General features: G+C 45.8%; 2 protein-coding genes across 2 annotated transcripts in view; both read left to right on the forward strand.

The window, feature by feature from the left end:
* Positions 1–8,013, forward strand: part of LOC142088194 (ovostatin-like) — a 27,584-nt gene extending 19,571 nt beyond the window's left edge. Inside the window, exons 24-35 of the mRNA XM_075163279.1 lie at positions 220–396; positions 907–988; positions 1,468–1,624; positions 2,043–2,117; positions 3,488–3,653; positions 3,925–4,145; positions 4,742–4,957; positions 5,367–5,491; positions 5,839–5,929; positions 6,512–6,580; positions 7,504–7,609; positions 7,952–8,013. Of these exons, the coding sequence (XP_075019380.1) occupies positions 220–396; positions 907–988; positions 1,468–1,624; positions 2,043–2,117; positions 3,488–3,653; positions 3,925–4,145; positions 4,742–4,957; positions 5,367–5,491; positions 5,839–5,929; positions 6,512–6,580; positions 7,504–7,609; positions 7,952–8,013 (1,547 nt within the window). The remainder of the gene's footprint in view (positions 1–219; positions 397–906; positions 989–1,467; positions 1,625–2,042; positions 2,118–3,487; positions 3,654–3,924; positions 4,146–4,741; positions 4,958–5,366; positions 5,492–5,838; positions 5,930–6,511; positions 6,581–7,503; positions 7,610–7,951) is intronic.
* An 11,733-nt stretch (positions 8,014–19,746) lies between these two features.
* LOC142088200 (alpha-2-macroglobulin-like) lies at positions 19,747–59,699 on the forward strand. Its single transcript, XM_075163292.1, has 36 exons — positions 19,747–19,954; positions 25,087–25,270; positions 26,085–26,241; positions 26,802–26,854; positions 27,534–27,554; positions 30,466–30,634; positions 32,569–32,653; positions 33,375–33,498; positions 34,215–34,329; positions 34,453–34,562; positions 35,444–35,605; positions 35,883–36,110; positions 37,810–37,873; positions 39,113–39,255; positions 39,618–39,767; positions 39,989–40,159; positions 40,889–40,988; positions 42,425–42,551; positions 42,842–43,070; positions 44,174–44,300; positions 44,907–45,028; positions 47,633–47,684; positions 48,326–48,409; positions 48,538–48,714; positions 49,579–49,663; positions 50,186–50,342; positions 50,631–50,705; positions 53,055–53,220; positions 54,213–54,436; positions 55,000–55,218; positions 55,528–55,655; positions 56,023–56,113; positions 57,307–57,381; positions 57,811–57,913; positions 58,719–58,760; positions 59,527–59,699. Exons 1-36 carry the CDS (start codon positions 19,866–19,868, stop codon positions 59,550–59,552), a joined length of 4,434 nt encoding a protein of 1,477 aa, XP_075019393.1. The 5' UTR covers positions 19,747–19,865; the 3' UTR covers positions 59,553–59,699.
* Positions 59,700–63,745: the final 4,046 nt, after the last annotated feature.

Raw genomic sequence — 63,745 nt, forward strand, 5'->3', positions numbered from 1 at the left:
GAGAGGCAGGGAAGGGATTTCTTTGTTGACTGCAAAGCAGAACAGAACAAATCACTGAGTCAGCACTGAGAGCTCCATGCTTGTTGGAAATCTCTGAGGTAGCAGACAGGCTTGCAGCCCCAGCTAGGCTTTCCCTGACTCTGCCTACTGAACAGAAATTACTGTTTATTTCAGTGGCCATGAGTTGCGCTAATCCCACCAGCATCTCCTCTTCCCCAGGCGACATCATGGGCACTGCCATGCAGAATGTGCACCAGCTTCTCCAGATGCCGTTCGGCTGTGGGGAGCAGAACATGGTCCTGTTTGCACCCAACATCTACGTCCTGGACTATCTGAACAAGACAGGGCAGCTGAGTGAGGAGGTCAAAGCCAAGGCCATCGGATACTTAGTGAGCGGTGAGAGTTTTTTGCTTCCCTTACGACGTACGCTGAAATTCTTCTGCTAGTGAGCAGAAGCAGCAGCATGGCTATCCTAGCAGTACGGCACTGCTGCTGTAGCGCAGCTCAGTGACCCAAGGGACTGCCCCAATTAAGACATTTGCTATCTTTGCTTTATCTTTTTCTTTCCTTATCCTATTTTGCTGAGACTCAACTGTCGTGTTTCCTTTGAGGTTCTCTCTTTCAGTCCCTTTCTCCTCTTCCACCCAGGCACAGCGTGTGTCCTAATCCTGTTAGCTTAGTTGGAGCACAGAGCTGATACAGCTCTGCCTATTCTGTGACCCAGTGTTTCTGCAGGACAAGATGTTCCATGCTTCCATCTAAGCACCCTCAGGGCTCCCCCTCTGCTTGGCAGGTATATATTGCCTTTCCATGCTTTCCCACTGTAGTTTCAGATAGATATGATAGCAAACAGAATAGGGTTTGTTTTTTAAATTAGGGAACACTTCCTCTTCCATGTTTGTGCAGGCTACCAGAAGCAGCTGTCATACAAACATCCTGATGGGTCATACAGCATCTTTGGCACCAGAGATAAAGAAGGCAACACCTGGTGAGTGACTGGGAGCAGAAATGGCTCAGAGATTAATTTGCATTGAATTCACATGATGCATGTAACCGGCATCCTTACTAGCCAAATCAGATGTACAGAGCTGGCTAGGACTGGGACTCTGTAAGTACTAAGAAAAATGGTTCTCCACTCCCTGCCAGGTGGAGCGCACAGGGACAAGGTGATCCCTAAAGGCCCAGCCAACTTTTTGATTCGCACTCCTGATGTCTCCCATGAAACCCAATGCACTGCAAGTGCTCTGTAGCCAGGATCAGCCCCAGAGTGTGCTGGACTCCCTTCTTGTGTCCCATCTAGCTACTATTCCTTTAACTACCCTCTCCTGGAGGAGTACAAGAAGACAAAGCAAGCCACCAACATGTTGGTTGTAACTCTTCATCCTTATGCCTAGCATGAATGGAAGGGCTGACTTTTTCTGTTCCTTTTTCCAATGCTCATCTCACAGCTTCATCTTTCCCTTGCAGGCTCACTGCATTTGTGTACAAAACATTTGCACAAGCTAGTCACTTCATCTATATTGATGATAATGTCCAGGCTCAAACCCTGATGTGGCTGGCAAGCAGACAGAAGCCAGATGGCTGCTTCCGAAGTGTTGGGACACTCTTCAACAATGCCTTGAAGGTTGAGTAGAGAATTATTTCTTGATCAAATTTACACTCTTATCATTAAGAACATGCTATCCCATTACTGTCAAAAACTATACTTTACTCCAAATGCCTGTCCTCTGCCAAGGGCTAACTCTCCACGCCTTACAATAACTATTTTCATCTCAGTCAGCTTCCCCACACTGTATTTTACACCTTATAAGCACCTGAGATGGGGTTACAGGACTGTAAGCTTGAGGGAGTGATGCTTTTTGAGGTGATAGCAGCAGGCTTCTCTTGATTTAAGAGCCGTCCCTGCTATGTGTATGCTCTTCTTCCTTGTGGACTGTCTCTAGAGCTGGCTACAGTCTCCCAGCTGGGATATGGCAATTCATATTGAAAAGCTTCTCACTCATGCCGTTCACTGAAAATTCCTCTCTCCGTATCCTTTTCAGGGAGGAGTAGATGACGAGCTGTCACTTTCTGCCTACATCACCATTGCCATGCTAGAAGCTGGGCACTCCAGCTCGGTAAGGAGACATTCCACTGCTAGTGTTCAGACGGAATTGGTCCCCAGTTGTTGACTTGGCTCCAGCATCTGCTACAAATTGTCTAGGTAGTAAGGAGAGAGAAAGAAAGGGAGAGAGAGCGCCCAGGGAACATGACCCTGCTCTGTATCTGCACTAGTTGCTGTGACAGAGAAGTTCCCCATAGAATCATAGAATAGTTTGGGTTGGAAGGGACCTTTAAAGGTCATCTAGTCCAACCCCTCTGCAGTGAGCAGGGACATCTTCAGCTAGATCAGGTTGCTCAGAGCCCCGTCCAATGTTTCCAGGGATGGGGCATTTACCACCTCCCTGGGCAACCTGTGCCAGTGTTTCACCACCCTCATTGTAAAAAATTTCTTCCTTATATCTAGTCTAACTCTTTTAGTTTAAAACCATTACCCCTTGTCTTATCACAACAGGCCCTGTTAAAAAGCTTGTCCGCAATTTTCTTAGAGGCCCCCTGAAGGGCTGCAATAAGGTCTCCCCAGAGCCTTCTCTTCTCTCTATTTCTTAAACCACCAGTGTTCAAGTAGAAATTGTACAGACCTCAGTGGGATTAGATCTTCTATTTGAGAGACCCAAGACGTTTAGTGACATCTTTTAGTTTCCAATAAAAAAACTTGACAGGTAGTAACCCACACTATGGCTTAGCCTCAATGTGGTTCACTCAAGGAAGTAAGTTATTGCAGGTAAATTCATAAAGTCTACAAATGGAACTAAAAGCTATGTTGGAAAAACATAGCCCATGAGAGTAAAAAGCCATCTGTCCTTTTTAGAAAGTGGCTAGTAGAAAGGAGACTACACCGGAGATGTTAGACTTCAATATATGAGTTTCTCTGCCTCCAATTTGTCATATCCTTTCTGAGGACCTTCCTGATTAGTGCATTAGCGAGGACAACGTGTCAAAATGTGAACATTTTTTACCTGGTGTAAACCTAGTACAACTCCACTGAATTAAATTAAAATCACACCAGAGTCACTGAGGATAGAGACTACTAGGTTGGATTTGTTCAAGACAACAGACTCTTGACTATAGAAGTGCAGAGTGAATTATTATCATGGAGGTAAGCAGAAGGAATTAGCTGTGAAAGAAACAGAACAGTCTTCTGTTTATACAGCGACATCTTCAAGAACACACCGAAAAGCTACTTGATTTGTCTGATGTTTCCTCTGAAATCCCTCCTTAAAGAATTCTGTATTCTCTCTCCTAAAGTCACTATACAAACCGAAGTCCCATTCTCATTGCTGTGATATGACAGGATGAAGAACAGGTTTAAAGAAAATAAATGTTTGGCCAAGTGAAGACTACTGTCCTGAGTTAGACCCATGTTTTGTTTTTATTTTTTTTAAAGTACTCTGTAGTCCGAAACGCCTTTTTTTGTCTGGAGGCTGCATCTGAGAAGAATATCAGTGATGTTTACACTCAGGCACTCATGGCCTATGCTTTCTGCTTAGCTGGCAAGGCAGAAAAATGTGAATCATTCCTTAGAGTGTTACAGAAATCAGCAAAGGAAGTTGGTGAGTTTCAGCCATTTTGGGAATTTGGGAAGTGGGAAGAGGGAACAGATCTTACTGATGGTACATGGCCTAACCTTGACAATATTGAGAATATAGGCACACGAACCAACCTCCACAAATAATGTGTGGCGTTAATTCACAGCACATCTGTTGCTCTGCACAGAGTGCTTGTGAGAAAGAGGCCAGGACACAGGATGTCTCTGAGGCAGCATAGAGCAGCGACACCCATAATCCATTCTGGTTGCTCCTCGCCCTCTCTTTGTTTATTCAGATGGCTCACAGCACTGGGAGCATAAGGAGAGGTCTCCATCAGAAGAATCTCCCTCCTTCCTTGACCATGCCCCATCAGCTGAAGTTGAGATCACCAGTTATGTGCTGATGGCATTGCTCTACAAACCCAACCGAAATCAAGAGGATCTCACAAAGGCCTCAAGGATCGTGCAGTGGATCATCACACAGCAGAATTCCTATGGAGGTTTCTCTTCCACCCAGGTGCCAAAACTCCCTTCCACCCCCCAGCCAGTCCTAGGAATTGGGGGACTGGTTCAGGGTCCCAGTGGGGCTTTGACTACCTAGTCTTATTTCTCTCTTGCATTTGCTGCCTCAAACACACAGAGACTAAGCCTTTCTCTTAGAGAGACCAAAATACTTTTTTTTTCCCCTCTTCTTCTTAACTATGGAAAGGTTAAAGCCATACAAAAGTAATTTGACTAGCAACAAATACAGGTATTTGTGTCAGGTATGAGCCTAGAAAACACCAAGTCCCAGCTGTTATATGACCAAGAAGTTCTCTGTAGTTCCCTAGAAAACACATGCTTCACCACTATGAAAAACTCTAGAAGTGTGCTCTAGTGCTCAGATTTTTTGTTCTGAGACCTTCATATGAGTAGAGAGATTTCTACCACCCTAAAACATACATGCCGGAATGAAATGGCTCTTTATATGGGAACCCTGGAATTATACACAAATTCAGGGTTTCTTTAGCCAGGATGAAGCGACTGTGCTTCGTATTAGAACCGTGACTTTGATGTCCTCTGCACGGTCATGCTGTGTAGCTAATTGTTATTTATTATTTTCTTTTCCTTCAGGACACTGTCATTGCTCTTCAAGCCCTCGCTGCTTATGGTGAGGCCACCTACAATTCTGTTACACAAAATGTAGTCAAGATCACTTCCAAAAAGCCTTTTGAGAAGGTATTTATTGTCAACAATGAGAACAGGCTCCTGCTTCAACAGACTCCCCTTCCTGAGGTCCCTGGGAAATACAGTCTAACAGTGAATGGCAGTGGATGTGTACTTATGCAAGTAAGTGTCTGCTCTCCTCTTCATTGTGTCTCACATTCTGCATACCGTACAGTCATGTTTTTAGTGATTCTCCATCTGACTTCTCTTTATTTTTCCTCATTTGATTTCCCTAAATTATTTCAACACTTTTCCCCGTTCCACATTCTGACTCCTGTGGAGTCATAGCATGGAAAAAAAGAGTCCTTTCTGATCAGCAACTGGTTTCTCTCCGGGAGGTGACTCTGGGTACAAGCACCTTCACTGTCAAAGAGCAGAAGTCTGATATGTCCATCATTGATGTAAGCTAGGATCTTCCACTAAAACCAAGAGAAACATTGCCAGGAAACGTCACTAAGTCTGACACTTGTTTTTTGGAATGCAAAGAAAAAACCTTGGCGTGCTTGAACAAACGGGTTTTCTCCTCTTCCAGACAGCACTGAGATACAATATTCGACTTCCAGAGGGGGCCTTTGGATTTTCGCTCTCAGTACAGACATCAAATGTTTCCTGCCCACTGGATCGACCAGCAAAATTTGACATTGTCCTCATAAGCAGGTACTGTGCCATCAACAAACCAGCTGCACAGATGACAAGACACGCAGAGAAGAGTGCTGTGTGTATTCAGTTCTGCTTACAAAGTCAAGAACCATGAGCTAATCAATGTGTTGATGATATTGGCCCGTAAGACACAATATCCCAAAAGACCTTGTGATACACCCAGAAACTGATGGTGTTAGCACATACTTCAGACTAGGGGCCTCCCCAGTGTCTCCTGTCTGAGCCAGTCAGCAAGCGCATGTGATTCACGCCAGCCGCCCTGCGCTGTATGACGCCAGGAGCAGAGAGTTGAGGTTTGCTTCCCCAGGCACAGTCCAGACTGATGGGGGCCTCTGTTGTTTCAGTTACACAGGGAAGCGCAGCACCTCCAACATGGTCATTATTGATGTGAAGATGCTCTCTGGTTTTGTTCCTGTTAAGTCTTCCCTGGATAAGGTAAACTATAGGAGCGAGATTAAATGAGTCACCCCAGGGACAGAGGAGAAGACTAGTCATGATGAAAACAGAGGCCTGGTTAAGAATCGTTCACCCACAAACCCTGCGAGGTGTTTGCATGGCTACCGTCTTCATTACTGGGTGGAGGGAATGCCCTATAGGGAGCTACGAGCTCACAGACCTTCCCACATTAAAAACTAGGAAGCGTTCTAGCCAGAGCCTGACCAGTTGGCAGCTGCAACTGGGAGCTGGCATTGCCCAGGTAGGGAAAGCGTGGCAAATCTGCCAGACTAGTTCGGAAACATATACAACACCGGAGGCAGGCAGTATTCCCCAAATGAACTGCAGTGTCACTCATGCACTCGGGAAAGGCTCATACCCCCCACTAAATCAAGTGGCAGTTTTTGCTCACTCCCCTCCATCTATTCAGCAACATTTGGGCTCTAAAAATCAGCTGCTGGCCCTTAATACCTGGCTAGGAACAGAATGAATCCCACAGCCACGTGTCGTAGGGTCTGAGGTAGCACTTGCTTTTTAATGGTTTAAAATATATCAGCTTATCTCCGTTTCCTTGTTTTAAAGCTCATTGATGGCCATACAGTGATGCAAGCAGAAAACAAGAAAAACCATGTTCTCCTTTATCTGGAAAATGTAAGTTCTGATCACGCTCTATTTGATTTGCAAAAAGGGTGAAAACAGCATGTAATAGATGCACCTACACCATGGATACACTCTATAGAGTGCATTTATCATGTTCCCTTCCCCATCAGTTTACGCCTGTAATCACTAAGGTGCTTACTCCTCAAACTGCACGTAACATTCCAACCTCCCAAACAGCTTCAAGCTGACACCTGCCCCACTAGCAGCTAGAAATAAGTTAATCAAAAAAAGCACATAGAAATTAACCAAAATTCTATTTCCTTTCTGTCAGTAGCAGATAAACACCAGAAAAGAGGTTCCCCTGTGTGTATGTCCCCTTGATAGGCTTCTCATAAACCTCAGTCCTTCCAACAGGACATGAAACACTGCTCTGATCTCCTCTGGAAAGATATCCATTCCTTCTCTTACACTAGTTCATTCCCAAATCTAACCTGTAATCTAATCCCTGGATCAGAATTTACATAGTAAAAGTACATTTGCTTGGGGCCCTGCAGAACTAACAACAGAAGCCAATATCCCAGTGATGGACATTGATTCCCAGTTTCTTGGCAGCACATAATGTTCATGTCTGAAATGGGAGGGGTTGGAATGCCAGACTTTATCGTTCTGGCCATCAGGAGATCCTGGAGAATTAAGCTCAGATCTTTGGTACGTTTTTTCCCTCTCTGGCAATAAGATGCATAATAACTACAGAATCAGGTAATACAAGTAGGATAGGAAACCTTCACTTCAGTTTCATTTTGGACTCTCCAAACATATTTCTGATCCCAGTTTGGCAGAAAGATAATGGATGCCCCACATCTGTATGTGTGGCATCAGTGGGATTTGGAATATACCAGCTTGCCCCCTGGTCTGCTCCAGATGGTGTTATACAAATAAAAAGACTCATCTGATCCCTGTCCCTTCATTCCCAGATCTCACAGAAGAAAAGGAAAGAAATCACTTTCTCGGTTGAGCAGGACTTTGTAGTGACCTATCCCAAGCCAGCTCCTGTGCAGATCTATGATTACTATGAAACAGGTAGGTCTTTGATTTTAACCAGTATGAAGTCTGGGGGAGGGACAGGAACAGCAGAAACACTGCACGCATTAAGGGAGACCCAGAACCAGCCCTCCTGGAACCAACACTCCTCTGAACTCTATCAGGATCTGGATCTGGAGACTCAGTTCACTTTAGTGAGCTTGGTCTCATGCCCAAGGTGACAAGTGGCCATGACTGAAAAGTTAGGAAAATGCATGTGCCAGAACAAAGGAGATTTCAAGAGTCTCCAGCTTAAGCATGCATAGGGTATATCCAACTCCAGGGAAAAGCACAGGAAGTGGTCTCCAGGCTAACGGGAACATTTCTCTCCTTCTTTTCCAGAGGAGTACGCTGTTGCTCAGTATACGTCACCTTGCAAAGAGGCTGTTGCAGAAATGGACTAATGATTACAAAAGGTAAGTGAAAACCAGAAAAAAAACTAAGCAAGTGAGAAGGTGAAGTATAAAGCAGCATGAGCAGAGGGATTGGCAGGGTGAGTAGAGCAATAGCTATTCTCACAGAAATGAAGTATAAAGCAGCATGAGCAGAGGGATTGGCAGGGTGAGTAGAGCAATAGCTATTCTCACAGAAATGGAGTCTTCAGTCTCCACCAGGCTTCTCAGGGAGCAGGCAGAGACAGTGGCCAGATTCTGTCCCATGACACATGCTCAGTGGACTCTTAAAAGGAGACCACTTTGCTGCTCATGGGAAGAGCTCAGCCTCTAGGATGAAAGCCAAAGTGCAAAATAATGCAGAGACTGGGAAATACCTTCAGAGTTTCCTCAAAAACATCGACACTTAGCCAGGAATAAGCTACCTACAGCTGTCCTTGAAAGCCTCCCCTCTGAAGCCTGCGCTTCATGGGCACAGGCAGGGTGCTTCACATGGACTTACAGAAACCCTTTCCTGGCCAGCTAACACATTATCTGAGGAGGACACTTGAGGTGACACTAATCATGGAGGTGGTGTGTTGGCTAGTCAGAGGTATGATGCTGTCTTGCTGTAGGGAGGTCCAGGCCTGTGTCCCGCTCAGCATAGCAGTTATGCTGGCTGTTACCTGCTGAGCAGTTCCCGAGGGGTATGGGCACAGCTTGCTGCCAGCCCTTGGTCCAGCTCTTGTCTGTTTTGCACAGACTATCCAGTATCCTGAAACCGTATTTTATATCCTGCAGCTATTGGTTTGTTCTCATTGAGGCTATTTTCTTTTGGATTTTCCCCTCCAGGACCATCATAAATGTTGAACAAGTGTTCAATCACCCTATTTTCTTCTGTCATTAAGTCCTGGAAAAGGCCATTTCACCTTACTAATCACAGTGGGAGTCTGTGACGTCGTTTGAGCTAGTGTCTGATTCTCTGTTTCCTTTCACAGAACGTCTCTCCAGATCTGTATCATAATCATATATACCTTTCCATCAATAAACCTCCCTTTTACATTGGGCATTGGTTTTTTTCAGTGTCACACAACAGACATTTTAATGGCAGTCCACACGTTATGGCTGCTTGCTGGGGGGAGGATAAAGACAGACACGTATCTGTCCTGCCTGCTGCGCTCAGCCTCCTCTCCCAGCTACAGCTGATAACTGCTGGCAACTGCTGTAATAGGCAGCATGTTCAGTCACTCCCAGCCTCCCACCTCCGGAGCGTAGGACCCATTGCCCATGCCTGCTGAACAGCCCCTCACCTTTCCCCAGCCCCGCCAGGGCGCTGCCGCTGCCCCTGGGCTATAAAAGTAGGGGGTTTATGTATGGACATCACGCAGTGACTGCATCACGCTTAGTAGCGGAGAGGGTAAAGAAAGGGGCAGGTTTCAGTCCAGGGCTGGTGATTGCCGGGTCCCACGTTCTGGATCTCCTCCCCCTGCCAGGCCCTCCGCTCCACCAGACTGACTAGAGTTTATTCAAAAAGATGGCGAGCCTGGATCACGTTGACCTGCCCCAGCCACGAGCAGCAAGCCTCCCCGTTTTCCTGCACCTCTCGTCGTCCCCCACTTCGTTACACTTGGAGTCATGGCGGCTTCTGCAAACACAAACGCTCTTGGGCTGCAGCGTGCCAGGGTCAGTGGATGGGTGGGAAGAGCGTGATCCAGGTACCACTGGAGCCCTGGCAGAGGGGACAAAGGGACAGGAAGGCATGGATGGAGATGAGGGAGCAGAGCAACCCCGGCACGGCTCCGGGAAGAAATACGGGTGTGGCTCCTCTTACCCAGGAGCAAGAACCGGGCCGGCAGCCCTCGCCCACCCCCACCAGGCTCCCATGGCCGCAGCCGGGCGGGGCAGCAGGAGCGGGAGCGGGGCCGGGGCCGGGGCCAGGCCAGGGCGGCCGCAGCTGGCGGCTGGTGGGATCCAGCCTCACGCCGGCTCATTTCCAGTGTGTCTCAGGGCAGGGGTCGCTGGGCTGTACCGGGGGCTGACCATCCGCCATGCAGGAGCAGGGAGAGGAGGATGGATCTGTCATGAAGGACCAGGGGGAAAAAAAGGACCTGCCGTGCAAGGGCTTGAGTAAGAATTTAAGCGAAGATGCAAACAGTTCAAGTGCTGAGGACTAGTATATGCTTTGAAAGGATCCATTTCACCAGGCAATTTGCTAAAGTTGTGTGTGGACTTGCATTTTTTTTCAGATGATTAATCATCATATCAACACAGAATATCCCTCTTCCCAAATCAACTTTTTTTTGCAAAAGGTACTAAATAATTTCAGTCAGCGGGATTTGTGCTTCTGAGTTACTCAGGCCCGGATCCTCAACAAACCAGATGTCTGAGTCTCTGCAGGCAGCAGGGTACCCAAATACTCACAGGATCCATCAGCCATGTGTGACTTTTAGAATTGCACAGGCCTGGCCATCCAGGGTATGCATGATACTGATGTTGTAAAAAGCCATTTCATTAAGTTTCATAGACGAGGAATTTGTGGGGCATGAAATGGGTAGAGTGCAGATTTCCATCGTAAGTTCCAAAATTAAAACTTCACTGGCAGTAGGAGGGAAGCAAGAAAGGCTGTGAATTTTGCTTTCCTGACACACCCCCAACTGTAGCAACTGACTTGATTTACCTGAGCATCAGACTGGACTAAAGCAAGAGCAATCAATAGTTAACAGCAACAAGGTTGAAAAGGAGAGCAGGCTGAGTGGATGTGGATACAAGATGTGCATCTTTCTGGGGGATTTGAGGCCAGTTAAGCCAAGGCTTCAGCATTCCACATGGAACTCATAAAAATCCCCCTCAGATCTGGCCAAATGTTATTCTGTTCAGCCAAACATCAGTTTCTGGGAAGAAACAAGGTCCTGGGGAAAAAAGAGCTGCATTTTTATCATTCTTTTGGAGCCTTCTTTTCCTCTTAGGCCAAACCTGAACTATTAAAACATCAAGAGCATATTTCCCACTGCAGACTCTTCCTCTGCATGCTGAAAATGTAATGTTTATTACCTGATTTTATCCTGTGACTCAAACAGCTGATTGCCGGTTGAAGATCTAATAAATATCCCATGCTCATACCCTTCCTCCAGATTTTTACATGTAGACTGTGTTCTCCCTGGCTCCCGCTCCCACAGGGAACAGCAATATTCCTTAAAACGCATTCCAACACCACCCAGATTTCTGGAACCTGGGTGTCTTGATTCAGCTATATGTTTTGTGGCACGCACCTGAAACTGAAGCAAGTTTATTAATTGTTGACTAAGCAAGACAGGGACACCAGGGACACCCACTAGATTGAATGTCATTTTTTCCTCTGTAATCCGATAATCCTGAGGCGTTATATCATTCAATCCCAGAGACTCAGGGAGTGTTCTAGGTCTCAGAAGGTCAGTACTACTTTAATTTTGGCAAGACGTACAGACTAAGCAAACTCTGTTTCCCCGAGCATGAGAAAATCAGGCTCACTGGCCCAAGAGGTTCTCTGAGTTACGATACTGCTGCCTCCTCGAGGGCACAGACGCTGGTTTACTGTGCTCGGTATTCCACATCTCAGTTTAAAAAAGCTACCAGAGAATGGAGACAGATATAAGTATCCACTGAAACGGTTGTGCAGGTCCTTGGACTGAGTCAGTAACACTATGAGAAGTAGGAAATTCAGAACTTCACTACGGTGGTCTGCCAGTGCCCTCAATGCCTTCTCTGCAGCTTCTGGATCTCCTATGGTTCTGTGCATGGCTCTGTTAGAAGTGCATTAAAAGCTATTCTGAAATGCAGGTTCTTATAAGTAAAAAAGGGATAACAAAGAGTATAATCACATGAGAATGTCTTTAAAATGCTCTGTCAAGCGTACTTCTCTTTGTGTTAAAGCCTTCTTTGTAGAGTCTATTTGTGTCATGGGAATGGCTTTGCTGCTCACACTGAAGGATCTGCTAAAGGCTGATGTCATGGCCTAGTTAAGAAGAAGAGGACTTATAACAACACACTTGTTCTGGAAACTGAACATAAGCTTTTTTACTGTAGATAATGTGTCTCATGCACAATGTGGACAGCAGGTTGCACAATCTAGAGAAAAAACAAATGGATCTGCTCGGAAAAATGAGCTCCAGCGTAGCAGCATTCTCTTGCTTAGGCCCCTCAATTGCTTACCCAGTACTCTCAGACAAAGGAGTCCTTGGTCCAGGGAATTTGGTTGCTCCATCTTTTGGCTCAAATCCTCTGTGATTCCTGCAGTGTCACAGGTAATAGTGGCAAGCTATTAAACAATGGCACAGCAAGACCTCAGCTGTATGACTTCTTTTATTTTCCCGATCTTGTTACCTAGTCGTTGATGTTCAGGTCTTCTCCTCATCACCCTCCGTCAGTTATGAAGTGTGAGTGATGACCAACCAATTCACTGATAAGAGAAGACCAGAAATGTGCCAGAGCAACCCTCAATCAAGAAATTATGATGTGTCAAAATGCTCTGAGGAAACAACTCAACCTTGCTCTCTGATCATTTCTTTGTTGAGTTCATTTGACACCTACCTGTTGGGCAGTTAGGGAGGTAGGGCCATGTCTGCAGTCAAATGACCGTCACCACCTGCTTCATCAGACGGGTGACATAGAAACATGGTCAGATCTCTGGCACCACTGGCTGTGAAATGCGTAGCATCAGGGAAGGGCTTCCTGAGGTACATCAGTCATGTACATTTTAGTTTTTTATTCAGAGTTACAGTGAAAAGTTTTCTAAAAAATTTTTCAAATGGAGAAGCAACATTGTGTCAGCTAGTCCTGTAGCTCAACAGCAAGAGGCAGCTTCTTTCTGCTTGACCTCTTAAAGGGTCACCTTTTGAGGGTCAAGAAAATCCTAAAAGCAAGGCATTACCTTGAATACAGGACTTACAAGTTTCCTTCAAGGAAACTTCTCACTCTTCCGCTTTCTGATCCTCTTGCAAGCTCAACACACTGATCTCCTGATGCCTTTTGATCCTGCCCTGGAGTCTTCCACTCCCCCTTCCTGCCACACCAGTGTTCCTGCTGCACAAACCAGGACCTCCCTTAAGAACGTGACTTCATCAGGGCTCCTGGACCCCGTGTTGTCACACTGTGTATATAACCTGACAGCTAGGAGATCTAAAAAATCTTGTTTGAGAATGAAGGGAGGGTAAATATAATGAGACAGGCTGAGGTGGAGGGAATAAAAATCACCATGCTGTGTATGGACAGGGCTCTGCGTGCGTGCTACTGAAGTGCTAACCTTGCACATTTTTTTCAGCCTCCCACTCTTTGGCTCACCACCCACGGGGAGGTGAAGGCTGGATTATTACCAGAGGCAATTGCACAACCATGCCACGTGTTTTCTACTTCACTCTACTGGAAGTGACTAGGTCTAGGCCCCACTGTCCCTCCCCTTGCTGTCCCTCCTGTCAAGGCAAGGTGTGTCCATGCTTACTCAGTGACCCGAGGTCTGTGCCGTGGTCAAGCTCATCTGGGAAGTCCTGTGTGCTGAGTGTGGAATGCATAGCTGGCTCTCTCCTCCCAGCCCCTGGCTGCTTAGGCGAGATCTTGTCCTGTTTCCCCTCCAACCACTTGTGTCCAGTGCAGGGTATCCCGAAACAGGAGGGAAGTGCAACAGTGTAATGCAGCCAGGGCAGGCTCTGTAGCAGGACACTGTGTTCAAAAGGGTCCTGATAAATGGCATGTTCTCCAGCTGTGTTACAGCATCACGGCTCATACCCCTTCCCGTCCCAAAGGACCAAACATGACCGCTCTGCCCTGCCTAACAAGGCGCAACAGAACAAAGCAGAGGTGCAGGGGAAAGGGTTAAACATGAGAATATCTCATTTCCTTGCCTCATACTCCATTAGGACTTCTTGTCTTGCTTTCCTGTAGCATCCTCCATCTCAAAAATCTGGACAAACACTTATCAGCTGAATCCCAGCTCCTCTCTGCACTGGGGAAAGACCCGTGTCTCGAGCACCAAATGACATCTGGCTTAGCTGTGGCACAGCGAGGCCTGGACTTGCCCGGTGTTACCCAGCAAGTCAGTAACTGAGCTAAGCATAAAACCCTTCCCTCCAGCTTCAGCTCATCCAGCAGGCTCTGGGCCCGAGGCCCCGCGGTGCAAGGCCAGCTCCCCCCCAGCACGGCTGGAGGAGCGAGCCCCCTTGCACAGCCACCGCAGCAAACGGGTATTGCACCAGGCAAGTACGGCGTGGTCCATCCGGCAGGTGGCATTGGCACAACCCTCTGCTGCCTTCTTCTAGCAAAGCCATTCAGAGAAGGACAGTGATTTTTTGGTTTTACTTTTTTGTAGCTAAATGAACATCAAATCTAAATGGGAAAAATCTTTGAAATGCCTACGCCATGTAAGTACAGTCTTTTTCTCTACTGGCGCTCTTTCTCATGGCCTTATGCCATGAAGTTTGGATGGTCTCTGCGGATGGCTATCCCATGGCATCTCTGGGCATCTGTTCTGTTGTTGCATCACCCTCGGAGGAAGCATTTTTTCCTTCCGTCTGCTCAGCATTTCTCTGTATGCAGCTTAGCCCATTGCCTCTGCTCCTGCCACTGTGCACCTCTGAGCAGAACCTGGCTCCAACTTCATTCCATCTGCCTTGAACATCAATCTTGGGGCCAGCAGAAGGACCGTCATGAGATGTCTTTACCTCATCTGAGCAGAGAGGGAGCCCAGGCAATAGCATCACAGCTATAGCTAAAGCTAAACACAAAGTCTATATGCATTTTGTATGTCTTTTTATACGGTAAAGTTTTATCTGAAAAGAGAAGTCATATGACTCGAAAAGAGTATGGTTAATTGTCCCAGGTGCTGTTTTCAGATACGTTTGTAAATGCTTTGGCTTTTTCTCTCCCCGTCTTTGGCAATAGTCTGAGTAATACAAATATATAAATTAAAATAGCTTTTCATTCTTTACTACATCAGGGATTATCTTAATTTCTCTGTAATGTATAAAAAATATCTGTGAAGATGCAAACTGCTAGTTTCTTGTTTATATATTTTAAAATTATTAGCTATCATTCACTAATTACCTTTAATGGATTTAATAGTGGGATTTCAACAACTGATCTTACTCTGTGTGTACTGTGCACTATAAGTACCAGACAGACACACTGCAGATTTCTCATGCCAGAGGGTTAACAACCTCGGTTGCAGCCTTTTTGGCAACATACAGTATAGGTTTCTTTTAAGGCAAGACCAAGTTTATACATAGAGGTGATGTTTGTTATAATATAGCTGGGAAAGGTGGAAAAAACTCTACTTTGTATAGGGCTTACCCTACAAATAAGCTAGCCTTACATCAAACAAAACATAGTCACAGGACTATTTATAAAACCCAGCTACCAATTTGGTTTGCAATTTAATCTACAAAGTGCATTAAAATGAAAGTAATTCATTGATGCCTTTGCCATGCCTGAATTTACTCATTTGTTCATATGGCACTACAGAAATATGAGTTATATTTGGCAGCCCAGCTGTCCGTGCCTGGGAAAGGCAGTTAATCTGCCACCAGGCCCTTCTCTCAGGTTAAGATATTCAATAGGCCACTAAAGTGGATAATCTTTATTCGCTCTGATATTTTCAGTTTAATTTGAAGTTTAGCTGATGAAGCCTTTTTATGGTGTTTCATTTCATTGCATATCTTCCTTTATCTGCATGTTGCAACTTGTATAATGTTCATATTGTCCGAGGTTTTCTGATATGGGACCTTTTCACTATGGCCTGTGAAATATCTTGTCTCCCACACAATAATAAACCCTTTTTTATCTCTCTGGGTATTGCTGTTACTCCTATTAATTTATACAAGTACTTTTTCTTGTAATGCTTTTTTGTCATTTGAAATAAATTGCTTTGGGTTTCTTTCCTTTAGATACATAGGCGGGGGAAACTAATATCATTATTTGGATTTCCTTTAAAATAAAATACTGAATTCTTTTTTCTTTTTTCTCCTGAAGTATTTAGCTGAACAGCTAACACAATTTTGTTAACCGGAGCTGTTAATGTAAGTCTCAGATTTTACAGTGACTGTTTTCTCACCTGTCCCCATGCAAAACTGAAGAGAGACATTTCTTTGCTAGAGCTGCTGGTTTCCACCAGGGGTTCTTAGGTGAAAGTGCGCGGATGACTTTAGGCACGATACCAGTGTTACCAAGAACTGTTTCCTCAGATTTTTCTTTTAACACGTCTCTTCTTGAAAGCCAAAGATTGAAGTTCAGTTTATTGCTTTGGTTTGGCTTTAAGGGCTGAGCATTGCGCTACAGTCCTCGAGGAGGCAGAACAGGAACATAGTAAAGAAGCAGGTGTCTTTCTTGGGATTATTTACCTTTGGTGACAGTGGTTCCAAAGTTGCTTAAAACTGCTGGGGTAGACAAGGATTCCTGCACATAATAGTGTTATGATAGTACTAAGGCTATTTACACCCACTCACAGATACCTTTTCTTCCTGCAATTGCAGTGACCAGTGAGACACTCTGTTACTGAACAACTGGTAGTCGTCTACAAAGCTGAACAATAGAAACTGAAAAGAAGTCAGAGGAAAATATACCAGAATTGGGTTAAGGTGATTAAAATTGCACAGCTCAATATCTCACTTTATTTTCATGGGGAAATATATTTTCTATAGTGGTCATAAACTTGGAGGTGTAGGACACTTCACATTTTTCTGTCATCTTTGCTAGGCAGTGCAGTGAAGACTGTACGGCTTATAGCAAACTTTGCAGAATAAGGTTTGCTGTGACTGGAATTCATCAATATTTATGATGGCCTGTATTAACTTATTAATTGCATCTTTCGTGTCAGTCAGTCCAATTCAGAATAATATATTTTAAAGTGCTGGTGGAAAAGAACCTGCAAAGGAAATATCGTGGAGAATGAAATGCTCCAGAAAAATAAAAAAAAATAGTCATAATGATACATTCAGGCAAAGTAGAAGTGCTCCCGTGCCATCCGTTTCTTACTGACTTGGTGTCTTGCTCCATTTCAATACGATAATACCTGGAAAGGAAATCCAATGCGTCAGCACATGTAACTTACCAGTATATCACTGTAACCTCTCTGGGAATTATCTAGAATTAAGCTAATTTCCCCAAGTGTTCTTTGGAACACAATAAAATTTTAGAATAATGTTATAATTTTAGTTTAGCATTGGAAATAAGTAAGTTTCAAAAACCTTCTATGGAACTGCCAAGTGCTACCTTTAAAAGTGAGAGTAAACATATGTAATCATTCATTTTCAAGCAGGATGAACCAAAGTTAATTGCTATTATTTAGTATAGAAAACCACTCTGCTTGGAGGATTATAAGAAATTAGATTTAGGCATTTTGGCTACATCAACCATTTACTGTGATGTGGCCTAATTTAAATTCTTTGTGATCGACAGTTAGGTACAATGATTCACTTGGCTTTTTGTACCAGCTTAATGTGGGGACTAGTCACTGAAGATACTAGATACGTACAGGTTGTCTCTTGATCTGCCAGGTGCGCAGTGACCTCAGACACATAGGAAGTATTATCATAAGAGGAAATACCTTTCCTGTGGTTAAAATCATGACTGCCAGTTCACTGAAGCCACCACCAAGTATGGCAAAGATGTTGCATGCCTTTTTCAGCAGTGATATCTTTTATTAGACCAGCTAGCCTTGTTGGAAGAAGTAGCCAGTCTTTCAGACACACAATCTCTACTTCAGGTCTGAAAAAGCACCCAAAAGCTTTCAAGCTAAGTACAAGTTTGGACCACTTGTTCTGAGCTTTGTGAGAGAGGAACCCGCTGAAGCACCAACTGCCTGAGCTGAAGGGCAGTTAGTGCTTGTGGAGCAAAGTGGGCATTAGGGTGTCAGAGAGCTGGTAAGTGGTTCCTGGAGGACTGAGAATCAGGTATTTTATACCTTGTGGATGGTAAATTGGTTAGTAGAAGGAAGAAGATGATAGTGAATAGGATCTCCATTGAATCACTGGTTTTGATGGCCCTGTAGATCTATGAATTTTAGTTTTACATGCTCATTCTTAAGGCGTACTTTGCATGTGTCCATTCGGATTTCTTCTTGGTTTCAATTTACAGCATCCTGAACGACAAGAGGCAACTTGGCATGAATCATGTTTTCCAGCAAATGCCCAGGACACTATTGCTTTGAAAACTGGTATTTTCATGAGTTATTTACTGCAGAAGTCGAAGATGGGAGTGAGAGGACAGACAATAGGGGGCATTTCTGGAGAAAGATCTGTATGGTTTCTATTACTTGGTAGTTACACAACCACTTTTTTATCAGTATTTCCATCTCTAACTGATAATCTGCTAAATCTTTTGGTTTGTGTATGTGTTCATTCCTTCTCCATATGACATTTATACACCACTTCCCACCAGCAGACACTGGCTGCCTCCTGACTGTTTTCCTAACTTTTGTAATTTATAAAAGGTGTTAAATTTTATTCCACAAGAGACTGTGCCTGATTTTTTAACACCATTCTTAAACTTCCTTTCAGCCCCAGACATTTCTGCACTGCTCTTCCCTGCAGTTTTCTGGCTACTACATCAGAGTCAAGACACACTGTATAGCTAACGTTCAGTCTTAACATTCACTCTTTTTCAAAGCTTAATCTTCAGGCAAAGAGCATCGCCTGTGCTGTTGTGACCTAATAAGCTCCCTTGCACAGAACGAGAACCTCTGCCACTAATGTGGCTTCACATAGACACATTCAAGGTGGTTTGTGCTGAAGCATTTTCTCTGCTGTGTTATTTGTGCACAATAGATATCTTCACAGGGATCATGAATCTCTATAAAAAGTGTTACTGTATCCTTTCACTCACAGGCACTGGAGAGCATGCTGACAGCCCTGTAGCTGGAATTTTGCAGTTTTCTGTGGACTGGTGCAAACACCCCACCTAGTTAGGCTTCTCAGGGAGCGCTCGTAGTTTGAACTGAATATTTCTGTTCTATGACCTGCTGGAATTTAGCAAACTTTTTTCTTACTAGATTCAACTTCTGGATAAGCTGCTACAACCAGAGGTTTGCAGAAGACCAAGTCAAGTGAGCAGCACTATTTCTGAGTGACTTTTGTTACAGATCTGAATCTGGCAAAGGGAAGGAGGAGCCACCTGGAACACCTGGAACATCTGCGCTCCAGGTGAGACTGAATGATGGAAGATGATGACCATGCTGGGGAGGCAAGGATGTCTCCCAACAGCATTGTGTAATATTTGTGCATATTCACAGTGGAAACAGAACTTATTTCCATATTTAGACCAGTACCCTACCTCACTTTGTGTTATATTCCTGACAGATCAATTGTCTAACCCATAGCAGCTCTGTTAGCAACTGTGTCAGCAAACTACTGCAGTATTCTGTTAACGTAATATAGGCAATGTTTCTGTCTGTGGGTTTCCTTTTGTTCTTAAAATACCTATAAATCTGGCTTTTGGCTTCAAAAGATCACAGTACCTCACATCGGAGTGCTGTGATTGGATGCTGCCTGCAGGGAATACTACCCTGTGTTGAACATAGTTCATTTCCCCAACACTGTGGATTTCTGGTGGGTTAAAAAAAGCGGGGTTCGAATCATTCAAAGATTTCTAATATAAGCACTATCCAATAAATACCTTTCCCCTACTTGGAAAGTCTCTGGCCAAATCCTGTCCCGCAGTTCCAGCTCCTCCTTACCGCCTCTCCCCATTTCCGGATGGGTCCTGGCCCCCAGCCCTTATCTCCTCCAGCCCCTGGGCTGTTTACAGAAAGCAGTTATAAAGAGGCTGAGCCAGCAGAGAGTGGAGGGGAATTACAAGGTGCAGGAAAACAGCAGCACCGGACCAGGCTGGGTGTCTTCTTGACTCACCACGACCTGCTCTGCACCATGGGGAAGAACGGGCTGCTCATCAAACCAAACATCTTCCTCCTTCTCCTCTTCTTCCTTCCCGGAAATACTTCTCCCACCACAGAACCGTAAGCTATGCATGTGGAGGGGGGGAGGGAGGTCTTAATTCTCCTTTTTTCCTTCAGTTTTCTTCCTTTCTGTCAAACCGCTGTGCCAGTTTCTTCACTCCTGCCCCGCATCCCGCTATTAGCCAAGCCCTGAGCTTCCTGCACAGCTCTGCCAGTGCTCCCCACTCCCACCCTGCAAGCCCCTGGTTGTCCAGCCCGGGGACCCCCCGCAGCTCCGCCAGTGCCCATAATCCTGCCCTGCAGCTGCCTGCTAGTACAGCCCTGGATCCTCACAACATCTTCGCCTAAGTATATTCCTGCCTAGAAACCTTCAGGTGCCTGGGGTTTTGTGCTTACCTTTCATGTAGTATCCTTGTTTCAATCACCGAGTTATTTCTCCCCGTTCTCCTGTTGCTTTCAAGCCGGTTTGCTGCCCTTTCTCCTGTTTCTTTCAAGCCAGTTTGTTTCCCTTGGCAGCATCAGATGTACTTGTTCCCAAAGAGGATCTGTGACCTAGATTCTCTTCCTCTGGCACGGAGCCCGGCGCTGGCACCCTCCCCTGGGGCATCCACCCCCGGGCTCTGCAGGCCTGCAGCATGGCTGCAGGGCCCGCTCTGCTGAGGGCCCCAAGGAGGGGGGCAGCCTGGGATGGCACGGGCAGACTGGAGGCTGGCATCCCCACGCCAGCCTCGCCTACCAGAGAGGACTTGCTCTGGAGCCTCTAGTCTGGGCGGGAGCAGCCTCCCTCTTCAGAGCCTGGCTGCTGTCACTCGCCGTGCCGGCAGAAGCGCAGTTCTCACGGCTGCGGGTCTCGTAATGCTTGCCACAGAGGCTTCACGCCCACAAGCACCGCAGCGGTGCTAGCAGCTGTAGCAGAAGGTGCAGTGCTACTGCTGCCGCTTGCTGTGTGGTCAGAGGTGAACTGGTGACCGGCCCAGACTGAAAGACCTTTGACTCACTGTACCATCAACCTCCCATTCATCTGCCCTGTTTGGGTGCTTCTGGGACAGATCAGCCAGCCATGTCTGCTCCGGGGTTAGGCTGAGCTCTCTGGTCTTCCTACAGTAATCTGATGTAATTAAGTAATTAAGATTAAGTAATCTTAATTCATTCCTGCCCAAGATCATGGGGAAAGGGAACGAATCCGTACTGCTCAGTCCTCTCCTCCTGTGAGCAACCTGCTACTCCTTATACCTGACCTGAGCACCATTTGGGGAGGGAAGAAGGGGGAAGGGCTGAGAGAGGTGGGGGAGAGGGGAGTGTAGTTGGAATCCACCGAATGAAGATAGGAGCCCAGTAAACAGTTGGGGAGCAGGGATTCAGTGGAGTCTGAGCAGTCAATTGCTAGGTAGGTGTGAGGGTAGTGGTTCTGTTTTAAGTGCTGCAGGGTAGACCAGATGCTGTGTATAACACGGAAAGGAAGCCACCCTTGAGTTGAAGACAAAGTGAAGCTTCCAACCAAAGCTTGCTTCCTGTGCCCAGCACAACTAGGGAGATAGCTTCTTTGAGCAGCAGCAGCAGCTGTTATTTCTGTTTCAGATATGGCCGGCAGCACAGGAGACACAGTTAAGGTTCAGACTATATATTAGGAAAAAAACTTATTCACCAAGTTAGCACAGCATTGGAACAGGTGACCTAGAGAGATGGTGGAAACCCCATCTATGGGGTCCTTTGCAACAGTCCTGTTTGGGGAGAGAAGCTGGGCTTGAGACATCCAGAGATCCCTTGCAACCAAAAATTTTATGATTCGGTAAGATACTGACAGCGAGATTTTTTTTTTCTTGCTCTGGATCTGTTCTGGAAGAATTCAATAGGAGGTATCATTCTTCTATTCTGATATGTGGTTGTGCATGCCAGCTACTTTACAATGCAGTGTCCATGCTTGGGAATATACTGCATATAGTCAGAAATGCAAGGTCATGATGGCACATGAATTGGCAGGTGTGGATTTGGATTGATGGAGCTGATGAAATTCACTGGCTTCTTTGGTTGGGTGTTTGTTCCAGGAAGTAGCTGAGAGTCAATACACAGACGTTAGTCTGTCTTAAGCTAGCGTATTACCTGCTGTACACAGACAAACTCATCATTTTTGCCTCAGCCACTTTCTCTAGGGTCTCCTATCCCTCCTTGTTGCCTGCTTCTGCTGGAGTCACTGCCTCTGTTTTCAGAACAGTTCGTTGCATCCAAGGAGGCTGCTGAGGTCTCTTTTGGCAGGTGCTTTTTGTCCTGGAATGTCTATACGTGGACTTTCTGACCCAAGTTATTTAAAGCCCTCATAGTACTTTAATACATCTAGCTCTTTTCACCAACACATCCCAAAACAGCTAAAGGGAGGTCTATAAACAGCGTATTTCATATCCTTGTTTCAAAGGCAGGGAAGCTGGTGTAGGGAAAAGTTCTGCACGTTGGCCAAAATTTCAGCAGAACACTGAACAGGAAGAGGAATGAGGCCAAGTTCCCCACAAACTAGGTCACGCTGTCCCTTCGGTAGACTGGATGCTACAGTCAGAGTGCCAGTGCCACTGACAGGGGGCAGGGGAAATGAGATTAGGGGAAGCAGGCACGGGGTGAAGCTGTGGTGAGGAGGCTCTGAAGGAAGGGAAGCACTGGAGCAAGCAGATAGTCACAAGCTGTAAGTCACTCCCTGGGTGGCTGGAGCTCCCTCCTTTCACTGCTTCTGCAGCAGCACGCACTGACCAGAGTTGCCGGCTGGCTCCTCGCCGCACTTTATCCCATTGCCTGGTGTTGAGGGAAATGAAAGTACTGCCTGGGTCCCACTGCCTCCACAGTAGCTTTAGGACTTCCTAAAAGCTCAGAGCCTATGCAATAATGTAGCTCTGGACAGGCCCAGCTATCTCTCTTCCCCAGGGCTGCCACCATCTGGCAAGGTGCACGTTAGCCTTCCCCAGTGGAGGGCTCACGGAAAAGTGGTATGAGCAGTCCTGGCCACATGTTTCCTCCTAGGCATACAGTGGTTAGTATACCCTGCAGACTGAATTGCCACCAGAAGCTCCTGCTGCTGCATCTGGATAGCTTGAATGTGCACAGGGAAAAAGGAATACCGGGTCCATAAAAACGGTCCAGCATCAGCCCAGAGGTCTACATTAGCTGTGTATTCTGTCTGTGTTGGTGGCCAGTCGTAGGTGCTGAGCGACGGAGTAGAGGAGTAAGGCAAGTACTGTGAAAATTAGTTTCCCACCTGCTATAGCCTTATGGAGCTTATATCAGAGGTTCAAGGTCTTACTGTGGCAGGGATTACACCTGTGCCGCTATGCTTTCTAGCCATTTCTGGGCAACAAATTTACCCAGGACGTTTTTTATAATCTTCGTATCAGAAGTAGCTGATCTTCTTGCCCTTATGAGCCTCATACCAAATTTTATATAGCTGGTGCCATAGGGCAGATACCATATGCCTTGGAGAGTTACTGGCAGGTGGGGAGTGACAGCTTCTTTTAAGGGCCTGCACTTGGCTGGACACGCAGGTAAGGCCCTAATTATCCAAATCAGTGGCATCTGCTGGCTCCTTTTGTCCCTCACCCAGAGAAGGACAGTCGGCTATTGTCTATCACCTGATGCAGCCTGGGTGTATATGCCCTTCTTGGACTGCTTGAGAGCACCAGATGGCTCAAGAGCCACAAGCTGGCCATACCAGAATTGAACATTTTGACTTTACAGCATCTGGTAGCATTCAGTTCCTCAGTTTAATTTTGTACATTAGCGACAAAGTTTCTGCTTCCTTCTATTTTTTCTAAGCCAGTTGCTTAATATTTTCAGCTGGTGTTGCTTAGTACGCACATTGTCACAGGTGGTGAACAAACCATACTTTCTTTGTGCACATCATGACTTTATAGTTTTCTGTCATGCCTTTTTCCAGGCTGAAGAGTCCTAATCTCTGTAGTGTCTCCCACTATGGAAATCATTCCAGATTTCAGATCATCTCTGCCATCTTCCACTGAATCTTTTCTGCTAAATCCATTTTTTAAATAGGAGCCAACCAGCATGCCATCTCAGTATATGAGATGTGGAAGTACCTTGCAATTATACAATGGCAAAACAATGTGTTCTGATTTGTCCTCTATTCCTTTCTGAACAATTCCCTACAGTCGAATGAGAATTTTCCCAGAGTGATCAACAGCACTCATGTCTGAGTGGTAATAGCCCACTTAGTGATACAGCATATACATGATAGCATATGTACTGTTGGGGTAATTTTTTCTTCCTCTATTGATTACATTCCTTTTATGAACAGTTCATTTGTCATTTTTGCTGAGCAGTCCCACCATATGACAAAAGTTTTCCACAAATACGTAAGTCAGTTTTAGGTATTTTCTTACCCTGGACAATTACCAGAAAATTGTACTTCCTGGATCATTTAGAAGTGTACTGAACAACAGGGGTCCCAGCACAGACTCCGGAGATTTTCACTGGTTCCTACCCTTTGTGTCCTATATTTCAACCAATTAATCCAGGTCAGAATTAATAATTTGATTTATTAGTAAAAAATTAGTAAAATGATCCCTTTTATGGGATGGCAGCTTAGTTTAAGGGTCTTTTGTGAGCTTTGTCAAAAGCTCTTTGAAGATGCAAGTACACTTGTGTTGCAATAAACCACTACTCTCTGAAACCCTTTGTGTGCTCATCTTAATAAGGTCCCAAACTGCAAGCACTCACATTTTTGCTCAGCATGAGAAGGATTTGGAAACCTGGATAGGCAAAGACAGGAGCAGCCAGACAAGTGGGTGGTTTTTTCAATCCTAAAACTGCTGAATTTTCAACCTTTTTTAGCTAATGTCTTTGAGTCTCAATAGGAGATTGTGGGTTATACAAAAATCAATTAACAGCCTGGAACCTTTCACACCGTCCTTACTCCCTGCTGTGAAGCCGAACAAAACATCCTTTGTAAAGGACTCTATTAGCATAGAAATTGTTCCTTCCACTGCAAGCATTTTCCTGCTTTTAGGCTAATTAGTTAGGCAGTTTAATATGTATAATCCCAAAATAAAATGAATGCTCATGTGTATATGCACTGCAATTCACAGGGATAGCAATGGATTAGGCATGCTGATTTGTTAATTTCCTTTCACTTAATACTGTTTCCTTAAAACTGTTTCACATTTCTGATCCTTCTGATTCTTGCTTCCCTCTCTTCCTAGGCAGTACATGGTGCTACTGCCCTTTCTGATACACACTGATTCTCCTGAGAAAGTCTGTGTTCAGCTGACCCACCTGAATGAGTCCGTGACGCTGAGTGCCACACTCGAGTATCAAGGGGAAAACAGGAGCTTGATTGATGACGTGATGTCAGAGAAGGACGTGTTCACCTGCATCCCTTTCTCTGTGAGTATCTCATCCTTGTGGAATGATCCCTTGTGTTTATTGATGTGGCGCAGTAGATCTAAACAGTCCAGAAATGAGAAATAAGACACGTTGCAATCAGAGACTTCTAAGCTAAGCCAAACAAAAAATGAATTTGATGTGGAAAATCGACTGTGGTAGCCTCATGAGGAATAATTTTCCACCATTATCAAATTCTGTGTCCCACATGATATTTCTGTGCATGCAGGGCTTAGAGAACTCTTTTGGGATCCTTCATCCTAGAACTTTGACTGACAGAACATACTCCATGTTTGTTTGATCTGTGTAAGCCTCAGAGGAAAAATAGCGAAGTGGAATGAGAACAGTAGGAGCTGGGGAATGGTTAAAGACAATGAGGTCCATAAGGTCATTTGTCTCCTTCTGAAGCCTATGCGTGATTGTTTCCTGGTTGGTGAGTAATCTAAGCAACTGGTCCCACCCCCTAAATAATGAATCTGGGTTGATTTCCATTTTGATAAATCATAGGATGGAACAAGATCAGATTCAATATTTCTCTAAGGAAAGTGTATAAATGAAGGAAGGGAAAAGGCTTCCAGTATTGGAAGGAGAGGAAGAAGAACCATGGAGAAAACACAAGGAAATTGGGAAGATCTATCATTGCAACATTTCCTGCGGTCAAGCCCTCCAAGTTCATATCAGAAAATTGTGTTTTTCTCTTGCTTCCAGCACTGAGTCTTTGGTGTCCCTTTAGGGAACTTCCAGACCCAGCTAATACTTCAAAGGCTTAGTGCAATGGGTGAATCAGTAAAGCAGTTATCCTCTTCATTCTCCTTAGCTTCCAAAATCCAATAGCACATCAGTGGCATTTCTCACTGTGATGGTGAAGGGGGCGACACTGCAGTTCAGGAGCCGCAAGTCGGTGCTGGTCAAGAATTTTGAGAGCTTGGTCTTCGTTCAGACAGACAAACCCATCTACAAGCCCGGACAGACAGGTACGGGGAATTGGGTTGGTGTTGACTCTGACAGCAGAAAATCTTACGGGCTTCCTTCCCCAGAGGCCCCATACTTTTATTAAAGTTTTCAGACTTCTTCATGGGGGGAATTAAAGTGCCCAGTAAATCTTATCTCTGTCAGCTGAGATCTAGGGCATGTGGTACCTTCATCATTCCTACTCTCCATCCTCCAGGCACAGCATCTCAGCCAGATGTAGGCACAGGCTCAGGTTCATTCTCCTCAGCTAGAAGCACGAATCTGGGATGACTTCAAAGCATAGTCTCCCTTGGCTGCACCTGAATCAACAAAGCGGGACAGGCACTCCCAAGGGACAATTCAGTTCAGCCAAGACCTGATTATCCTTCTAAATTTATCTGCCTTTCACCATCTGCAAGAGAAAGAGCCTGAAGTAATTGCTTCCATAATTTAGAGATCTCAATTCAGAGCCTGTTGATCCATGGAATGAATCTGAGTTATAAATTATTGAAACCCTGGCATTTCCTGGTAATAGCTACAAATTTAACAGTGGAATTTCCTTCTTTTCCGTTACACCCTTCAGTTCTGTTTCGGATCGTCTCTCTGGACAAAGACTTCTACCCGCTGAATGAGAAGGTAGAGCCATAATTCTTTGTTGTTAACCAGGAGGCTTAATTCCCAATTAACACCATTACTGTCATCATCCAGAACCACTGAAGACAGCCTTTAAAGCATATGATCCTTTCTTACTCACATCATCCTTGACCCATTCTATATCCTGTCCTGGGACGCACTCCACCTGTCTCTATTGACTGAGAAACATATCCCCTTTTTCAAAGGGATATAGGTGTTTAAAACCAGATTTGCAAAGGAATGTATGTGGCTAAGCATGTAGGCAGGGATCTCATTACTGAAAAATGGGTGGGACAATTTTCCAGATGTGCAGATGTTTCTGGCAGTCGGTGCAACCACATGCTTAGAGGCAGAGAGAGCAGCATGACAAGGACTTGGTTTTAAGGAACTGGTGAGGAGTGTAAGTCCACCTTTTAGCTTATTTGGCAATCAGTTCCTCACGCAGACAAATTCTTTGAAAACTCTCATTTCATCACATTTTCATACTGTGGTAAGACAAAAAGTTGGGGCTCTAAAATATTATAGAAAAGATTCCTTTAACCATCAACAACTAAGGAAATAGAGCAAGTACAGAAAAGGAAGAACCCAAAGGACTTCTTAGACGGTTGTTCTTCTGCCCTTCACTCCATTCATATGTGACTAATATTTCTAATGCTGATTTTCCTTTGTTCTTTCTCCACAGTTTCCATTTGTCTATGTTCAGGTGAGTAGATAACTACAAGTCTATTGTTTCAGCAGAATGTGCAGGCACAGAGGTAGTAGTCTCCAGCAGTGGTGTTTTCAGGCAGAGGTGCAAGGGAAAAAACATGGTAGCATGACCTTTTTCCTTTGTGTAAAGGAAGGCTTAGTAGTTGGGCATCAAAATAAATTCCGACAATGGTTCTTTGATTGGGGAATGCACTGTAGGAACAAAATAGTTAATCAGTGCAAGCCATGCTGTGAACAGAATTACACTTGCCTAGAGGTCATACCAGAATGGCTTATTCCTCTTCTCAAGCAGAACTAAGATCTTCTGTCTGCCAAGTGTGGTTGAAACCACAGAACTGCATTGAACAAACTAGCAAAACTAAAGAAACAAAATTATGTAAGTAGATGTCCTCTATCTTCCCAAGCATGCCCTTTTTGTTTGTTTTTTTTTTAAATGGTTGAACTTCAGTGACAGACAAAAGTTAGTAGGAAGGATGTTTCTGTCAATGATTCAAGTACTCACTTTTTCAGCTGAGAAACCAGAATTTACAATTATTATCTGGGACATCTTCTAGTGGAAAATTGATGGGAAGGACCCAGCGATGGACCCTGAAGCCATGATAGCAGCACAAACAGTGCTGGAATTATTGTGCACAAATCTTAAGTTGGTTTGTGTGATTATGGGTCCTACGTAGTCAGTTCTGTCATTGCTCCTTGCTGCTTGGGGTTGCTGTCTCCATTCTGCACTGTCTCTCTCTAGAGCTGGGGGTGTTGTCACAACAGGGGAGGCAGAAGGTGGGCCAGAAACAGGCTATGCTCCTCTCTTCTACCCTCCTGTCAGAGTGCTGTCACTCTCTCTTCCCATCAGCAAACTTCCAGAAGAGAGCTGCAGAGCTGGTGGGCCACTGACGGTCTATGAATATTTGGAGAAAGAAGAGTAAGAGAGTGTGTGGTGTGGGATAGCAGGTGGAGGAGAGTATCTCAGAACTACCTTCTGCTGAGGCTCTCCCATGGGGTTGTGGAACAGGTCCCTTCCCTTTCAATGAGATGATACTTGACGGAGTACAGGAATTTCATGAAAAGAGCAAGAAGAAATAAATCCTATCCACTGCCTCCAGAAATCCCATATGCCTTTGCCTAACAAGCTGAATAATTTCATAACCTTGTTTTGTTCAGTACCATGAAAGGCTTCAATTTTAAATCACTAGGAAGGCCATCCTGTGTTTTCAGCTGCAGTCTGTGAGGGATGGTGTTTGTCTGTGCTTTTTAAGCCAGTTTATGTAGGCCTTGTCCACCATCACCTCTCCCTTCCTCAGTGCTCCTTCTCAGTCCAGTGCTGCCCTTTGTTTGGCTTTCCAGATGTCTACAAGGCAGACTTGTAGGGTGGGAAACTCTTCTGGCAGCAAATTCACCATTTTTCTCTAGGGTATTTTTTTTGGCCAGATCAGATCTGCCAGTGCCGTTTACCACATGCTTGCATGAAATTTGGACTGGCCCAAAGGAAAGGGTGGCAGGAGTGAAGAAAGGTGACAACTTGAAGTCAGCAGTGCTGAGGAAATAAATGTTCATCAGTCCACACCCTTAATGTCACTAATTGATCATAGTCAGCCACAAAGGCAGAAGTTAGTATGAGCATATTATTTCTGAACTATTATCCTGACCTATTGCTTCTGCCATTTAAAAAAAAAAACCTTTCTGAGGAAAAACAAACAAACTGACTTTCAAGCCTTCCCTATAAATACGTCACAGAAATGGCAACAAGTTCACAAGCCCAGCTGTAAACATTTTCTTGAATTCCTCTTCCAAGGAAGCCAGTGGTGTCCCCCACAATAAGCGGTGAGCTTTTCAGCAGGGTTGAAACGTGGTGATGAAGGGGACTTGGTCAGAGCTGTGGAATGTGTTTTACTTACCATGCCTTCCTCCCAGCGTGCTTCTTGGGAAGAAGGCCCTCTCTTCTGCCCCCTGACTGGTGACCTCCAACTGGGGGATGTCATTCACATCCCCTTTTCCCTAAGCCCTGAGATAAAATCTCAGTGAAGTAAATGCACACAGTCACATACCTTGAGTCACATACCTATCTAGAGTAAACAGACTTTTGGTGACAGCCAAGGTACAATGCAAAGAGCAGGCAGAAAATGAAAGACTGTAAACATTAACCATCCTGCTGAGGAGCCTGGAAAGGGTGCGTCAAACTATGCAGCACCACTGCGTTGGTTCAGTGACTTCTACAAGAAATTTGGGGCTGAGCTGGTGAATTTGGAGCACAGCCTACTGACAGTCAGTTCACAATGAGCAATATCCAGCTGTAGTAGTGATGAGATTTCAGCTCCATCATTAGGAGCAGGGAGAGACAAGAAGGAGAGCTCTCAACTGGATGCACATATGTGGGATATACTTTCCTCTGTTCCTGTCCCCACTCCCTGACCCTATCACAAGCTTTGAACTCTTACCCGTGTACATTTCTCAGTCCCATAGACAGATCAGGTGTCTCATTCCTCAGCAGATTATGCACTGGTACTCAGACAGTCTCTATTCCAGGCATGGGAAAAAAGCTTTTAGCAGGCTGTATAGCAAGTGAAGGAGACTGAAACTTCTCTCCTTTCTCCCTGTGCTCCACTTACTCCTGCTATCCATCTCTTTGTCTTGTTACCTTGCCAGTCTGTCTCTCCCAGCTTCCTGTCCCCATCCTTCGTTAGCATGCAGGTAGAGCTGAGGGGGAGACAACATAGGACCTCCAGGGTTAAAAAGCTTTCTTGCATGCTAGTTATGCAGAATTGACAGGTAAGTGCTCACAGATCCTCACAGATTATTGAATAATTACAGCTAGGCATTTCCCATCTGGGATGTATATATACTGGGCACTCGACTGCTCTGTCCCTGGGAGCTTCCTGTACTGTCTTGTGACCTTGAGTTATCCTCACCTGCAGGACCCCCAGAGGAACCGTGTGTACCAATGGCAAGGGGTGGAACTAGAGACCGGCCTTACGCAGCTCTCCTTCCCCCTCACCTCAGACCCCATCCAAGGCTCCTACAAAATTGTTGTACAGAAGAGCTTCTCGTCCCATGTAGAGCACTCCTTCAGTGTGGAGGAATACGGTAAGGAGAGGAGGTATGGGCTGCAATGCCTTTTACTGTGACCTCTCAATTTGGGATTTCCTGGGAATGGCATGGAGAAGGGAGGAACTGAATACATAGGCAATGGGATTCAGAGGGGCTGGCCCAGAAGGTGCTGAGTATCAGAGGTGATGCTGACTTTATGGCATCTCTGCAACCTGCCTGAGCTTGTATTTGCTCATAGGGCTCTTGGGAGTACAGGGTCTGACAGGCTTCCTGTGCATGCCTTGTGGCACCAATTTCAGCTGATTTTGTTGTAGTCGCTTTTCCGTCCAGCAGCTTGTTGCACGTAGCACTAGATACAGAGTAAGAGATGACAATATTTTGGTGACCCTGTTCTGCCTTTCTCTCATCATCTGCATCAGTTCCATTTCTCCACTTGTAGTCTTCTCTCTTTTTCCTCTTCTTCCTTGTTTCTGCAAAAGCTCAGAAAATATGTTTGGTAGGAAACTTCAGTCTGAAGAAGAACACTCCACAAACGTTACAAGCAGATGCAAACACTCTGGTAGTAGAGACTGAGTAAGGAGAAATGTGCTGCCCCAGGGAGCACTCTAACCCCCAGTTCTGTAATAAAACTTCTCAGGTGTTTGTAGACGTGTACTCTGGCAAGGCTGTGTGCGTTTGAGGAGGCTGCTTGGCCTCTGCTCTGCACTCCAGGGCTCCCCCCAGCTGTATGTGGAGCCCAAATGACGCAGTGCATTGCTCAGAACCTGCTGTTTCTGGAATACGCAGGGTGCAGACCCAAAGAAGATTGTCATTGGAGTCCATGGGAGCTGACTTATTTGGGTCAAAGTCAGGCATGGTGGCTAGTATGAACATGGTGAATCATTTGAACAGAAACCAGCTTATAGGCTTCAGCCTGCCATGGTGACAGATGGACTGTGCCTCCTCCCACAAAGATCATTCTGAACATCTCCCAAAATCAAAGATGTATGTCCCTTTCTTAGCCTCACACTAAACTTGGTTTTTTTATTATTTGTTTTTTAGTCTTATTCTCATGAATCTCCCCTGTTGCTAAGTCTCTTGCAGCCTTTTGAGGAAATGTGCCCTGGGGTTGAAACATTGAGTTTGCCTCCCATCCTAGAGGCAAATTTATGTCTAAACAGTATAACCCAGGGTTGCCTTCCAGTTCCTGGGTCTGGGTGTGCACTCTCCCTGCTCTTATTTTCTTGCGCTGTGAAAAAAACCTCAGGTGCACCACCTGGAAGCAGGCCATTACATACTTCAGTCCAGTCCCGGGCTTGAGTAGTTGGGGGCTTAGGGTTGCAGGCTGCAGTATGGGAAGAGAGTTGTAACTTAATACTTGGGAGCAAAATATGCCTTTTACTTGCCACCCTTTATATCAGGCCTTGTTGCTGCCTCGTCCACTTGAAAATATAGACCTGAGAGTCTGTGGCTAGATTCCCTAGACCTGTCTGGACATGCAGGACAGTTTCACATGCTACATTTTAGTGAGCCTAACAGTAGCTTGGGATCTCCAGAGCAGTGAGAAACAGACAGAGAGAATCAATGATTCGAGCCGTTTCAATGTGGTAAATGACACAGGTGGTGAATGTGCTACTCCAAGTCTTAGTTGCAAGTTTTGTATTGTGAAACATGGAACACAACACACAGGGCCAGTGTGTCCTTCTGAATGTGCATATATAAGGGATCTACACTGCTGCCTGGTGTCAATGGGATCACATGAGCATGTGCTGCAAATGAGGGAAAGTAAGGGCTATAACCCTCCTTAAATTCCCTTTAAACCCAAAATGGTAGTGAAGGCTGAGAAAAGGGAAGGGGTAGCAGAGCTGTACTGCAGACCACAGAGAGGTGAGGGTTTGTATTAAGATGATCCTGGCTCTGTGTTTGGTTTGCTGTGTAGTGCACAGCTCTCCTTCACTCTTCTCATTTCAGACTTTCTCTCTCCCATCTAGTGCTGCCCAAGTACGAGGTCCTGGTGAAGCTGCCCAGGATGATCACTATTAAGGACGTGGAGCTTCCAGTGTCCGTCTGCGGTCTGTAAGTCACAGAGCTGGAATAAATCTCTCTCACTTATCCTTCACACCTCCTTTCTGCTGAGGACCGAAAGAAGAACTGGGGAAGGCTTTTCATACTTTTCCCAGTCATCCAGTGCAGACTTGTTCCACCCTATCAAACCTGAGCCTGCTACTTGGCCTGAACAGTCAAAGTGAAGGGTCTTCTCTATGTTCCTTAAAAGATGATGCCAAACCAATCTGCAGCTCTCTCCTCCCAGTTTACTGTACATTTTCTCTTTCTGTCTTTACATTTCTTCAGTTAGAGCTTCTCTGCCAATCCTGAACCCTCAAATACTCAGAGATGTCAGATCAGACATCACTTAAACAGTGATGGGTGCAAACCCAGCGTTCTCATTTTTAACTCATAAATTGCTCCTCCTGAGCCCCTCGTTGCCTTTCTACTTCTTCGTTGAACCCTCGGCAGTTTGTGATACAAGGATACGCCCGGCTGAAATAATTTTTTACAGACAATCTTTTACTGCATTCCTGCAGAAACCTCCCACCTAGAACAGATTCTAATGGATGATTCCATGGAAATGATGGAAATGTAATCACTAGAATCATTAAAATATCAGATTAGTCAGTCTTTAAGAAGAAATATTAGGAAGTCATCCACAGAGGTCTTTAAGGAGATGTGTCTGAATGTGACTCTCTGACTGATTGTCTCATCATCTAACATATTGTTTAACACTTTGTGATTATAGATACACCTATGGGAAACCTGTTCCCGGTTTGGTGAATGTCCAAGTGTGCCGGAAATTTTCCCATTCTGCTTCCAATTGTTACGGAAAAGAAGCAGAAGCTGTCTGTGAAGAATTCACTAGGCAGGTAAGTCCCAAGATTAAAACGTAGGGGTCTTTCTTATGGGTAATGGGCAATGTTGTCTAAAGGAGGACAAATCTGTAACTGTTGGGAGACAGTAGGACATCAAAGACAGCACTCTGTCCAGGGAAAAGCAGATGTTGTCAGAGGAAGGCATTCTTAAGAGGTGGGTCATTAAACTGGAAACAGAACTGATGAAGAAAACCCCACAGCTGAAATCCTGACCCCGTTGAAACTAGTGACGAATCTCCAGTTAGCAGCTGTGAGGTCCCGGCTATTGATCCCCAAACTGAGAAAAGGATCTGTGAAAGAATTTTGTGACTGCGGGAGGGACTGGCAGGGAGCAAAGAGCAAAGAAGATGAGGAGAAAACAAGAAGGTGATATTGTATATGGGTCAAACACAGGAAAAAGGAGAAAGAGCAACAAGGAAAAGAGTGAAGTTAACAGAAAAAATGAGAAGGAAAACAGAATTAAGGTAGGAGGGAGTTAACAAGAAAACCAGTGCATGCCTTGAAGAACTGAGTGTCAAGTACCTCACAGAACACAGAAAATGCATGGATGAAACAGTAGGAAACAGCTGTAAACAAGTTCTGGTCTAGAACATAAGGCTGAGATTTCGTGACAGAAGTTAAGCATGTTGGGTTTGGGGTATCTATTCCTGTCCCACAAGGCACCAAATTTGTTCACAGAATTCCAATTTTCTCTCCAATTCCCTGCTTAGGCAGACGCTCATGGGTGTGTTTCTGGTGTAGTAAGGACCAAGATATTTCAGCTCCAGCGCAGGGGATATGAAATGAGTATCGAGGTACAAGCCAAGATCACAGAAGATGGCACAGGTATGTATCACATGGAGATGGTGGCCATAACAGGAGAGCCTGGCAAAGATGAGGAAAGTGGAGTGACATGTCTAGAAATGCTTCCATTCATTAATAATCTCTCTTTACTGTGCTTTCTCTCAGGAATAGAGATGACTGGAACAGGCTCCTGTGGAATCACATCCACCATGAGCAAAATCAGCTTTGACCTGCTGGACTCTCAGTACAGACCAGGGATCCCACTCTTTGGGAGGGTAGGGAACTTCTGAGACCATGGACAATGAATGGCATAGCAAACTCACAAGTGCACAATCCCATCAGATGGAATAGCAGTGTGCAGTTGACATGGTCCACCTTCCTCTGCCTTTGCACAGGCAGACAAATTACTGTCAGTTGGGGCACTCGAACAGGCACATGGACCTGAACCTCCTGGCAGTCAGCCCAGTACAGAATAGAAGGCCTGTTGTTCTGACACATGAGAATAACACCAGGGAGCAGCAAGTGCGGGCTATTCCACAAAGGAACGTTATCCAGGTGCAAAGGGTGACCACAACACAGGTAGGCGTAGTGACCTCATCAACAAGGGCACAGTCCCACAGTACCCAACCAGACAGAGCAGAGCAGGGGTGGTGACAGTAACAGGTTCCACCAACAGTCCAGCGATCACCAGACAATGTGACATGATGTGTCAGGGCTGAGCTCAACCAAGGAAGTCCAGTTAACCAGATGGGAACAGCAGGAGAAAGAGCTGGGTGTAGGTCTACATCTGATGTAGCTTTAGTCAAGGACTGGGGCAAGGCACAAGCCTGAACTTAGAGTTCCTGAACCAAGAGGCAGATGATATGTGGTGGAGGTCCCATATGAAGCTGGCCAGAGGAATTAAAACCTACTGAGGAACTTAGGGTCCTGACAGATAATTTCCCTGGGCCGATCAGATTGTTTGGCTGAGAATTTTCTCTGTTGCTGCCTCAGACCACTTAGGACTCACCCCACACATTTCCACATTTACATCTTTTGTTCTCCTCCATAAGAAACATCCCACCTGGCAAGGAGGAAAAAGGGGAAGAGGCTTTAAGACTTGGGAATTGTTTTCTATTTCCAGTCTAAAACCTGAAGTTTGTTTCTGCTCTGTTAGGTGAAGCTGGTAGATGGCACTGATGCTCCAATTGCCAATGAAACCATCATGATTTCTGTGGATGGAGACAGATACAAAGGGAATTACACTACAGATGAGCAGGGACAATCCTGGTTTTCCATAAACACTACCACCTTCACACAAGCCTCCCTGGAAATCCAAGTGAGTGGCAGAGACACGGCAGAGGGACTGGGGTAAGCCTCTGTCTTTCTGATCAGCAGAGGAAATATCTATCCATGGGTTATCAGTCTTTCTGCGAATCGGAAGATAAAGCAAGTTTCTTGGCAGGTCACCTGTCTTCTTTGTGTCTCCTGTGCATGTTTTCTTCCTTCTTCTAAGAGTGGGAAATATAGAACATACCCAGAGTTTTTCTGTGGACGTTCATGTGACTTGTTACCTGGTTTTGGTCAGCTGTGAACTTTTTATTCTTCTTTATCAGGCTGATCATAAACCTGAGCTGAACTGTTATGACAGCGACTGGATCACACCTTCATATGAGCATGCCATGCGTAGAATAAGTCGGTTTTACTCGCCCAGTAAGAGTTTCCTCAAAATTGAGCCAAAACCTGAGACATTAAGTTGTGGATCCCCTACGGAGATCCAGGTGCACTATATCTTCACACCAGAGGCCATAGGAGAGCAGAAGAAAATTGTCATTTACTATTTGGTAAGAATTATTTATGGTTACTTTGATCTATGGCCACAGAGAGCACTGTGGCACATCTAGCTACTTTCCATGAGGAGCAACCACAAGCACTGCTATATGGTGAGTTCTTAGTCAGTAATGATAGAGAGAGTTTGAAACTGAAAGTGTGGCCTGTGGCAGTGGGATTTAAACACATTTCCGTAATGGTTCTCATGTTGTCTTCTGTGTGCAGACATGGGTATGGTGTACATGTTTCATTACGAACAGAAGAGAGACAAAATGTTGATGGAGAGATCATTGTCTTGAGTGCAGCCATCCAAGACTCTCATTTCATAATACTCCACTCCCAGTTTCCCCCATTCTAAATTTTGGTTCATATATGATCACAGCTCAGAAACCAGCATCCTACGACAAGAAGGTGAAAGATGAGGAGGAAAGCAGTCTCCTACTCAGTTTTATCCTTTGGTAATCATCTGACCACTGAAACTAAAGCAACATCTCTAACTACAGCACCAGAAAAGCCCAATAAGCTTAGAGCTTAGGTCGCATATCAGGCAATGATGGAAAGTTTGGGATACCAGAGTAACTGGAACAGACTATAACATGCTGGCATTAAGAACCGTGAATTAATTCATTTGGGGGGGCAGAGAAGAGAGACTAATTCAACTGTGACTGAACAATGATCTATCAGTTTTGCTTGGGAGAACAGGAAGAATCAGATGAATATTCAAATAGAACTTCTTTCCCCCTAAATATGTTTTTCTGGTTTTCCCATTTAGTGACGCTAGCAGAAGAGATGAGAGTAGCCTTGGAGAGCTAGAAGAAATCAGTAGAACAGAAGACACTCCTGTTCTGATGGATTGTATAGAACATTGGGAGGACTTAAGACTGAGATTACAAAAAAGAGAATAGAAACCTGTGGTAGAGATCTCCCTGTGCTTATTTTCAAGACTGCTAAAAATAAATTGAAGCACAAGATTCCTGTTTATCCCGGTAGCTTGGGAAAGCTGGTTCTTAAGTATATACATACAGCAGGTAACCAAACAGTGAGGGAACTTACATTTTTATACATGTGAATCTCACATCTTAAAATTAAAATATGGTGCTATGGAATAGATAAGCTCCCTGGAAAATAATTTTATAAAAGGTGGTTTTGGTTGTGAAAAAGGAAACTTTTTCTAGAAATGGGGAGATTACAGCTAGCATTCAGGCTATTGCTTACTGCCTGACTTCAGGTACCTTATTCAAGCTTGTCTTATTTACAGCCTGTGCTCTTCTATTCCAACTCTGTGTGAGTTATGAAACTAATCCTGATTAAATTTTTCTCCAAACTGTTTCACAATGCAACTGAGAGTGGAGTGAGGAGAACTTTTGATCATCAGTCTGTTCCAAATTGTTAGAAATGTGCGTATGACCCCCAAACTTATGTGTGCTCAGAGGCAAAGTGCATTTGAACCTGACCTGTATATACAATATGTACAAAAGGGAAGCCAGATCTGACCAATGAGGAAACATTGGTCCTCCTAGGAGTGAAAATTTCTGTCTCCAAAGACACAGTAAATTCCAGTCTGGCACTTGCTTAGGATCTTCTTTGTTTTGCTCACAGTCAGCAGTGCTGTTCACACTCACACTCTACAGATAACCCAGTGAACGTTCATTCTCGTTCCCTTCAAGACAATTACAGCAGCAACAATTACAGGAAGGTTTCTCTGTCACACAGGTGATGGCCAAGGGAGGCATTATATTAGCAGACACCCATGATCTGACTGTGAATCCTGGAGATGGTAAGCAGAACTATGCATTTTTAGCATCACTGATGATAATTTGGGGGCAGGGGAGCTGTAAAGAAATTATTTCAATTCCAACATTTAATGTTTGAATTGAAATGCATTTTCAAAATTAAATCTTTTTAAATAAAGTGGGTTGGGTTAGTTTTGGTTTTTCTGAGTTCTGTCAGGTGCTATATTTTTGACCAGAAAATTTTAGAAAATTCAACAAAAAATATGCATAATGTTTTGGTCATTTTTCCTCAAACCAACATTTTCTGCTGACCACTCCACCCTATTCAGATTGTGGATTCTTACCAGTGTTGTGAGACGCACATGTACAGTGAGCAGGAAGAAGAACATGTCTCCCTTTCTTTCTCTCTCTCATTTTCCTTCATTTTTTTGGTATTATTTCTCCCTTATGAGCATGCAAACACATACATACTTATATTCTAACCAATACATTTAATTTTATTCATATAAATGTCCAAGGATTACACATTTCAGTAACTGAGGCTGGCTATGATACATCTTTAAAAGTCTTTCAACAATGAGACCAGGGAGACATTTTGGAAGTCTATGAGAAGGAATTGCACTGCACTGGGTATAAACAGTATATGGAAGTAAAAGATCTTGCGTGCTGCATGTTCACAGAAAGTTCTGCATCCTGTCTAGTATTAGTGACTAAATTAACACCCTGGCTCATAACAAGAGATGTTCTATCACTTTTGTCCAGATTGTGACATGAAGCTCAGGCCCAGCTAGGAAGAGTCTTTCAACATAGAAGGGCATTTTCCACTGTGGTTGGAGCAATAGTTTGGTGTTCCAGCTAAATGCTTGCTTAGCAGTAACTTTGCAAAGTTATTCTTTCAACCACTCTGCAACCTTGACTGCTGCCACCCATCACAACAGCCCCTTATTTCTGCGTTTTTTCCCTCATCTATTTTTGTAGACTGCAGAAGATCTTGGAGCTTGAGGAAGAAAGGGGTTGGGAAGAAATTATGCCAGATGTTAACTGGGGAGAATCTAGAAGGCATGTTGAGGCCCACCAAACTCATCTCATTTGGCTATTACGTGTTCACTGTTTGAATGCAGGTGTCTTCAGTAACAGCCATAAACTTCAGTCATGTATCAGTATTCCTGCCGCTGCTAACAAAAAATGTTCAGCATGAGTGAACTTGTCTTTTTTATCTGGGGAAGGCAAATGCATATACTGGAACTTCTTGTACGTTGCTTAGCCTTTTTTCTCTCTGTTAGCCTACGGGACATTTCAGTTGACCTTCCCTGTTGAGGCGGCAATTGCTCCCCTGGCACGGATGCTCGTGTATACCATTTCACCCAGTGGGGAAGTCATCGCCAGTTCAGCAGATTTCCAGGTTGAAAGTTGCCTCCCCAATAAAGTGAGTATAAGTCAGGGTTTATGCAACCCATGTTTGTCTCGTGCCAGTATTTCAGTTACCAGTTCCAGAATGGAGGCAGAATTCACAATGGGTTCATGAAATGGTCTGACCAGATGTTGACTGAGGATTAGTGACTGAAACTCCAGAATAAGTTACAAAGCCATAACTATAAAAAGTGGAGCAAGACAGAACAGGGAAGAGAATCACTGGTCATTATTAATTACGTTGGTCAAAGCTGAATATATATTAGAAGAGCTGCAAGGCACTAGCAGAGTTCAGTTCACAAGGCTAGATGCTTCAATATAACAGCATGTAACAGAGTCTGGAAAAGTGATTGCTTTAACTTCCTTTTGGGGTTGCAGGTCAGACTGAGTTTTGTACCCAAGGAAGGTCTTCCTGCCTCCAACACACGCCTGCAACTCCATACCTCACCAAGGTCCCTGTGTGCCCTCCGTGCTGTGGACAAGAGCGTTCTCCTCATGAAGCCTGAAGATGAGCTCTCTCCCAGCTCTGTAAGTCTTGGTTATTTCTGGTAACGAGCAAGCACAAGAATGAACCAGTTCTTCAACTACAGTTAACACCACTATGGACATGGGGCCATGTATTTTTATAGCTGCATTCACAACATTTGTTTTTTAGAAGCTGGCTTTTAACAACGAAGTGTTAAGTAGTGTCTGTGTCCCTATAAGTGCTGACCTGCCACACTTTTCCCTGGTTGTTTGCATTTCCCCAGGTGTATGATCTTCTCCCACTGAAGGAAATCCGGGGTTATAGTTTCAAGGACTACTACCTGGAAGAAGACAACGTAAACCCTTGTGTGTCACTTGACAACATATTATTAAATGGATTCGTCTACATACCCATTTCTCCTGACGGCGAAGGTGATGCTTATGACATTCTCAAAGTAAGCTCCAGCCTTTTGTTTTAATTTGTTATTTCTTTTTGGAATACAGTCCCCTCTCTTCTTCTCCCCTGTCCTGAAGGGTGTTTTAGTGAACTTTGCTCTGAGCTTGCTAACTTTTGTATGCAAGACAATAACCAGGCCCAGGCCCTGCATCTGTGTAGCCCATCATTGGTACCTGAGTGCTTCTCTGAACCATTAAAACTTTGAAGGGTCTCCTCATTGCCAGTAGAGATACCTGTGAATGGGCTCAAGTAAGGAAACAGTCCTGAGAAGTAACCCTTGGTACCATAATATTAGAAACCCTTCCACAGTTGCGTATGTTCTCTCTCTATCTGGTGTAGATGATAGGTGTTTAATAAAGTGCCAGTTACTTTGATAACCCACAAAAACACCTATACCCATCTAGAGAGTCCTGTACAAGACTTTTTGGGTACCCTCAATCTAACGCTTTTCACACATGTCATTTTCACCTAGGCAGAAGTCCCCAAGGTAGTCCTGTGGCCTTAGCTTTCCAACTAATCATGCCAACATTTAGCCTTAAGATGAGTACAACATCATAAAGCCTCAACATCTGGGTTGAACCAGTCTAACTAGCACTTACATACAAGCCTTTGTTATTCTGATTGATACCAGACATAAGTACATCTATTCTTGACGTACTAAAAATAGTTTATTTTCAAAACTGTGTTTGCAATTTTTTTTTTTCTCTTCTGTCTCTTTGTTTACTAGGAATTGGGCTTAAAAGTCTTCACGAGCAGCAAGATCCATAAGCCTGAAATCTGCCAGCATTACCCAGGACACATGATGGAAAGGAGTTACAGTAGTCCTAGTAAGAATACGTGCTTCATTTTACCTCCTACACAACTACCTAAAATTTACCACCCTGCTTCCTTCTTTCCCTCTACTTCTTTGAATATTAATTACACCAGGCAGACCAGATTCTCTTGTCAGATAACACTGACCTAATTCAGGATCACTCCCTTCTGGCTTCAGTCCTGAAATATGAAACTGATACACCTCTGCCTGCTTATCCCCAGCTAGACAGATGTGCCTGGCGAGAACTGTGTGTGCTCGGTAGCTCCCATGCCAGCCCCTACAGCAGGGATCCTGTAGGCACTAAGACACTCTGCCTACATTGGATGGACTGTGCCAGCACAAAGTAATGGGTTTTTTCCATCATATCTGAGTCCAGCTATGGAAACCTAAAAAAGGAGTCTTTACTCCTAGGTAGTCACATTCTAGCAATAACGAGAGGAACAACTAGGGCAAAAATGGGCCAAGATAAATGAGAAGGTGATACAATTCTGTGGGTAGATATTTTACCACTGGGGGCTGAGAAATTTGATTCTGTTCCCAGCTTTCCCATGCACATGCCTATAAGAGGCTGGGTAGGTCATGTCCCTTCTCTGCAGCTTCAGTGACTGTGAAGATAGAATAATGATATTACTTTTTTTTATTCTGAATAGTTCTGAGATTAGAAAGGCTATATAAAACACTCTCACCTATATTACTTCCAGTCACTGACTTTTCTGGTGCTGTATCCCAGCATGATAGCTTTTGGTCTGGTGATAGCTTCTAGCCTTCTATTCATAACAGATCTGATCTTTGGTTTTGAAATGAAGGATTTTTCCTCAGAGCATGGCCTGAGATAACTGGCTGCTCTGAGAAGATGTAAAGTCTTCTAAGGCTGATGGAAAGCTTTTCATAAGGCACAGTACTATGCAACACTCTTAGAAAGCATCTCCCTGTTCTGGAACCGTTTATTTGCTAATGGCCAGAGATGTAAAGACACACATTCATCTCAAAAGAATTTTAGATGGAGGAGCGGAGGGCTAAGTGTGGCTTCTGTTTCTGGCCATGTATAAACACAATCAATTCTTCAACGAAATTTAATAAACTACGTGCAACCGTAATATCTGGAGGCAGCAAGTTCCACATTTGACTCTGTAGTGCAATAGAAATGTACGCTCAATAACATCAGCATACATGGCTCTTTTGGCACTGCTGGGTTTGCTGGCAGTGGGGGAAGAATGCTCAACCCCATCCAATCTCTGTAAGAAGAGCAGCAACATTAGGAAAAATGAGATATTGAGATGACAACAGAGAAATACATTTGTTTTCAGTGGCCAGGGTTTCAAAGTTGTTCTTTCAATTTTAAAATTTTAGCTAAGAATAACCACTACCTGGAAGGAAAGTATGCTCATGATTTAGAATGGAGTTTGACACATCTTTTCCTTTCTTCCTGTCCTTGAACAAATTTGCTAGTTGCTGCATTGAATCTGCTTGAAGATTCGGACTATGAAATAACGGAACATATGGTTGCTGGCAATCCTGTGGAGACCATCCGGAAGTACTTCCCTGAGACATGGATCTGGGACATAGTTACAGTGAAGTAAGTGTTTATGGAAATGTAGGGTGTGGTCACTGAGGCAAAACCTCGGAAGATATTTAAGCCTCAATGGAAGTATCAGTATTTCAGTGAGAGGGGTATTTCTAGTAGGACAGAGGGATTTTTCAAGGTCACTAAGTATAGGATGCTTTGGGAGGGCATGCAAAAGCCAGTGGCCGTATCCCAACTGGTCAGGAGTTTGCTGTCAGCAGGTGGTGTTTTCTCAGTAGGCTGAGAAAAACATAGATGATCACCAGAATATAACTGAAATCTTGTTCTCCGTCCCTCGCCAGCTCCGAGGGAAATGCTGAACTGGATGTGACCATCCCTGACACCATCACTGAATGGAAAGCCAATGCGTTCTGCACTTCAGCAGACACGGGCTTTGGCCTGTCCCCGACAGTGTCCCTCAGAGCCTTCCAGCCCTTCTTTGTAGAGCTCACCTTGCCCTACTCTGTGGTGCGTGGTGAGGCCTTCACGCTGAAAGCCACCGTTTTGAACTACCTGACCGCCTGCATCAGGGTAAGAGACATTCACAACTTTGCTCAGTCTGACAGCTTAGGGAAGGCTACAATGGGCCACTTACATCATGGTTTCCCAAGCCAGATGACTGATCTCTGACTATAATTTCATATAGGTGTACTTATGCAGGAATTCTTGGTGTATTTAATGAAGGGGGAATATGTTTTTCCAAGCTTTGAAAGCTGCGTTTGATTCAGAACCCAAAGCTGTGCTGCTGAGGCCCCCAACCTTGTCATCAAAGATTTGTCATTGTCCTATAGAAATGTGAAACTTGGGTTATCCACAGACCACAGCATCATTGCATACCCACATGGAAACTCCAGGTTCACCAGGGTGGATACCTGTGTTCAGCCTTTAGTCTCATCTCATATAAACATCTCACAAAGTATCACGCCGCATTTGCTGGAATATGCAGACTTCCTGTGATTTATTGCATCTGCCCCTAAGACACTGAGCAGAGCTATATAGCTTCACTATTCTTATCTGCATTCTTTCACCAACAAAAAACATGAGAGAATTTGAGAGGTGATTTGAACAAAATCTCAATCACCTTTGCTCAGTTTTTTATAAATACAGATTTTTATTCTAAAAAGAATGAAGCTGAAACAAGGAGGGACACTGATCCAGCCATTCCAATGCACTCTCATGTATTTCCCTGTCTTTCCTGTTTTGTTTGCTATTTTCAGGTTCCTTATTCTACTCTCCCTTGTTCCCTTACTAGCTTTCCCACTGCTAGGGTTTTACCTCTTCACCTAATTAATCATGAGGGGGGTCTTTAATTCATGGCTAAGTTTGTAGTCATTGCTTTGCATTTACTCACACAACTGGTCCATGCTCTCCATTTTCCCAGAATTTATTTCCTTTCCAAAGATATACTTTCTGTTCTCTACACTTACCTCCGCAATCTCTTACAGTTGTACACATCTCACTCTTTTCCCACTTTTTCACCCAGTTCTTGCTCTGCAATATCCATAAGGTTCTCAGTCCCACGGTATAACTAGCTCCACTACCCATTTCCATGTATACTGCACTGTCTCCAGTAACCCCAGCTTCTCTGCAATTCCAACCTTCATGACAATGACACCTCTCTGTACAACCGGCAGGTCAGCGTGTCTCTGGCTGCATCTACTAATTTCCTGGCTACACCAGTAGAGAAGCAAGAAGAATCCTATTGCATCTGCATGAATGAAAGGAAAACTGTGGCTTGGGCAGTAACACCAAGGTCTCTAGGTAAGAGGCCAGACAACAAGAAAATACTGGGATAAGATATCTGTGGATGACATCAGATCTTTGGTGTGAGGAGCTAGGTGACTCCAAACCTGTCTGGAAGGATCTTGTCTATGCCAGAAGTGAGAGGTCCAACCCTGAGGTTGAGACACTACACTGGGATGCAGTTTCCTGGTCCAAAACAAACTGTTTAGGTATTATGTGCCATTGTTTTCTTAATATTTGAATAGAAATCACAAATTCCCTTAATGCATGCAAAGCACTCGGACATTCCTGTTGTGGAGCTGAGAATGTCTTAGCTTAATGTGGCTGGGTCTGAAATATTTTAATCAAAGCTTGCTTCCGCTGAAGCCTCTCAGAACAAGACTGATTTACAAGACCTGCCCCTCCGCTACTCTTCTTGGTGATGGACTAACACCTGCTCAGGTGGCTATCACAAAGGAGGTGGCCTGGAAGGCTACAGCTGGATCAAGATAAAACACTGTCTCGAGTTTAGTTCTCCTCTTGGAAAAGCTTCTCTGTAACGCACCAGAGAGTGCCCAGCACAAACACAAGCCCACATTTCCCTGGCACTGCCCGGCAGGGCTGGCTGACCCCTGTTTCCTCCAGGGCAGGTGGAGTTCTCGGTGAGCACTGAGGCCCTGCAGAACCAGCAGCCCTGCGGGAACGCCATCGTGGAGACCCCTGAGAAAGGGCGGAAGGACACGGTCATCAGACAGCTGCTGGTGGAGGTATGTGGGCTGCTGAGTTTGGTGGCACAGAAAAGTAATAATAATTTCATGCTCCAGAGCAACAGTTGCTGTATGATGAAGGTTTTCTGTTTTAGCCATGATAGCAGCAACAATGGCTTGTGTGACTCTTATTCTGCACGCTTTTATAAAATAAGCATTGATAAATCTCACACAGGCCAACAGAGCCCATAACTCATAATGTTGCCATCTCATAGTAAAAGCAGGGTATTACATTACATAGTGGGACAGAAATAATAAGGCAGGTAATAATGACAGGTTTGTCCCAGACACATCATCTGGGAGATAAATGAGAACTCCTTGGTTTTACCTGTCATAAATCATAGGGATAAGTTGTAAATGGAAGACTTACCAGAAACCTTATGCGTCTCCTCCAGCACATGGCCAGTACTCTGGAATATAGAACAGTCACCACAATCTACAAATATTTCCAAACAAAACTACCATCATTGTTTTGAATTGTTTTAATTACACTTTCAAGAATGTTCAAAACAGTAAGAGCTAACTTTTTATTTTTGCATTAATCTTGTACATTTTTTTTCTTAAGCAGTGTTTTGCAATGATAAAATCACAGCTTTTCCCATGATAAATAGCCAGTCATAAAATTAATCCACAGTATAATATTCCCTGTGATATTAATAGCAAACAAAGAGTACTAGCTTGTTGTATAGTGAAATCTATATAATATTACATGTCATAATATTGTCAATCCTATGCACGACAGGAAGGAATAATTGTATTTAACAAGATTAAGTCAGGTGTAATATATGACATTGCAACTCCTCCTTACATTGCAGACATTCCAATTTTCAATAAGGCAGAGCTAAGATTCATGTAATATGTAACTTCAGAATATGTTTGGCTAACCTGAATGTAATGATGGAACATCAGTCCTACCTGTTAGACTTCTGGGTTTTTTTTAAATTATTATTTCACTTATTTACAAACGAATTTGATTGTATAGTGCATTTCATGTATCAGGGCACAAATAACTGTTTAACATTTCAGAAAAACTTCCTAATTTCATATATGCCTTCAGGAAAAAGAGTGTTTATTTTGTCCTTTGAAGATACCAGAAGATCAGAACTGTAAAGTCTTTTCTCCCAGATGGTGGGGGAGAGAAAATAACTGAATGAGCATTAAAATTACTTCTGTCAGGGTGTCTGAGAGATTACTGGTCTTATCCTGTTATTGTAATGAGGTAATTAATCTACAGCAAGCCCTGTCTGGATAGAATCAGAGATTAGCATCCAAGGCTGAACAATTAATTAGCAAGGGTGGATACAGTGTAACTTGCTAGGGGTGGAGCTGCATTGTCCCAAACACATGGATGTTAATACCCCTGCAGCAGGCAGCGCATCCCGGGGAGAGAGAAGAAAGTGTGCCAGAGCCCCTGGGGCGTCCTCTTGTCCCTCGGGAAACCAAGCCTTGCTGAGAGCTAGTTGGGAAACAGGATGTTTTTTCCCCCAGGAATTTCTCAGCTGGAAAGGAAAATCTTTCAAATAGTTACAGTTTGTATGTTTTAATTTCCTGTTGAAATGTTCAAAATCAAACAAAACAATGGATTTCTCATTTAGTTGCATTTCAGAATGACATACTGAAACAAACAAGAAGGTGCCTTTACAAACAGAAGCATTTAGCTCTGTCATAGTTTATCCTAAAAGCTTTTTCTTTTTTCTTTTTTTTGACCCTACTCTTTTAATCTTTCTCTGTCTTTTCATACTGAAGAATGAGAGACAATGTATTTCAACTGTGTGAGACAGTAATACCATTGTTTACATGCTGGAAAAAATTTTCAGCTGGCAAAAGTTGGGAACCAGTAAAGAAGCAATGGGAACTCTCCTATTTGGAGGTTAAAAATATTGATGCGAGGTTCTCACTGAAATAAACTCTGACAAAATACATTTTCTAGTAAATATTTGATTCCTGAGTTGTATGCAGAATGTTTTCGACCAGCCCAACAGAAAACAGGGCTTTTTTCCTGACTTCAAAAATTAGGCTAGAAGTTTCTGAAACAGAGGGATACAATCACCAGTCGACTGTGGCATGTATTTAAATTTTGGGTGTTGTAACATGTCACTTGCGGGTGCATTGGAGTGCTTGAGTTGCCACCTGTCAAAGCTTTTGCACACGTATCCCACCGGTGTCCCAGACACTCAGCCGTCATCACAGTCTGAAGAGTTCTGCTAGACTGGGCCAAGGTGGCACCTTGGAAGACCGAGCCCTGTGGCTCTGTTAGCACTGTCAGTAACATCATCTTGCATGTTATCTGCGTCATAACCTCTGAAGCTCCAGGGCCTCTCTCACTAATAAGAAAGGAAAGAACATGTATTAAATTTCATGTTTGCAATTAGCCAGTATGTTATAGTCCTCAATTATCCTCAGTTTCGCACAGGGAGGAAAAAACTTTGTAAGCAATTTCTAAAGACTTTTCAGTATAATGGAGTTATTACCACAGGAGAATTTATAAGTACTTAATTTTTCTTAGAGTCCCTTTTAGTCTCCCTCTTGATATTTCTTCCTTTTCTTTTTTCTTGTTGTTGTTGTTTCTCATTTTTTGCTTTTTTTCTTGCTTTTTTCCCCAAGCCGGAAGGGACTGAGGTGGAAACTACCTACAACTCCGTGCTCTGTGCATCTGGTAAGAGCCTTTTGCTTTCTAAGACTTTCTTTGCCGAGGTAGCGACTAAAGACAAAGGGAGAAGACAAGGTTTGTGAATGTGCCACTATGAGAAGAAAGGTGTAGGGATCCGATATAATTGAACAAGCTAGATGTATGGCCAACTAGTATTGAAACAAATTCTTCCTGAAGGAGAAAAGCGGAAGCTGTAATAGTCCCTGCAATTACAAGGGCAGAAGCATATCTCTTAGGAACTGAGGCTGGCCATATCCATGGGAGGGGAGAGAATATCTGGGATTTAATAGGGTTATCTCTAACGTCTTTCGTGCAATGGGTGTAAAACCACAAACCGGACTCTACAGTAAGCCAGGTCTGCCCACCAAAGCAGAATAGGCCAGAAAAATAGGCTGGAAAGTGTATTTGTCAGTCAAGGCCAGCTGATAGGGTCATGTAGAACTCTGTGACAGTCTGTGTGTGAGGGTATTGCAGGCCCAACACAAAATTTGCAGGATGGGAAGCTTCCCCAACAAAATTGCAGGTGAATGGATTTGTTGAAGGCAGGAAACCCCTGTGCAGGCGATGGTGTCTCACCCTCCTAGCTGCTACCCATGCATGTAGATATATCCAGAATTGTAACCAAATTGATCTGGTTTTTATCCCAGAAAAGTCAATGTCAGAGCCAGTCTCCCTAGTTCTCCCAAAGACTGTGGTGGATGGCTCAGCCAGAGCATATTTCTCAGTGCTAGGTAAGTGAAGCATTCTTAAAGTGTCACATGCTATTTTGGAACACTGCCATGTTTTTTCAGGCTGTGCTCAGTCTACTGGTAAGCCCTGAGCTGTGCTAATTTACCCTGGAAATTGTCCCGTTCCCCAGGAGACATCATGGGCACTGCCATGCAGAACCTGCACCAGCTCCTCCAGATGCCGTTCGGCTGTGGGGAGCAGAACATGGTCCTTTTTGCACCCAACATCTACGTCCTGGACTATCTGAACAAGACAGGGCAGCTGAGTGAGGAGGTCAAATCCAAGGCCATCGGATACTTAGTGAGCGGTGAGCTGGGACACAGCTTTTGCTTCTCTGTTCATTCCTTCCCTTCGCAACTGGATAAGGACACTATTGACCACTGGCATGTATGATCTGGGGGAGGTTGTCCTGGTGTATTAAGGGAACATGTGGTAGATCAGGTGTATATAATACAATATCTATAAGAGAGAGAATCCTGCACTCAGGTGGAGGTGCAGGGTGAGAGAGGACAGCATCCAAACAGGAACATAGAAAAAGTCCAGGACTGGCAATAACTCAGAGTTCTCTCCATAAGAAAAAAGATATATGAAATACATAAATCAGGCTGCAGCCATTAATCGTGGCAGCTGCTTCTGTAGATCTTGGATCCTCCTTAGGATTAAGATTTAGAAAGTGTCACTCACCTTCGACTAGGCCAGAATTTTAAGACACTAGCTAGGACATTTTGGCAGACATAACACCAGTACATATGGACATGGTAGGTATCTGCTGACTAACAAGGGACTGTTTTTACTCAGTTATTTTGCAGAAAAATTGCACTTCCTTCAATGAAAATTATCCTGTTTTCTGCATCCTTATCCTGTGTGGGGCTCACCTTTGTATTCAGTTTTCCTCTGGGAACCGTTTTCCCATTTCTCTCAAGTCTAGGGCAGAGCGCGGCAATGACTGCAGATATCCAGTTTCCAGGTGTTTTAGGAGAGAGGAAGAGCACAAGGATGGAAGTACTCTCAGCTGTGGGTTTGCCTGAACTTCCATTGTAACACTAAGCAGTGTAGCTCACACTTGTGCTGTAAAAGGGGGACACTGTGTCCCATGTCTGCTACATTTCCTTTGCATGGTTCCTTGAAGAGTACTGGGACAACTAAAATATTCTTCCACTCTCTATTTCAGGGTATCAAAGGCAATTGAACTACAAACACTGGGATGGTTCTTATAGCACCTTTGGGCCCCGTTATGGGCAAGTTGGGAACACCTGGTAAGACTTCAGTACCACTGGCTTTTCATTTCTGCTTTTCATGCCCTCCCTTGCCGCAGTGTTCTCTTGCACTTGGTCATTGTGGAGGTTGAATGAGGTGGAGATGAAATTATAATCATGGCATCATAGGATAATCATATGGGATAATGGAGCAAGGAAGGATGCTAAGGAGGTGTGTTTTAGGTTTGCAATGCTACACTGATAGCTACTTACCTCCCCTGACACCCTTCTTCAGCTCAAGTGAGGGTGACCTGCAGCATGCCCTAGCTAGTTCTTGTTAGCAGAAGACGCCGTTGCCTACCTGCCTGCAGCCCTCAGGGCTACGAATGGCAGGCTCCCTTTACCATTGGTCCCTATCTCACCGAGTCACTAAGCTAGCTCACAGTTTCCGACCAGCCCCTGTGATCAAGTCCTGTAGCCTCTGCTGCTTTTCTCCAGAAGAGTGATGCCCACAGGGGCCCTATGACCTGTGATGGATGCAGGGCCTGCTCAGGATGTCTCAGTTCCCTCTGTCACTTTCAGGCTCACAGCCTTTGTCCTCAAGTCCTTTGCCCAGGCCCGGCCTCACATCTTCATAGATGAGAAGCACATCCAGGATGCTTTTATCTGGCTCACTCAAAAGCAGAAGGACAACGGCTGTTTCCGCAGTTCTGGGACACTCCTGAACAATGCCATGAAGGTAACGTGTCTGTCTGGTTGGCTCCACATGGGCTTTGTCAGGCTGGAACTTGACCATAAATCACTCTGGGACCAACAGAGCTATTTCAGCCCTTGGGGGTTGGGGAGGAGGGGCAGTTAAATATGTGAGCTATCACGGAAGCAGGAAGAAGCCAACAGCAGCTTCTGAAGGACTTACCATGAGAAGGAGGCTAGGAAGAATTTGTCCCTGCAGGATGTAGATATGTAGCACAGGGAGAAGCCAGTGGTGCTGTGTGGGATCACCATCTGCTTTTGTGGTTCCCTGCAGGGTGGAGTGAACGACGAGATCACGCTGACGGCCTACATCATTATTGCATTGCTGGAGATTCCTCTGCCTGTAACCGTATGTGTCTGCACCCCAACCCGAGCCACAGATGGTACTAACCTGCCCTACTAGTGGCCCCCCAGATTATCAGGTCCCTTTACCTTTTGAAAGAAGAAATCCTGTCTGAATATTCCTTCCATTCAAGCCCAGACTGGAAAAACATTTTTCCTCCACTTTCCTCCCCTGTCCAATCCTGTCTCCCATATACACATTTCACTTAATCTTCTTCTGAGTTCTTTTGTGGAGAATCAAGCTTTTGCTCCTCTAAAAGAGTACAGCTTGGATTACCAGTGAGTTAAATAATATTTAAATCTCTGAAATGAGCCACATAGTTTTCTACACCCACAAAAATCTCCTTTTGTTTGTTGGAATAGCACTTTCCTGTTGAACCACTTGTATGGGCCTATTGTGTTGACACAACAGCACAGGTCTGTAAAAAAAGGTGGCACACTCGGGGATTCATTGTCATTTTCTCTGCCTCTTCTAGGTTGTTTTATGGGAAATCCCCATCCTTAATGCTTGGGGAATAAGATATACCTATAGGTAATAAGGTATATCTGTAAGGAATACCATAAACGATAGCCTGTGAAAAGCCTGAGACCTATTTAAAAGCGATGTGGGTTTGGTCATTCTGATCCCTGAGTCTGTGATCCCCTCACTGTGAGATAAGCCTCTGGTGCAGGTCAAATTGGGGTGTGAATTGCAGCAGAAGGACAGCTGAGCCAGGATGGTTGTGGGGCTACTGTAATCCCTCTGCTCCAAATGTAGTAGGGACTACTTTGTGTTGAAAGTTTTTTCCTGTATAGTGAGAACCAGCAGAAGGAATTATTTTGTCAGTAGGGTGACATGGATGACATTAACTTCACCAGAAGAGTATTCTTTCTTTGGTATGTGTTTGTGTTTAGACGGCAAGTTCTCATGCAGAACTGTATTGGATAACAAGGATGTTTTTCATCTCCCTGTCTGAGCCTAAAAGTGCCACTGAACGTGATGGGGTTTGTCAGAATCTGACTGGGATATGGGTGCATTTCAACTTAAACTGCATGAACTCCTGAGCATAGCACAGCCCTTAGGTATTTAACGCTATTGGCAAGCATACAGAGTATTTCTGTAAATAAAATAAGCCATATTAGATCTCTCATAAAAAACTCATTAGTACTGTCCTCAGCATGTGCATCTACTGTCACATCCTGTCATTAGACGGAACTCCTCCCCAACACTTACCTTACAAACAGTAGTAAGCATAGGAAACCTTAGGTGAGGCATAGACCCAACCAATTTTATTTTTGTTCTTTGCTTCTCAGAAGTAGCTGAATTGCTTCTCCAACAGTGACCACAAAAGATTTCATCTTCCAGTACACGCCCAGTGAAGGCAAAGTCAAAGCCACTGAAAAATAAGTTTTTCCTTCTAGACCATTGATTAAGCTATAAATGTGCTGTTAGGCTTCAGATCATGGCATGTCCCCCTGCAGTGTTATTGCTTCAATTTTATACCAGTTTTTCCATTAGAAATGAGGAATAGTCATGTGTCTTGCTGAAGGGTCATGGGGCCACAGTGTCTGTCACTATGTAAAGTAGCTACATTTTGCTTTGCTGTAGCGATTGTGTTGTTAAAACATACTGGAGATTCTGGCTTCAAAAAGACATGCATTGTTGATGTTAACACGTCACAAAAAATATTCCAGAAAATAGAAAAAAATATGTTCTTTCTTGTGCAGAGATAGAATTTACCTCCAAACTAGAAGCTACATTACCAGGTTCCAGCAAAACGTAATTTTTTCAGAAGGCCCTAGAGAAGGGGAACTAAACAATAAAAAAGAAAGCATAGAGCAGAGGGTGAAAGCACAGAACAGTCTCAGGGTGATAGCTAGAGGAGGAAAGCAAGTATTCGTCTACGGAGAGGAAGTATATCAGAGAACTCCCCTTGCCCTGAGACACAATCAGGCCAGTAATTCTTCTCAAGGCAGAAGGGTTGGAGCCCTGCTTCACAGTCTTTAAATCAAACTGGGGAAAAACATTACAATAAGATGTTTTAAAGAAAAACAGATACAAGATAAGGAATAGCCTTTGGCTGCCCATTCGTTCCAGGGGGTATTGGACCTGGAGGGGAAGGGATACACAATGGTACAATCTTTGTCAGACAGGGGAGTGGGGATGTCAAGGGTCCACAGGTACCACCTGATTCCTGTTGTTTTAAGATGGACCTCAGTGTGAGCTCTGGCTGCTCCAGCTCAGTCTCTCTCTCCTCCCAGCACATTGTACCCTACTTGTTCGTAAACATCATTCTGGCAGACCCCTCCTCAAAGTTCAGTACGGCAAAAACCTCATTTCTCACCAGCCTTCTAATCACTGGTTATCTCTCCCCAGCACTCAGTGGTGCGTAACGCTCTATTCTGCCTGGAAACAGCAGCAGATGAGAAAGAAAACCACGTGTACGCCAAGGCACTGATGGCGTACGCCTTCGCCCTGGCAGGGAAGGAGGAGAAGCGGAAGGCATTGCTTGGCTCACTTGAAAAGGAAGCCGTGAAAAAGGGTGAGTGCCCCTGGTGGGACATCTCTTTCTTCCAACCCACTGGCCTTACGTCTTCCCTTGATAAAACGGCTTTTGTTGGTGGGGCAACGGCTGCAGGAAATGGCTTCTGTGGGTGGGGAAAGGTGGAGGGAGAGGAAAAACTTGTGCAAAGGCGTTGCGTTTTTGAGAACTCCCTCTCGGTGCCCAGTCCTACTTCTCTGCTCCGAGGGAGTTCATCAGGAAGCACCAGGCACCATCCCCCTCGGTGCTGAACTCAAGGGTAGGGCTGCTAGCGTCTCTCCTCAGCCCGCTCCTCTTGCCGCACCGGGCACTGCTTAGCAAAGGCTTAGCAATGTTTATGGCCACCCCGTCCTTCCAGTGCACATGCTCAACATAGAACAAAGTTGACCTCGCACAGCACAAGGGACGATAATCAGAGAAGAGCTGCATGTGCTGAGAGAGAAAATGCGCATACAGGTCATTTCAGAGGCCATAGCGTAAGTTGTGAGTCTTCCAGGAAATCGTGTAACGACTCGGAAGCATTCTGGTAAAGTCAGGCCGGACAGTGGGTTTGCCCAAGCGTTGGGTAGCAGGGTTGTGAAGGAAATATCCTCAGCACCTGTTGCCTTTTCCACCTGCAGGTGGCTACCAAACCCTGCTCACAGGGTCATTTTGCCTCACAGAGCTTGTCACTGCCCAACCGCGGCATCTCTACTCCACAAGGGAAGTAGTGCCAGACTGGTGCTCTGCTGGTGCCCAAGCCCATAAATGCCTCCACGAACCTCGAGCCTAGGACAAAGTGGTATCCAGGCCTGAGGACTGAGCCTCAGCAGTCTCAGACTAGTTGCAGCAAGCGAAGCGTTGTCTAACCCTTCCCATTTCATCCTACACGACAGGTGCATCCTGGAGGCTCTGGCCTCCCAACTGGACCGGCAGCAGATCAAGAACTGCCTTTCAGTAACTACTAATAATTGCTTGTTGTCTTGTCTCCACGCTCCCTGCCTCCTGTGAAGAGGGGTCTGTTCATTGGCAGCGGCCTGGGAAAGAGCCAGAGGCTGATCTCCCGTACTATCGCTACCGAGCTCCCTCTGCTGAAGTGGAGATGACGGCCTACGTGCTCCTTGCTCACCTCACCACGCAGCCGGCACCTTCCCAGGAGGAGCTGTCATTTGCATCTCTAATTGCAAAGTGGATCAGCGGTCAGCAGAATCCCAACGGAGGCTTCTCCTCCACCCAGGTGAGCTGCTTCCCTCCTGCCACCTCACACATCAATGTCAGAAGATGGGCAGTGTCAGAGACCCAGGTGGGAGCACGGTAAGGTTCACCAGGGCAGGGACTGTACCCCTGCAGTATATCCCTGCAGTATCTACCATGGTTGCCAAGTTCTCAAGAGGCTAGAGGCTAGTATGTCGGGTAGTGCCTCTGGGAATGACTGGTCTTTTGGTTAATGACCTGTTTTTTTTGACACAGTGGGGCAAAACGGTGGGGACACAAGGGACGTGTGTCTGTGCCATTGGAGAGGGCTCCCACTGCAATTTGTTTGGGCATATGAAGTTGCTGCTTCACCCTGGGGCTCCGCGCCAGGAAGCTCAGGGAACATGCAACTGCCGCGCAGAGGACACAGGGAGGGAATGGAGACATGCAAAAGCTGCTCTTTCCCTCTCTCCTTCATACTTAAAACTGGAGAAAGTGAAGAATGGAGGGGAGGATGCCTGCCGACAGCAAAGGGCAGGCTGTGGGAGGACAGGCTGTGGAAAGGCTGACTGTGTTCCTCTGGGTGCCGGGACCCATCTCTTTCAGGACACGGTGGTGGCTCTCCAAGCCCTGTCCCTGTACGGAGCTGTCACCTATGCCAAGAGCGGAGCAGCTGCCAAAGTGACCCTGCGGTCTGGAGGGGACTTCCAGCAAGACTTCCAAGTGGATCCCACAAACCGGCTGCTGCTCCAGCGCGTGCCCCTGCCCCAGGTGCCAGGGGAGTACAGCACGGAGGTGTCTGGCGAAGGATGCGTCTACCTGCAGGTGAGGGTGGTGGGGGCAGGTGGCATCCTAGGAGGAGAGCCCCCTGCCAGGCAGGACCCAGGGAGAGGGCAGAAGGGACAGGGGAGAGGGGAGGAGTGGGAGGGAAGGCTCTGGGAGAGGGAAGAGGAGGAGAAGAGTAGAGGTGTGTGGAGGAGAAAGAGTGGGAGGGAGGGAGGGAAGGATCCGCCATGTGGAGGAGCTGCGAGAATGGGAGGAGTGGGGAGGCAGGACGGGGAGAGGATGGTCTCTCTCTCGTGCTGAGCACGCACGCACGCACGCGTGCTCACACAGCTGCTGGCTCTCCCCTAGACAAGCCTGAGGTACAACGTGCAGCCCACGCAGGAGGATGCACCCTTCATGCTCCGTGTGTACACGATGCCAGAGACATGTGAGGACTCCAAGGCTCACAAGGTCTTTGACATAGGCATAAACGTCAGGTGAGTCTGCCGTTGGGTCTGAGCCTTCCTGAGAAGCCACGGGAGCTGGAGGAGGTCTGGCGGTCCAGGGTGAGCCAGTCTGGAAGCCCTGGAGGGGCAGTGCATCCCTGGAAAAGTGGGCAGGAAGCAGCCGGGCTGGGAGAAGAGGCTGTGGAGGAAGGACGTGTCCTGCAGTGGTGAAGCTGTGCGGGCAGCCCAGGGCTGGGCTAGTGAGAGGCTGCGTAGGTGACCAGGAGGCCCTGGCATAGCTGGAGAAGAAGGTGCTGGGCTGTCAGGATGTGGTGCAGTGCCAAGCGTTATGGAAAAGGTGGAAGCGCTCCCAGCTTTGACTGGAGGTGAACTGAATCTTTGGTGCTTGGTTCCTTAGTTACACCGGGGAGCGCAATGGCTCCAACATGGTGATTGTTGATGTGAAGATGCTGTCCGGATTCATCCCGGTGAAGTCCTCCGTGAGGAAGGTAGGATGTTGTGTGAAGCATTTCTTTGAGCATATCTGTCCTTAATCAGGGACAGCAACTTCCTTATTTAAAGGAGCATCTAATTCTTCTCCTGGTATCTTCTCCCCTGTTAGACCTGTCCCTCTTTTCCTCCAGTTCTTCCACCCCTCAGCTGTGGAGGAGGGGTGAATAAGGAATGCCAGCAGCACCACTCCCTTCCCACACCTTAAGCACTTGTGGTAGCTTGCAGTAGCTCAAATATATGCACAGTCTGGCCCTGAGACCGAGAGCTGGGAGGAGACCATCAGGTCTAATTTCAGGGACTCAGGAGCCTTGGTGTAGTCTAATCAGATCCACAAGTAACACTGACATTGTTTAAAGGCCCAAGGATGATGAGTCCCAGGAAGGCTCTGGTGAGATAAGTGAGGAGGTACATCCTTGGAACTATATAAGAGCTACCCATTAACCCCATTGTTTGAGAAAAGTCCAGCAAATTCCTCCAGAGTAGTCTGACCTATTCTCACCTGTTCTAACATAGTAAAAACCCTACCCACCAGCAGGAAAGCCCCCTACCCAACAAAGCCCCTTCCCCACTGAACACGCGCAGTAAAAAGAAAGGACGCTGTGACTTGAAGACGAGGCATTGCAAGAACCAATAGAACCAATAGAATCATAGAATCATACAGGTTGGAAAAGACCTCTAAGATCATCGTGTCCAGAAGCAAGGATGACTAAGCGTAGATGTAAAAGTACTGATAACTGTTGCTCCTGACGTATAAAATGCTTACCGTGTATTAACTGAGGTGTGCTAGCTTTATGGAGTTACCACCCAGCACCCTCTCTGCGCAGACATGGAATAAATAAATATCTCGGCTCCGTGTGTGGAATTGGCTTATTGCACACCGCGTAACGAACCCCGCTTGAGGGATAACATTGGGAGATGTACCACAGCTGTGACAATACCAGTCCCTCATTCCATTTTTGTGTCAAGGAGGTGCAAGAGCATGAGGTGGTGGGAACTGGGGGGAAGACTTACTGTGTGGGGCTTCACGCAAGAGCGTTCGCTGAGTCCCCTGGGAAGTACTCTCCCTGTGCTTTACTTCTCAGCATCCACTGCTGAGTTTCTAGGGGTGGAAGGAAGCTTAGATGAGTTGAAGGAGGGTTGACTAACTTCCCTTCAGATCAGCAACCTCTTCCATGTCTCCTCTTTCCAGCTTTCAAATACCTGGTTTCACCAGATCCAACGGACAGAAGTGAGCACCAACCATGTTCTGCTGTACATAGAGCAGGTGAGGACTACCCCAGGGCTGCTGTGGGGCACAGAGGGAGCCCCGCAGCACACTGGCAATAGCAGGCACAGAGCTGGAGAGCAATGCTAAGCACCTCCGGGCTGGTAAACACGAAACATAAACCTGCCTGCCACTGACCTTGTCTCTCTCTCATGGGAGACAGCCCTGTCCTAGCCCTCAGCAGCCTTCCCCTCCGCCCCGCGAACAGATCGGGCCCTGACCTCCCCACCAGCCGGAGCCTCCCCCAGTGTGGGGAAAGGCCCCAGGGCTTCCCCTTGCCCCTCAGCCAGGCCGGCAGCCCCCGCACCCCCCAGGGCCCGGGCACGGGTGGCAGGGGAGAGCGAGGGAGCCTGGGGGCAGCGCGGAGGCACAGGGGAGCCCGGGGCAGTGCGGGGCCGCCCCTGAGCCTCCACCGCTTCCCTTCGCCAGCTGAGCAGCGAGACCCTCAGCTTCTCCTTCACGGTGGAGCGGGACGTCCCCGTGCAGGGCCTGAAGCCGGCTCAGGTGAAGGTCTATGACTACTACGAGACAGGTGAGCGCGGGGCTGGGGTGCCCGTGGGAGCAGGGCGGGCAGTGGGACGGGAGGGGCGCGGCAGCTCGGGGACCTGCAGCTGCCCCTGGCCTGGGCCCTCTCCCGCCCCCGCGCTGCCTCAGCTCTCTGCGCGCAGAGGGGCCGGAGGGCTGGAGGCCGCCCCCCGCCCTCCTCCCTCCTGCTCCTGCCCGGGCAGGCCCCGGAGGACAACGGGGGGCAGCGGTGACGGCGTGGGGTCCCTGCACGGCGGCCCCTCACACCGGCAGCTGCTGCGCAGCCGCCCTCTTCCCGCGGAGGAGGCCATCCCCCCCGCCCTCCGGCCACGGCGCCTGCAAGGCCGGTCCTGCCTCCCCGGGGCGAGGAGCGATCCCGCGGGGCAGCGCCGCGGGCGCTGGGGAGCCCGTGTTCAGGCCCGGCCCCAGAGCGCAGCCCTGCCCGTGCTTCCAGGCGGTCGTGGCGCTGCTTGCGCCTCCGTGTCCCGGCTGCTGCGCCAGGGTGGCAGCGACAGAGCCATCCCCCCGCCCCAGCGTGCGGGCAGAAGGTGCCTGAGCAGCCCCTGGGCACGCTGGGGTGGAGACCTGCTGGAGCTGCCTGTGCGGGGCGGCTCTGCCGTGCTGCTGCGGCCTCTGGACGGGGCCGTGGCTGGGGCTCCCTCCCAGCCGACTGGGATCTCTGCGGGGAAGTCGCGATGGTGGCAGTGGCCTGCTGTGGGGCTGGGAGAGGTGTCTCTCTGGCACCCGTCCCTCTGCCAGGAGGGCTGAGGGGCTCTGACAGCCCGCTCTCCCCCTTCCCTTCTGTGTTCCAGATGAGTTTGCCACAGAGGAGTACAGCGCTCCCTGCACCACAGGTAGGGCGCGCAGGAAGAACCGAGATGTTCCAGCATGGGCTGTTGCAGGTTGTCTTGAACGAGGGTCTTTGCAGACCTGGGTTTCCTCGGGCCTGGGTGTACTCTCAGCTTTGCTCTTCACGGTGCCTGTTGCAGTCTCTAGGCATGCCTCAGTACAGAGAGGAGAAGCAATGCTGCCACCCCATGTCCTGTGTAAGATCAGATGCGGCTTTCTTTTTGGTTCACCGAGAATGGCAGTCCCAGAGTTACGGGGATTGATTCGCACAGGCGCATTTCTCTTTTCCTGTGTGTGTCACATTGTACAAATAAGATTGAAATCTCCCTTGGGACTGAACGCCACACTCAGCCTCTGCGTCTCTGCCCTTTTCAGGGCCACATTTGCCATGCTGCAGACACAGAGGGGTACTGAGGAATTGTCTCCCAAACGTCTTGGTGAAATTTTGATGTTATTCTTTGGTGGGGACATTTCAGACTCTGCCCTGGGGTATTTTTTCCCTTCCTTTGGGAAATCCAGGTGCTGAGAGAGAATGTATCTCCAGGATATCTCTGCCTCCCCTCCCCTTTCTGTAGCACGGATATCTTGAAGGTGTCCAGCCATTCCCATTCTGTTATCTGTCTACACCTGGGCGTTTTTAGGTGAAGCAGTTTCCCAGATTTTAACAGGGCTTGAACTCACATAGCCACCAGAACACAGAGAAGATGTCCAGGGCTCTGGACACCGTTTCACCGGGATACTTGTCTCACTCTGTCCTTTTCCTACCTCCAGCCAAGGCTGAACAGGGAAATGCCTGAAGAACACGTCTTGTCTTGCTGGATCAACTCGCGTGTGTCTGCCCCTAGAAGATCTTCTCTTTGAGGGGGCCTATTGAAAAGTTAGAGGAGGACACCTCAACACCGAAAAGGAAGTAACACTGTAAATAAATTAAGTCTTGATTCTCATCAGATGCCTCTGGCCTTATTTTTTGTTACTGCGTCTTGTCTCTCCTCCCATCCATATCTCAGACTGTGTAACGGCCCTAGATTTAAATCCAGAGCCATCCACGGCAAGACGGTGTTTGGCGACTCCTCAGGAATACCAGGAGGCAGACAGCTTTTGGCAGTGGGGAGGTTCGCCTCCATACTTGCCGGTTCTCCAGGAGGAGAGGAAATCCTACATGATCCATTATACACTGGAAGCTTGGCTCCCTGCCTCTGAAAGGGGGTGTCTTCTGCAAGATAAACCTGTGATCACATACCGCCTTTGATCCACTGTGAAATCACCGCTATGAGGTGGAAGGACAGTGTGAACCTCTCCAGTCTGATCTTTCGCAGAAGGCCAGATAGAGGTGAAGGGAAAGCCTGTGGACTTTCCCATTTTGGCAGTGAAGACGTTGTCTGCTTGTTTCTAAACAGTTGAAGTGAAATCAGAGAGGGACTGGGAGCTTAACAGGGTCATTAGTCAGAATTTAAACCAAGAACCACCTTACGAGCCAAACCCCTTGCGTTTTTCATGAGAACTTTATCCCCTTCCTCTCAGTGGAGGCCTGTAGATCTATTTTGGGTTTTTTTGAGTAATTTTAATAGAGGGTTTTTTTCTCCCTCACAACTAGGCTTCCAGCGCTTCAGCAGAATTCACAGGGGAGGCCCTGGATTCCCAGCTGGTAGCTGGGGTTAAACTTTTTGCATGTCAGTTTTCCACATGATCACATTCTTTCTAGTCTGGAGCTCCCCAGGGATGCAGAGGCAATCAGCCTCAGTTCAGTAGGTCATATGGCACTCTGTGTATTTCATTCACACGGTTCTGTGTGCAGAGGTGCCTTTGACCCTACCAACATAGGCTTAAGCAAACACACCTATAGGAGTCCCTCACGCAGCTTCTTTCATGTACACAGACCTAGGCTGTCAAAAACGTGAGTCACCGATGCAGCAGAGAACTTGTACTTGTTTCAGTGGTGCTGAAACATCATTTGTGTTGTCATCGTCCACGTGGGTGTCTCAAGACCCTCTTCCCCCTTCATGAGCCAGAATTCCTCACTGTGTGAGGAAAGCAGTTTGCTCTGGCCCCTTTCATGGCTGTGCCCCTGCTATGGGGCCATGAGAGACTGACTGTCCTGGAGAGACACAGTCCCAGCTGAGACCGTTAGCTAAGGGCAAGCAGGTTCAGAAGTGCCAGGTCTGCAAACTTGTGCACACAGACACAGGTCTGCAAATACAGACCCTCCTTTACAGCTGGCTGTGGTGGATGGCAACAGCTCCTTCATTTTCACTTACTTTTTGGCGAGTACTCTACCACGGTTATGGTGTTGAATCTTTTCTGCCTCAAATGAAACAAAGTGATCTTCATGATGAATTAATTGAAAAGTCTGTAAAATCACTGGAGTATGTTCCGTTCACAAATCTGGATAATGGCTTTCTGTCATGGAAAGAGTTTACACTATGTTTTGCCACCACCCAGTTTTAAATTAGACAACACTTAACTGTTGCCCATGGGCAGCCACGTCACTTGTCATTTGGGGCTCCCTGGCTAGCCCATATCTGTAAAGCAGTTTAACATCTCTCTGCTTGACTAGGCTGTGAATCATCAAAGTCACATACTTGCAGGTCCTCCATGGCATACCGTGTAGGCAACTTTAGCAAGGCTACCTTAAGGAAGCACAGGAGTGTCTGAACATTGAATTTCTATCCCCACGGAGCAAGGATCGCATCCTTCGAAGGCAGATCACAATGGTCTAAAATCAAAACAGTTTCATTCAGCAACCAAAAACTGTGTTGCTTTGGAACAGTAATTGCCTCACGCTAGGAAATTAGATGGTTTTACTATTTCTAAATCAAAACAAAATGCAATTAGTATTCATGCTTGATTAGAAATTTTGCTCAGCTTTCACTGAAGCCAGTTCATTCCATAGACTTGTCTGAATATGAGGTATCAAAAAGGTCCTGAGTGAGTAAACGCCAAACACCACAGGAGACAAAGTGACATTCATATCTAGCAAAATAGATGAAGAACTTTATTTGTTCTCAATAACACTGCTGGAACTCGCCTGCCTCACTACCACCACCAGCATCTATGGAGAGGATGGAGTGACAGATGAATAGTGCCTGCAAGGAATGGGAAATGAACTTTGCAAATAAATTAACTGTACTCACCAATAATTTTTGAACAGTTTATTCCCAACTCTGTTTCTTCCTGCTCAGCCTCCAGTCACAGCTTTAATCTCCCTGACTTCTTAGGTTGAAGAGCATCCCATCCAGCCACGCCTGTGTGCAGGGCAATAAGGCTGACAAGCCTGTTTGGATAGGCACACCAAAAAAAAATTGGATGGAAGAACTAGCTGTGCGTACTTCGGATACACAATAGTCCATGATACCTAACAATAAGCGTTTCATGGGAATAAACAGTCACATAAGATCCTTCTGCCATTCCACAGTTAAAACCAGAAAGTAATGGGACAAAACCAAGAAAAGGGGAGCATTCCTGGAGATATCCAAGAGGGCTATGGACAGTTTCCCCAAAGCAACTCTATGATTTAAATAAATGTACCATTTAAACTAGACTTAGGTAGGTAGGTTACTGGCAAATGCCATTAGCTTCTCCTTGGGAATCTCCCAGAAGCAGCAGGCACAAGATACAGAAGTTTCCACAAGAAGGCCTGCTTCAACTGGAGAACAGGCCATTATAAGTTAGCAGCTTATGAGGCGTAATGCATGCACACATCCCTCCTGCCCCGCCACGCACACCCTCGTCTTACAAGAGGGCAGACTGTATCTCCTCCCACTCTTCTACAAACAAGAAACAATCCTGGAAGGGGTGTCTACGGGGCACATCACAGAGGTTGAATTTCACGTAGCATTAGCAGATCATCCAGGCTGCCTACCGGCGGGAGACGTGGATAGGCACCTGCAGAGACCAGTTCAATCAAGGTTACAGTTTCTAAGCCAGGGGAGAGAAATTGTTCTCAAGAAGTACCTGTCCTTCTCTGTTGATTAGACAGGATCTCGGACGAGAAGTTCAGAGTACATAACACTGAGAGGGCTACATTAGAAAGGCTGACCCCAGCTGAAATCATTCCGTCCTCTGTTTTTTTTTCCCTGACTTGTCAGCCTTATTGCTCTGCACACAGGCGTGGCTGGATGGGATGCTCTTCAACCTAAGAAGTCAGGGAGATTAAAGCTGTGACTGGAGGCTGAGCAGGAAGAAACAGAGTTGGGAATAAACTGTTCAAAAATTATTGGTGAGTACAGTTAATTTATTTGCAAAGTTCATTTCCCATTCCTTGCAGGCACTATTCATCTGTCACTCCATCCCCTCCATACATGGTGGTGGTGGTAGTGAGGCAGGCGAGTTCCAGCAGTGTTATTGAGAACAAATAAAGTTCTTCATCTATTTTGCTAGATATGAATGTCACTTTGTCTCCTGTGGTGTTTGGCGTTTACTCACTCAGGACCTTTTTGATACCTCATATTCAGACAAGTCTATGGAATGAACTGGCTTCAGTGAAAGCTGAGCAAAATTTCTAATCAAGCATGAATACTAATTGCATTTTGTTTTGATTTAGAAATAGTAAAACCATCTAATTTCCTAGCGTGAGGCAATTACTGTTCCAAAGCAACACAGTTTTTGGTTGCTGAATGAAACTGTTTTGATTTTAGACCATTGTGATCTGCCTTCGAAGGATGCGATCCTTGCTCCGTGGGGATAGAAATTCAATGTTCAGACACTCCTGTGCTTCCTTAAGGTAGCCTTGCTAAAGTTGCCTACACGGTATGCCATGGAGGACCTGCAAGTATGTGACTTTGATGATTCACAGCCTAGTCAAGCAGAGAGATGTTAAACTGCTTTACAGATATGGGCTAGCCAGGGAGCCCCAAATGACAAGTGACGTGGCTGCCCATGGGCAACAGTTAAGTGTTGTCTAATTTAAAACTGGGTGGTGGCAAAACATAGTGTAAACTCTTTCCATGACAGAAAGCCATTATCCAGATTTGTGAACGGAACATACTCCAGT

Source organism: Calonectris borealis, chromosome 1 (assembly GCF_964195595.1).
Source record: "Calonectris borealis chromosome 1, bCalBor7.hap1.2, whole genome shotgun sequence".
Lineage (NCBI taxonomy): Eukaryota > Metazoa > Chordata > Aves > Procellariiformes > Procellariidae > Calonectris > Calonectris borealis.

Excerpts from the sequence above, each read along its gene's own strand:
- LOC142088200 (XM_075163292.1), top strand. The coding sequence starts at position 19,866 with ATGGGGAAGAACGGGCTGCTCATCAAACCAAACATCTTCCTCCTTCTC. Across the intron at positions 44,301-44,906 it reads AGTAACACCAAGGTCTCTAG|GGCAGGTGGAGTTCTCGGTG; the intron begins GTAAGAGGCCAG and ends TGTTTCCTCCAG. Across the intron at positions 49,664-50,185 it reads GGGCAAGTTGGGAACACCTG|GCTCACAGCCTTTGTCCTCA; the intron begins GTAAGACTTCAG and ends TGTCACTTTCAG.